Consider the following 72,089-nt stretch of genomic DNA (forward strand, 5'->3'; position numbering starts at 1 on the left):
ATTGTTTAATAATTATTATTTAATTATTCAATATTTATTAAATGATTTAATATCATTTAGAAATCATAAAACCTATTTTAAAATATTTCCTGAGTTTCAGAAAATTATACTAATACTTCAGATCGTCGAAGAATATTATCTCGACATACCTTATATATTTTGACTATAATTTCAAAAGAAAATCCCCCTTAATTATTTATCTGTTGACAACGGTCAACTCACATTACCTTAGTACTTCCTCCGAAAATTCTCGGAAGTACATATATATATATACATATAAGATGAGTTGTTTCTATCAACAAGCAAAACGCTTGGGGAACTTCGATGTGGTTCGAGTTCTTGAGATATGATAGAATTCTTCAAAGGACTTGAAGGGGTAGACTCTAGTACTGTTAGATATATTTGAGATGTCATGTCTAATCTGTTGTGTTTAATTTCATAACTTAATATTAGGACTTACTGGAAATCAGAACTTACTAAAGTCAGAACTTATAACAGAACTTAAGGCCACCAGGATTTATATCAGGACTTAAGTGCGGATACTTCAGATAAGGAAAACAGCTGATTAACAGGAAAGGATCATGACTAAAACAATAGAAGATATGCATGAAGAGTTAGAAGACTAGAAGACTTGTAGAAGATATCTGATTGATATATTTTAGGAGACAGAATTATATTCCATATTAATTAGAAGATATCTTGTAATGTGTACTATATAAACACAGCTTAGGGTTTACACTATATGTGTTATCATTATCGAGAACATTATACATTGTAACCTAGCAGCTCTTAGTGATATTGTTCATTACTGAGAGAGAACAATTGTTCTATTGTAACAGAGTTTATTATATTGAATATATTTGATTACTGTTACATACTTGTGTTGATAAATCGATTTGATTGTATAAACACTATATTCAACCCCCTTCTATAGTGTTGTGTGACCTAACAAGTGGTATCAGAGCCTTTTTGTTAACACACATACAGTGAGATCCAAACAAGCAATCATATCTGAAGAAACACAAACTCCAACTAAGCCCACTAAAACTCAAGATACTCAAAACACTCAAACCCATAGTCTATATGAGACTATTAGGGTTCCCATACTGAGACCATCTGAGTATCCCATATGGAAAGTGAAGATGGCTATGTTTCTGGAAGCTACAGATCTAGAATACCTTAATAGAATTAATGAAGGACCATATAAGCCTACCAAGCTCTCTGTTGCAGTTGCAAATCAACCAGCAAAGACCATACCAAAGGAAAAAGGTGAATACACACCTGAAGATATCTCATCTATTGCCAAGGATGCAAAGGTAAGGCATTTGCTGCATAGTGCAATTGATAATATCATGTCAAATATGGTAATTGGATGCAAAACTGCAAAGGAGATATAGGATGCTTTGGAAACAAGATGCCAGGGAACTGATGTAATCAAATAGAACAGGAAGACTATACTCACCCAAAAGTATGAGCACTTTGACTTAAAAGCCAATGAGTCATTAACAGATTTATATGACAGGTTTGCCAAACTCTTGAATGATCTATCACTGGTGGACAAGGAATATGATCTTGAAGATTCAAATCTAAAATTCCTTTTAGCTCTTCCTGAAAATTGGGATTTGAAGTCAACTACCATAAGAGACAACTATGACCTTATTGAAACTACTCTTGATGAAATTTATGATATGCTCAAGACTCATGAACTTGAGATGGATCAAAGGAACAAGAGGCATGGAAGAAAGTCAAGGACAGTTGCTCTTAAAGCTGAGGAGGAATCTCCTAAAGTGGTTGTCTCAAAGAGGGGCAAAGGAAAGGCTCTCATCATAAAGTCTGATTCAAAATCATCAGATTCTGATGATGATGATTCAGAAACAAAAAGTTTATCTGAAGTGGATGTTGATGCAGAGATGATGCAACTGTGTGCTCTTATGGTGAAGGGTATCACAAAGATAGCCTACAGGAAATTCAGAAAGGGCAAGAAGTTTTCCAGGAAAGGTGGAAGTTCTGAAAAGAAAGGATTCAGAAAGTCTGAAGGCAGAGGAGGAAAGTCTGACAGAGGAGACAACTCAAATGTCAAATGCTATAATTGTGGTGAAAGAGGCCACATATCTCCTGACTGCAAGAAAGGAAAAAATGATAAAGGCAAGGAACTTGTCACAAAGATGAAAAGCTGGACAGACAATTCAGATTCTGAAGATGAGGTGAACTATGCCTTGATGGAAAATGCTGATAGGAGTCCTGAAACTGCTGAATTGAAGGTACCTCAAACAACTTTTGCTTTTCATACTGATGATATTACTGAGTTGAGATTATATCTTAAAACCATATTCATTAGTTTTAGAGATCATACTTTAACAAATGAAAGATTAACATCTGAAAGTCTTGCTCTTAGAAACATAAATGACTATTTAAAAAAAGAGTTAGTTATATTCCATCAAACTCAGAAATAAAAAGATGATGCTTTGTATGTTAGAGATGTTGTGTATGTTAAGAATGAATTACTTAAACAGAATGATTATCTAAAAACTGAATTAGAAAAGGAAAGAGAAATCATCAAAACTTGGACTAACTCTGGCAGGACAACTCAGAATATACTAAGTAGTGGAAACTGGAAAGAGGGATTAGGTTATTAAGATGATAAAGTAGAAAAGGAAAATGTCTCATCTAAACCAAACTTTACCAAGAAAGCTGAAAAGCCTAAAGTTAATCATGTTAAGTTTGTTGCAAAAACTGTAATGTTTGATTCTGAAAAGATGAAAGATTCTAGAACAAAAGTCAAAGAAAAGTCAACTTCTGACAAATTAAAACAGGACAAACCTGCTTCAGTAAACATAGGTTTAATGACTAAGAAGCAGCTTAAGCATAAGCTGAAAGAGATTAGAAATGTGAACAAAGTAAAGGAAGCTAGGAAAAATAGGAATGGAAAGGAAGGTGTGAATAAAAGCAATAATTATATGCATGTTCCTAATGCTCCTAGAAAGAAATGTTATAACTGTGGAAACTCTAACCATCTTGCTTCTTTTTGCAGGAAAAATAAAGATATAAACTCTTTACCTCCTAGATCAGGAGTTAAGAGTCAGTCTGCTAAGTTTAAACCATAAAATCATTGTTTGCATTGTGGTAGTTTATGGCATTCCATTTATACTTGTAAGGAATATCATAGTTTGTACTATAATTATTATCAAATAAAACCTTCTTTAAAGAAAGTTATTGTAATTCCTTCTAGTGTAAAGTCTGACGCAAAGTCTGATATAAAATCTGATAAACAGCATATTAGCATAAACTCTGAAACTAAATCCACTGAAAATGCTAACAAACTTAAAAAGGCCAAAGGATCCAAGCAAGTGTGGGTCCTTAAAACTAACCAATAGTGGTCTTTGTGATTGCAGGGCAACAAGAAAAACATCTTAGTTCTGGACAGTGGATGTTCAGGACATATGACTGGAAATAAAGCCCTGCTATCAGACTTTGTGGAGAAAGCTGGCCCAGGAGTTTCTTATGGAGATGGCAATATGGGAAAGACTCTGGGATATGGCAATATCAATCTTGGGAATGTCATCATTGAAACAGTAGCTCTTGTCTCAGGACTTAAACACAATCTGCTAAGTGTGAGTCAAATCTGTGACAGAGGTTATGATGTGGATTTCTTTGCAGAACACTGTGAAGTTGTAAGTAATTCTACAGGCAAAGTGGTTCTAAAAGGTTACAGACATGGTAACATATATGAAGCCAGACTTTCAACAAACTTTGATGGTTCTGCAATCTGTCTGTTAAGTAGAGCATCAAGTGAAGAAAGCTGGAATTGGCACAAGAGACTCTCTCATTAAAATTTCAACAACATAAATGAGCTAGTAAAGAAAGATCTTGTGAGTGGATTGCCAAAATCAGTATTTTCTCCTGACGGTCCTGACGGTCTTTGTGATTCATGTCAAAAGGCAAAACAAAGAAAATCTTCATTCAAGAGCAAACCTGAATCCTCAATTCTTGAGCCTTATCACTTACTACATGTTGATCTATTTGGTCCAGTCAATGTCATGTCAATTGCAAAGAAGAAATATGATATGGTTATAATGGATGAGTTCACTACATTTGGGTGTATTTCTTGCACAAGAAGAATGAAATTGCATCTACTCTAACTGATCATGTCAGACAGCTGGATAAGATGGTTAAAGATTCTGTTAAAATCATAAGAAGTGATAATGGCACTGAGTTCAAGAATTCAATCATGGAAGAGTTCTGCAAAGAGCTTAGAATAAAGTAGAAATTTTCGCACCTGGAACTCCACAGAAAAATGGAGTTGTAGAAAGAAAGAACAGGACTCTCATTGAAGCTGCACGAACTATGCTTGATAAAGCAAAGCTGCCAACCTACTTTTGGGATGAAGTTGTGCAGACTGCTTGTTTTACACAGAATGCTACACTCATAAACAAGCATGGAAAAACACCATATGAGATGTGAAGAAAAAGAAGCCAAATCTGAAATACTTTCATGTATTTGGATGTAAATGTTTTGTTCTTAAGACTCATCCTGAACAGCTGTCAAAATTTGATCTAAAAACTGATGAAGGAATTTTTGTTGGATATCCACTTTCCACAAAAGCCTTCAGAGTCTACAATTTAAGAATAAGGGTTATCATGGAATCTATCAATGTATCTTTTAATGATAAGAAGATTACTGGACTTGAAGATTTCAATATTCATGATCAGCTGAGATTTGAAAATGAAGACTTAAATTCTGATTCTGTAAATTCTGATGACTTAAATCCTGATCCTGTAAGTTCTGACGGGTTAAATTATGATGTCATTAAAACTGTGGTAATTACTCCAAGGGAAAATGCACCTGTTCAGGGGGAGCAAGCTGATGAACATACCACATCTCAAGATTCTAAAGAAGCATCAGAACCTGTCACTGGCTCTTCAAGTTCTGATTCATCATGTTCTGATGAGCCAAATTCTGATAATTCTGGAAACTCTGATTCTTCAATTCCTGAAGGATCCAACTCAAATTCTGAAATTTCAGAGAGCATAACTTTAGGGGGAGCATCAGAAAATGCTGATGGAGACAACATGGATCATGGGGGATGATCTAGTTCTAGAGAACAACTTCCATCTGCAAGGAAGTGGACTAAAGCACATACACCCAACTTAATAATTAGAGATCCTGAAGCAGATTTCAGAACTAGAACAACAATATCAAATGAATGTCTCTATCATTCCTTTCTATCTCAGGCTGAACCAAAGAAAGTGGAAGAAGCTCTTCAAGATGCTGATTGGGTGCAAGCAATGCAGGAAGAGTTAAATGAATTTAAAAGAAATAAAGTTTGGACCCTAGTGCCAAGACCAAAGAACAGATCAATTGTTGGCACAAAATGGGTGTTCAAAAACAAAACTGACAGTGATGGCATAATTACAAGGAACAAAGCAAGGCTGGTTGCTAAAGGTTACTCTCAACATAAGGGTATTGACTATGATGAAACATTTGCTCCAGTTGCTAGATTGGAAGCTGTAAGAATCTTTTTGGCTTATGTTGATTACAAAAAGTTTAAAGTCTTTCAAATGGATGTGAAAAGTGCTTTTCTCAATAGAGAATTGGAAGAAAAGGTATATGTTGAACAACCTCCAGGATTTGTAGATCCAAAATTTCCTAATCATGTCTACAGACTTGACAAAGCACTTTATGGCCTTAAGCAAGCTCCAAGAGTATGGTATGTGACATTAGCTCAATTCCTTCTGGAAAGTGGATTTACCAGAGGCACAATTGATAAAACACTGTTCTACCTCAACCATGGAAAGGACTTACTTTTGGTACAGATATATGTTGATGATATCATCTTTGGTTCTATAAATACCAAACTCTGTGAAAGGTTTGCAAAGCTAATACAGTCAAGATATCAAATGAGTATGATGGGAGACCTTAGCTATTTTCTGGGACTTCAAGTCAAACAAAATGAAGAAGGTACTGTCATAAATCAATCCAAGTACACCAGAAATTTACTCAAGAAATTTGGAATGCAAGACAGTTCAACTGCATCCACTCACATGGCCACTACAACCAAGTTAGATAAAGATACTGGAGCATCAATAGATATTACTAACTACCGAGTTAAGATTGGCTCTTTACTCTATTTAACTGCAAGTAGACCTGATATCATGTATGCTACCTGTCTTTGTGCAAGATTTCAGGCTGATCCAAGAGAACCTCATCTAATAGCTCTGAAAAGAATTTTCAAGTACCTCAAGGGTACAGCTGATCTAAGATTGTGGTATCCTAGAGAATCAGATTTTAAGCTAATAGATTACTCAGATGCAGATTTTGCAGGATGCAAAATAGACAGGAAAAGCACTAGTGGAAGATGTCAATTTCTTGGAGGCAGATTGGTTTCTTGGTTTAGCAAGAAACAGAAATCAATTTCCACGTCAACTACAGAAGCAGAATATATTGATGCAGGAAGCTGTTGTGCACAGATTCTTTGGATAAAGAATCAGTTACTGGACTATGGGTTAGAATTTTCTAAAATACCTATTTACTGTGATAATCAAAGTGTTATTGCTATGATAGGTAATCCAGTTCAACACTCAATGACAAAGCACATCAGTATTAGGTACCATTTCATAAAGGAACATGTGATGGAAGGTACAGTGGAATTGCATTTTGTTCCAACCGATCAACAACTAGTAGATATCTTCATAAAACCACTATGTGAAACTACTTTTACAAGACTGGTAAATGAACTTGGAATGGTTTCAGGTTCTTTCTCAAAATCTGCTTAGTTTTTGTTCTCATGCATCATACTTTATGATCAGTGTATACAGATTGTCTTATCTCCATGTAATCTGTGCTTAAATTGTTATATATTAAATACTGATTGTTATCTGATGTGATTCAATGTACTCTAATAGTGTTTTGAATGTTCTGTGATTATTCATTCCGATGAGGATTACTGTGCTAGATGCTGACCTAGTAGTCTTTAACATACTAGAAATCCCATGTTTGAATTAGTTGTTTATGTGGAAATTCATTAACACAAGCAAATTCTGATTTTGAGTTGAGTCAAATTTACTTTGTGTATCTTATTACTAAGTCACAAACTAGATTCTTGCTTCTTATCTGTCAAATTCCGATGTCAGTAAATCTTAAGGATGGACTACATGCTGGATAAGCCTTACTTATCTGAAGAAAATAAAGAAAAGAAAATTGAAGTCAGGTACTCCTTTGAGATCTAGAGTAATATATGTGAAAGGGAAGACCCAAGTGCATTGCTGGTATTAAGTTATATGCATTAGAAAAGTAAATAAATTTTTCTTGGTGACTTTTCACATTCTCTGATTACTAGAGAAATACTCTGGTAGTAGCATAAATTCTGATAGCAGTTGTGACTCATTTACACTGATAAGCCACTATAAAAAGAATGTCAAAAGATGCATAAAATGAGCACAAACAGTTGAGGTGGACTCTTGCATAAATTTATTCTATAGTAGACTTCAAAATTAAAGACAGATTTTAAGTACTTTTCTTAATTATGCCTTATTTTTAAGATATACTGAAGTTTATCAGACTTTAATCTTCATCTGATCATTTGCAAATGCACACACTCTCACTCCATATGAATGATAAAAATTACTGTGGTGATAAAGTTGTTTCAGATAAATAGTTAAGTATTATTTGCATAAATTCTGAGGACAAGTTCTGATGAAAGTTCTGATGATTAAACTCTGAAGAAACCAATCAGTATTTGTATGAAGAATCACAGATACAGACATTCACTTTTTGAGTACAGAAGCTGTCACACCCCGAACTTAACCAGCAAAATTAAATATAACTATTACATTATTTAAAAATAAATAAACATAACCAAATCCAAGATCTTACAGTTTAGGGTTTGGAATAGCCCAAAACTACCATCTATTACAGCTGATTTTAAATATCGAGTCCTCGCACAAAACTACTATCTCTTATTCTACCTGAGCTCGAACATATGCATCAGCATCACAGGTCTTACGGGCGGTCTGCTTTATTCTAACCAAAGCTGCTAGCTGTAATATCAGGGTAAAGCAAGGAGTGAGTCAAATGCTCAACAAGTGCTAAACAGTACGATACAAAACATACATCGAGATATACATTAAAGAATGACAATGGAAAGACATAACCAATGATAACGAGAGATACAACTTTGGGTGATGGCATTATTTTGCTTGTATCAAAACAATTTCAAAACCATATCTTAATCAAAATCATTTTATGACGCTACGGATTACAGCCGGTGATCAGCCGCGGAGTAATCCCAAACCTCGCTGGGTTCTAAAACATTAATGGGAATCTCTAGGCAACTTTTAAGCCTAATATACGTGTGGAAAGGACTCACGACTCAGTCCAGATCCGTCTCAGTCCAGATCCACTACTCAAAGAAAACATGTATCCCTCTTTGAGACTGAAAACCACATTTTATTTATTTCAAAAACTTATGCCGAATTATAACAAAATCTCTTTTAACAGTAAACATTTTTATCAAGGGATTATAGATCAACTCGAAACACGGGAAATATGGTACTAAATCTCAACACCATGATTCACAAAACTTTACTCTATTAGGGTAACTAAAAGGTTTTCATATGTCAAAACTTGGACAAGGAAATTTAGTGAGGCTAATGGATAATATGTAGGGGTAATGCCAAACTGGGCTTAAAGCAATGGTTTCTCGTCAAGGTACATGTGTTGGATCATCAAGAAGATAAGCTTCATGAATACTAAGGGTGTTAAGGTATGACGAAATGATCTTTAGCTCAGGATATATCAGAATTGTCAATCTTTAGGATAAGAAAGAGGGGTATCAATCAATGAGGAATCACTTTGACAAATATCTGGCTTTCAGGATTCAAGGTAAGTTTCTATAGTGATTTAAGTATCAGGATGAGATATCAATACTTAGGAATCATCAACATGTTAATCAAGAGAATCAACCAAGAGTTATAACTACCCTTTCTTTTATCATGTCATTAAAATTACTTTAATATACTATCATGATATGACTTTTGAACTACTTGCAATACGTACTCGAGGGTTCATGGCATTTTTATATGATTCAAAGATAAACAAAAGATATGCTTGATTTAAATATATCAAAATGACTCAGGATAATTGCATCGATATATATGAACTATTTACAGTGAATACAAAAGACAGGTTGAATCACTTGCCTTGAGAAATGCTGGTCTGGTCTGACTGGTAGGAGCAACTGGAAGCTTCACTCGACCTTTATGGCAAGTTTTCCCTCGTCTCGATATCCTACATAAATAATAATAATAATCCTCATTATAATATATTCTCTCCAACTTAACCTATTTACAACCCGAATTTAAACACGGATGGCACTTAGGCCTATATGCACTTAATTTATATTCACCTTTAAATTATAATTGCACACACATAGCCACGTAATCACATATCATATATTAATACCAAATAACACCATATACACCATAATGCAACACTAGGCTTGGATGATCTCGACTCACAACTTAAGTCACTTGGTCGCTAAACTAGACAAAGTCTTCAAATTTTGGCTTCCTAACTCGATGTGCCTTTACTAAACTATACAAGACCTATTGACCCTCACTTGGGCCTTTTTCTCTACTGACCTTATATTATCTTACAACTATAGTGGTCAATCTAAATCTCACTCCTAAGTGTTCTAAAACTATGTGATAAGTGAAAGTGCTCACTGGTGCAAATTTCAGAATGACATCTATGGTTTCTTGAGTGCATTAGACACCCTTAAACTATAGATTTTCCTTCAAAACTTTTACACAAGACTCTCCTGACCTTAGGGCATCTTCCAAACTTGATGTGGCTCAAGGGCCTGGCTTGGGTCTTCTTGGGCCTAAGCTAAAAGTCCAAGGTTCCCCTGTTTTTCTGGGCAGAAAATGCCCTGACTAGAATTAACTTGTGACACATGGTTCTAACTCATATCCTATGAAATATGGTTGTAAAAACTTCTCTGACATTCCCTCTAACTAAGGCCCAACAGGGCCTAATGAGGGCCTACCATGACATGGTCAAATCTCCCTATTTATAAGTTGCAACAAAACTGTTCCCTGCTGGACAGATTTTGTTATTCTACTTGTGCACCTAACCAAACGACATGAAAACCTCCAACCAACACCTAAAACCTTTTATATACTCCCAATACTAACTTCTGGTGGCTTGGGCCTCAAAGTGCACAAAAATGACATGGTCAAAACTCACTCTAAACCTCAGTGTACTAAACTGATTTTCTGCAGAGACTATAACTCTCCTTTCTCCAAGGTTTTGACTTGACAAACTCAACCACCAACAACCCAATACCCAAACCAAGACTTAAACATGGTGATCTACTGAACTAACTCCCTTATACTCAAAATAATCTTGGTGGAGATCATCCTTACCTAAGGTGCAATCATGGCAAAACAAAAGAAACCATATTTCACAACTCACAAATCATCAAGTTTTTGAAAATAACAAGTTATGTTTTTTTTTTATAAAATATACCCGAATTATTACCATACATCAAGGAACACTAGTCAATATTAACACCTTATTCCTACTGAAATTAAAGCTTACTAACAAAATCTTTCCAAATGATCAAAATCTTATAACATTCTAAGAGAAATCCACATGCATGCACGTCTTCGAGTTTTACCAACCAAAGCAACATGTTTTCTAAATATATTTCACCATGAAATTGACATGCAAGCCTAGCATAAGCTATATCTAGATGATCGCTTAACATGCAAAGAGTTTCATCAAATTTTCACTACAAGATTCATGCCATTATCACATAAACATACAAAGATTGAACAAAGCAACAAGAATGATCTCAAGGACCATTCATTCGGCTCCCTTAAGGTCATGGCCGAATGAAATGGAAGGGAAATGGCCATTCAACATCAAGAGTTTCCTTCTCAAGACTTGGCACTTCACCATTCCTTATAGTCCTCTCAAAAAAACCTTAAATCCATAAGAATCAAGGTTGTACTTTGAGTTTCAACTAAAACCTTGACATGCAACCATAAAAACTTAAACTTTTTACTCAAAACTCCTTGAAATATATGTGATCATGATATGGGAAGTAGTATTTACTTGTATATAAGGTGGGAGCTTGGTTGAGGAATGAAGAAAATGGGGAGGGGGTTGGTCTCGGCTAAAACCCGAGAGTGAGGGGGAGGAGGGCCGAGAGTGAGAGAGGGAGGAGAGAGGGAGGAGAAAGTGTGGTGTGAGTGGAGTGAATGATCATGCCATTTGCTTGTTTTATAGTTTTTTATTTGACAAAATGTGAGTGGGAATGAGAATTGACAAGACTAACCTTCCAATTATACTTAAATCATTTTGCATGCAAGAGCAAAGAAGGAATTTGGCTAGTAAAATAAGAGTTAGTGGGGTTGGAATTGTCTCTTTAGCCCTTTAAATTGAATAGAAAAGGATTTGCATGCAAGGGAAACCATGTAATTTGCTAATTATGACAACTAAAATTTATAAAGATTTATTTTTATAAAATAAAATACAAGTTCAAAAATTATAAAATTTATACCATAAAATAACTTGGATTTTTAGAAATTTTATAAAACCACTTTTGAAATTTGTGAACAAAATAACTTTTAAAAAGAAATTTATTCAAGGTTTAAAATATTCCTTATAAATAAAAAATAAAAGAAATAAATAAACTTTTGCTTTGAAAAATCATATACCACATAACGCAAATTTAAGACGCAGAAATTCTCATTCACACAAGCATACAATAGTTGAATATATTGGCATTCGGTTTTAAAATTGCACCAAATTTACAAATAGTATTACACGAAAATGCCGGTTGTAACATCCTCTCCCCCTTAAGGGATTCTGTCCCCAGAATCTAAGAGAACAGATGAGAATACCGGGAACGCATATCAGACTCTAACTCCCAAGTTGATTCTTCGACCTTAGGGTTTCTCCAAAGTACTTTTACTAACTTTACTGTCTTATTCCTAAGACTCTTCTCTTGCCAGTCGAGTATTTTGACAGGTTGCTCCACACATGACAGGTCTGCCTGAATTTCTACAGGTTCATATTCTATCACATGGCTAGCGTCAGGATTATACTTCTTAAGCAACGACACATGGAACACATTATGCACATGCTGATACTGAGGTGGTAAGGCCAACTCGTAGGCCACCTTCCCCACTTGACTCAAAATTTCAAAAGGACCTATATATCTAGGTGCTAACTTCCCTTTCTTGCCAAATCTAGACAACCCTTTTCTAGGTGACACCTTCAACAAAACAGCTTCGCCAATTTGGAATCGAACATCCTTACGCGCTGGATCCGCATACTTCCTCTATCTATCTTGAGCAGCAAGCAACCTTTTCTGAATTAACTTGACTGTCATGCAACTGTTGTACCAATTCTGAGCCGAGAATCCTTCCTTCTCCTACTTCATCCCAACTTATTGGTGATCTACATTTTCGCCCGTACAAAGCTTCGTATGGTGGCATGCTAATACTGGAATGTTAGCTATTGTTGTAAGAGAATTCCATCAACGGCAAGTGGTCGTCCCAACTTCCTGCAAAATCGATTGCATAACTGCGCAACATGTCTTCGATTATTTGAATTATCCTTTCGCTCTGACCATCAGTCTGCGGGTGGTACGCCGTGCTCATATTCAACTTCGTGCCAAGACACTCTTGAAATTGCTTCCAAAATCTCGAGTTAAATCGGGGATCTCTGTCTGAAACTATTGATACGGGTACTTCATGCCTTAGTACGATTTCGCGCACATACAGATGAACCAATTTGTCCAGTGACGACTTCTCGTTAATTGGAAGGAAATGCATTGACTTTGTAAGACGATCAACTATAACCCATATAGCGTCATGCCCGGATTTCGTTCGTGGTAGTCCTACTATAAAGTCCATAGAAATATTTTCCCATTTCCATTCTGGAATCTTTAGGGGCTGAATTAATCCGCTTGGTCATTGATGTTCTGCCTTCACCTTCTGATAAGTATAACACTTCGCAACCCATTCTGCCATGTCTCACTTCATATTTGGCCACCAAAAGTTCTGCTTTAAGTCTCGATACATCTTGGTGCTTCCCGGGTGGATTGAAAATTTCAAATTATGGGCTTCGTGTAGGATCTCATTCTTTAATTCAGGTACATGAGGAATCCAAATTCTGGAAGAAAACCTTAGTATCCCTTGCTCATCCCTTTGAGTATTAATCTCCTCTCCAGTTAACTGATTCTCCTCTCTCTCTCTCTCCATTACTTCTTCCTGACATTTCTTTATCTTTTCCACTAGTGTTGGTTGAAAAGTCATTGCACGACAAACTTCTTCAACTTTTCAACAATCACAGAGTTCCAGTTCAAATCTCTTGATTTCTTCCGACAATTCCTTTGGTGTTGCCATCATATTCAATCTCCCCTTCCTGCTTAGAGCATCAGCCACAACATTCGCCTTTCCAGGATGGTAATTTATCGAGCAGTCGTAGTCCTTGATCAATTCCAGCAATCTCCTCTGCCTCGTATTGAACTCCTTCTGAGTGAAAATGTACTTTAAACTCTTGTGATCTGTGTAGATTTCACACTTTTCTCCGTAGAGGTAATGTCTCCAAATCTTAAGTACGAACACTATGGCGGCTAGTTCCAAGTCATGCGTTGGGTACTTCAACTCATGTGGTTTCAACTGTCTTGACGCATACGCAATCACCTTACTATGTTGCATTAACACACAGCCCAATCCCTTATGTGAAGCGTCGCTGAATATCACAAAGTTTCCTTGGTCATCAGGAAGCACTAATACCAGAGCTGTTACCAATCTTTGCTTCAACTTTTGAAAGATATCTTCATATTCTGCACTCCATTCAAACTTTTGATTCTTCCTGGTTAACTTGGTCAATGGCGTGGCGATTTTCGAAAAATCCTTGACAAACCTTCTATAGTATCCTGCCAATCCTAGAAAACTTCGCACTTCCGTAGGAGTCTTTGGCCTCTCCCAACTCATAACTGCCTCAATCTTTGCCGGATCCACTTTAACTCCTTCATTTCCAATGACATGCCCCAAAAATTGAACTTCCTTTAACCAAAACTCACATTTGGTAAACTTGGCATACAACTTCTCTTGACGAAGTATCTCTAATGCTATCCAGAGATGCTGCTTATGTTCTTCTTCCGACTTAGAATAAAGAAGGATGTCATCAATGAATACCACTACAAACTTGTCCAAATACTTCTTAAATACTCGATTCATCATATCCATAAATGCGGCCGGGGCGTTGGTCAACCCAAACAGCATTACTAGGAATTCATAATGCCCATAGCTGGTCCTAAATTCTGTCTTGGGAATATCTTCTTCTTTGATCTTTAATTGATGGTATCCCGATCTCAAGTCAATCTTTGAGAAGCATTTTGCTCCCTTCAGCTGGTCAAAAAGGTCATCTATTCTTGGTAACGGGTAGCGGTTCTTGATCGTTACCTTATTCAACTCCCGATAATCTATGCATAGTCGTATACTCCCATCTTTCTTCTTTACAAACAGAACAGGTGCTCCCTATGGCGACGTACTTGGCCATATCACTCCTTTATCCAACAATTCTTGTAACTGGCTTGCCAACTTTTTCATTTCTGCTGGTGCCATCCTATATGGGGCCTTTGAAACTGGTTCCGTGCCTGGAGCAAGGTTGATCTCGAACTCGATTTATCGATTTGGTGGTAAGCCTGTAGTTCGTCTGGAAACACATCGGGAAACTCGTTAACTACAGGTTTATCTTCTATGCTGGGACTATCTTTTTCTGAATCCACTACATAAGCTTGGAACGACTCACAACCTTTTCTAAGTAGTTTCTTAGCCTGAACGATTGTAAGAAATAGTTGTTCTTGCCTCTGCCCCTTAAATACTACCTTATCTCCACTCTTCGTCTTTAAATACACTTTCTTGGTCTTACAATTAATCTAAGCGTTATTCTCTCCTAACCAATCCATTCCTAAAATTATATCAAACTCCCCGAACTTGAAGAGTATCAAGTCGGCTGAAAACTTATATCCCGAAATATCAATCTCACACTTCGGATAGAATTGATTCACAGGAATCTTCTCTTGGTTCGCAATTACCACATTTACTACCTCGCTCATAATCATTTTATCAAATTGAAGCTTATCAACAAAAGTTTCTGATATGAAAGATCTTGTTGCTCCCGAATCAATCAATACTTTAGCTTTGACATTATTGAGTAAAAGTGTACCTGCTATCACCTCAGAATTCTGAATAGCATCCTTCATCTTTAGATCAAATATCCTTGCTGTTGCTTGCGGGGTTGATGTAGGTGGTGGAGGTAATGCCAATACCTCAGCTGGCACGCTCGCACTGGTACTTGCCACGTTCATTAAAACTTTGACTGGTCCGGTTGCCTTGCACTCCCTAGCTATGTGTCCAGTCTTCCCACACTTGTAACACGTAACTCCTGGCTTCGGCATCTTGCACTCATTCGCCAAATGTCCCTTCTGGTTACACCTATAGAAGGTCATGCTCAGTTTATTGCACACTCCAGGGTGCCTTCTTCCACAGTGCTTGCATTCGGGTCTCTGGAACCTGTTTTCTCCAACTTGGCCTTAGCTTGCCTGGTTGTTCCCCTTTGATTCTTGCCTTTTGCCCAAATTTCCCTTCTTTTGAAAATTTCCGCCCTTATGGAATCCGATCCTCTTTACATTCCGATCTTGTGAACTTCCGGCTTCAGACTTTTCTCCAGACTTTTCTCCATACAATGGAACCTTCCTCTTCCTGTTATCCCTTTCCTTCATTGACTGCATCCCATTATTCTCAATCAGAGCAGCTTTCTGTACTACCGCCGCATAAGTTTCAAGCTCAAACATAGCTACTCTATCTCTGATCCAAGGATCCAATCCTTGCTGAAACTTCTTCACTTTTTCCTCCTCGGTGCTGGTATACTTTGTCACAAACCTTGACAACTCAGTGAACTTCTTCTCATACTCCAGTACCGTCATGTTTCCTTGCTTCAACTCCAAAAATTTAAGCTCCATCTGATTATGCATGTACTTAGGGTAATACTTGTCCAAAAATAACTTCTTAAATCTCTCCCAAGAAACTTGCTGGGTTGCTTCCATAGCTTTTACTGATTCCCACCAATAGATGACTTCGCCCTTCAAGAAGTAAGTAGCATACGGCGTCTTCTGATCATCTCCTAACTGTACCAACTCAAAAGCCCTTTCCATTTCCTTAATCCATGTGTTAGCTATTACTGGATCAGTGGTATCATGGAATGCAGGTGGATTCATATTCTGAAAAGCCTTGAAAGTGACAACTTGTCTAGGTGGTACTGGTGGTTCAGGTGGCTGGTGTAGTTCATGGTTATCTTGGTTTTCAATTCGTTGTTGCAGAGTTAGTTGTTGTTGAGCTATAGCATTGGTTTGTTGTTACAAAGCTTCCAGTATTCGAAGAATATTTGGGTCTGTGGTAGATGTGGTTGTTGGGTTCTTCTTTTTGGGAGGCATGATCCTGAAATAAGAGTTATGTCAAAATAGATATGAATGATAAAATAATTTGAGGGTATCACATGGCATTCTTGTTTACTTATGAGGTCAAGTTTCAAGTTAAGCAGATATGGCGATGCATATAAAAATGTAAAATAACAGTTGAGAGCAAATGGAACAATAGAGCATGATTATTGAAATTTAAAGGTCATAATACATAGGCATAGGACAAAGTCTGATTCTAGGAACAACAGGCTTATTTAAAGGAAATAACGGAAATAACTGGGAATTCTACGGAGTCTGATAGTACAACAACATGAAAAGGTAAATGGAAAGAACTAAGGCTCCACTCCATCTGAATGGGGCTTGGTAGTCTTTTCCTCTCGAAGCGTCTTCACAATGCTCTGGAGCTCATCCGCCACCATCTGAATGATATACTCGGTGGTGCGGTCCCGGTGCGCTGGTATCTCCTCAAGCTTAGTGTTGACGTACTGAACCAAGGTCTCAAGTCTCGCAGTCATCTGTTCCTTGGGCTTTCCTTCGTAGTTTCGGCTGTCCGGGTACACGTTCTTCAGTCGGTCTATCAGTCGGTTGTACTTTCCCTGAAGCATGTCAAACTCGCGCCTCAACTCAGCATACACGGAGAAAGCAATAGTGTCGTCCGACCCAGAGGGTGTCGAGGAATGCGCCATTTGCTGACAAACCAATAAGAGGAGTATTAATAATAAACTTACTTAACCTACTCTCTCGCATATTATCTATAGCCTATACATATATCCTATAACCTATTTGGGCTGTCCAGGGACTCTAAACCGTAGCTCTGATACCAAAACCTGTCACACCCCCAACTTAACCAGCAAAATTAAATATAACTATTACATTATTTAAAAATAAATAAACATAACCAAATCCAAGATCTTACAGTTTAGGGTTTGGAACAGCCCAACACTACCATCTATTACAGCTGATTTTAAATATCGAGTCCTCACACAAAACTACTATCTCTTATTCTACCTGAGCTCGAACATATGCATCAGCATCACAGGTCTTATGGGCGGTCTGCTTGATTCTAACCAAAGCTTCTAGCTGTAATATCAGGGTAAAGCAAGGAGTGAGCCAAATGCTCAACAAGTGCTAAACAGTACGATACAAAACATACATCGAGATATACATTAAAGAATGACAATGGAAAGACATAACCAATGATAACGTGAGATAAAACTTTAGGTGATGGCATCATTTTGCTTGTATCAAAATAATTTCAAAACCATATCTTAATCAAAATCATTTTATGACGCTACGGATTACAGCCGGTGATCAGCCGCGAAGTAATCCCGAACCTCGTTGGGTTCTAAAACATTAATGGGAATCCCTAGGCAACTTTTAAGCCTAATATACGTGTGAAAAGGACACGCGTTTCAGTCCAGATCCACTACTCAAAGAAAACATTTATCCCCCTTTGGGACTGAAAACCCACATTTTATTTATTTCAAAAACTGATGCCGAATTATAACAAAATCTCTTTTAACAGTAAACATTTTTATCAAGGGATTATAGATCAACTAGAAATACAGGAAATATGGTACTAAATCTCAGGGCCATGATTCACAAAACTTTACTCTATTAGGGTAACTAAAAGGTTTTCATATGTCAAAACTTGGACAAGGAAATTTAGTGAGGCTAATGGATAATATGAAGGGGTAATGCCAAACTGGGTTTAAAGCAATGGTTTCTCGTCAAGGTACAGGTGTTGGATCATCAAGAAGATAAGCTTCATGAATAATAAGGGTGTTAAGGTATGAAGAAATGATCTTTAGCTCAAGATATATCAAAATTGTCAAGCTTTAGGATAAGAAAGAGGGGTATCAATCAATGAGGAATCACTTTGATGAATATCTGGCTTTCAGGATTCAAGGTAAATTTCTATAGGGATTCAAGTATCAGGATGAGATATCAATACTTAGGAATCATCAGCATGTTAATCAAGAGAATCAACCAAGAGTTATAACTACCCTTTCTTTTATCATGGCATTCAAATTACTTTAATATACTATCATGATATGACTTTTGAACTACTTGCAATACGTACTCGAGGGTTCATGGCATTTTTATATGATTCAAAGATAACAAAAGATACGCTTGATTTAAATATATCAAAATGACTCAGGATAATTGCATCGATATATATATGAACTATTTACAGTGAATACGAAAGACAGGTTGAATCACTTGCCTTGAGAAAGGCTGGTCTGGTCTGACTGGTAGGAGCAACTGGAAGCTTCACTCGACCTTTATGGCAAGTTTTCCCTCGTCTCGAGATCCTACATAAATAATAATAATAATCCTCATTATAATATATTCTCTCCAACTTAACCAATTTACAACCCGAATTTAAACACGAATGACACTTAAGCCTATATGCACTTAATTTATATTCACCTTTAAATTATAATTGCACACACATAGACATGTAATCACATATCATATATTAATACCAAATAACACCATACACACCATAATGCAACACTAGGCTTGGATGATCTCGACTCACAACTTAAGTCACTTGGTCGCTAAACTAGACAAAGTCTTCAAATTTTGGCTTCCTAACTCGATGTGCCTTTACTAAACTATCCAAGACCTATTGACCCTCACTTGGGCCTTTTACTCTACTGACCTTATACTATCTTACAACTATGGTGGTCAACCTAAATCTCACTCCTAAGTGTTCTAAAACTATGTGATAAGTGAAAGTGCTCACTGGTGCAAATATCAGAATGACATCTATGGTTTCTTGAGTGCATTAGACACCCTTAAACTATAGGTTTTCCTTCAAAACTTTTACACAAGACTCTCCTGACCTTAGGGCATCTCCCAAACTTGATTTGGCTCAAGGGCCTGCTTGGGTCTTCTTGGGCCTAAGCTAAAAGTCCAAGGTTCCCCTGTTTTTCTGGGCAGAAAACGCCCTGACTAGAATTAACTTGTGACACATGGTTCTAACTCATATCCTATGAAATATGGTTGGAAAAACTTCTCTGACACTCCCTCTAACTAAGTCCCAATAGGGCCTAATGAGGGCCTACCCATGACATGGTCAAATCTCCCTATTTCTAAGTTGCAACAAAACTGTCCCCTGCTGGACAGATTTTGTTATGCTACTTGTGCACCTAACCAAACGACATGCAAACCTCCAACCAACACCTAAAATCTTTTATATACTCCCAATACTAACTTCTGGTGGCTTGGGCCTCAAAGTGCACATCAATGACATGGTCAAAACTCACTCTAAACCTCAGGGTACTAAACTGATTTTCTGCAGAGACTATAACTCTCATTTCTCCAAGGTTTTGACTTGACAAACTCAACCACCAACAACCCAATACCCAAACCAAGACTTAAACATGGTGATCTACTGAACTAACTCCCTTATACTCAAAATAATCTTGGTGGAGATCATCCTTACCTAAGGTGCAATCATGGCAAAACAAAAGAAACCACATTTCATAACTCACAAATCATCAAGTTTTTGAAAATAATAAGTTATGTTTTTTTTAATAAAATATACCTGAATTATTACCATACATCAAGGAACACTAATCAATATTAACACCTTATTCCTACTGAAATTAAATCTTACTAACAAAATCTTTCCAAATGATCAAAATCTTATAACATTCTAAGAGAAATCCACATGCATGCACGTCTTCGAGTTTTACCAACCAAAGCAACATGTTTTCTAAATATATTTCACCATGAAATTGACATGCAAGCCTAGCATAAGCTATATCTAGATGATCGCTTAGCATGCAAAGAGTTTCATCAAATTTTCACTACAAGATTCATGCCATTGTCACATAAACATACAAAGATTGAACAAAGCAACAAGAATGATCTCAAGGACCATTCATTCGGCTCCCTTAAGGTCATGGCCGAATGAAATGGAAGGGAAATGGCCATTCAACATCAAGAGTTTCCTTCTCAAGACTTGTCACTTCACCATTCCTTGTAGTTCTCTCAAAAACAGCCTTAAATCCATAAGAATCAAGGTTGTACTTTGAGTTTCAACTAAAACCTTGACATGCAACCTTAAAACTTAAACTTTTTACTCATAACTCCTTGAAATATATGTGATCATGATATGGGAAGTAGTATTTACTTGTATAGAAGGTGGGAGCTTGGTTGAGGAATGAAGAAAATGGGGAGGGGGTTGGTCTCGGCTAAAACCCGAGAGTGAGGGGGAGGAGGGCCGAGAGTGAGAGAGGGAGGAGGGAGGAGGGAGGGAGGAGAAAGTGTGGTGTGAGTGGAGTGAATGATCATGCCATTTGCTTGTTTTATGGTTTTTGATTTGACAAAATGTGAGTGGGAATGAGAATTGACAAGACTAACCTTCCAATTATACTTGGATCATTTTACATGCAAGGGCAAAGAAGGAATTTGGCTAGTAAAATAAGAGTTAGTGGGGTTGGAATTGTCTCTTTGCCCTTTAAATTGAATAGAAAAGGATTTGCATGCAAGGGCAACCATGTAATTTGCTAATTATGACAACTAAAATTTATAAAGATTTATTTTTATAAAATAAAATACAAGTTCAAAAATTATAAAATTTATACCATAAAATAACTTGGATTTTTAGAAATTTTATAAAACCACTTTTGAAATTTGTGAACAAAATAACTTTTAAAAAAAAATTTATTCATGGTTTAAAATATTCCTTATAAATCAAAAATAAAAGAAATAAATAAACTTTTGCTTTGAAAAATCATATACCACATAACGCAAATTTAAGACGCAGAAATTCTCATTCACACAAGCATACAATAGTTGAATATATTGGCATTCGGTTTTAAAATTGCACCAAATTTACAAATAGTATTACACAAAAATGCCGGTTGTAACAGAAGCCATGTTCTGATGACCGTTAAATTCTGATAATAGTCAAGTTTTGATGCAAATCCTGATGGAAACTCTGATGCTTATGTGGCATTATTTATTTACTTGACTTATTTGTGGTATTTACAGTAATGGTCATATTTATCATAAAGTAATTAGGTGAGATAAAATAGTGATAATCATTTGGTTAGTGGGAAACGTGTTTGCCTTGAAAACTGCATGTGCACAATTATTACTGCTTATTTCTCGTGTCCACTAACTATTATTTTGACTATTTATTGCGTGACAGGTGTCTAATGTCGGTTCTGCTTCAATAATAACTGTTGTCAAATAGAAAGTATATATATGGGAGTTAAAAGATTTTACAATCTTTTAATTACTTTTCTAATTCTCTAATCTCTCTTATTTTCTCTCTCTCTCTCTCTAATATTCTCTGAAGCTATTTTCTAACAGGCATTTTATCAAACACCTTCTATACGCACATTTTCTCACTTAATTTTTCACAGAAATGGCACCAAAGGACATCATTTTTAATGGAGCCAAGTTCGTCCTCAACAACTATCTGACCATGCTTAGCAAGGACGAAGCTCCATCAGATCTTCACTTCATACAAGGAATTCTTTCTCAAAGTGAGATTGGGTATGTTTTGACCCAAGCAGAGGCACTCTCAGGAACTCAAGTAATGGAGTTTTGGAGGAGTGATGTTTACGATGATGGTGGAAACGATGGGTTCCCAATCATCATATTTACAACAGGGGAAGATGAACACTTGGTTACATTATCAACTGTTCGACAAGCTTTACATCTTCCAGAAAACTTTGTTTACAGTTCACAAGTTGGGGAACCAGCTCTTCAACAGATGATGGAAAAACTTGGTTATAAAAAATCTTTGTCCAAGCTGGGACAATTGAAGAGGCCCCACATCAGGAGGGAGTGGAGTTTCTTTTTCGACTGCATCACCAAGGCCTTTGCCAACAAGTGCTCCAACTTTGATGTTATACCAATCTTGAGTTAGCAAATTGGGTATGCTCTAATTCCTCAAACTCATTTTGATTTTTCCAGTGTTGTGCTAGGTTTCATAGGTGATAGGATGATAGAAGATAGAAACACAGTTTATTTTGCTAGATTCTGTCATCTTATATACAGTTTTTGTTGTTCTAATGCACCTCAGAATTTTAGTGAGACAATTGAACCATTTAAACTTTCCAAAAGGGTTTTCACTAACTTATTATCTACTGATAACAAGAAGACTGTACTAAGACCCCTCCAAATTCCTCAATCAGTCAAACAAGTCTTAGTAAACTCTGATCCAAACACTTATACTGTAATAACCCCAATTTTTGGAAATTTTTGAAACCCTTATGAATAGTGATTTTGCAGATTATGCTGAATAAGAAATCTTTTCATGCCACACTATGTAGGGGTTCTGTTATGGATATTCTGAGATTTTATTAGTACTCTATATGGTATATAAGTGTATGTAAAGATCGTCAGAATCTAATTCCGAATACTTTGATTTTTCCCGGAAATCCACTAGACACGGAAAGAATTGAGTATAAGGTAACATGATAAGAAGGATTTAAATTAAAGGATTATAAGAGAGGATCATAAGGAATATAATGTATTGGGAAAGGTTAAGGAAACCCAAGTAATAAGATCCCGGGTATGATCCCTCAAACGATAAACGAAAACGAAAGTTAAGCGAACCGTATAACAGATCAGCGGTCATTAGGCAAACAATTAGGAGTTAATCAAAGAGATTAGAGGGGATGATATCATCCGACCAATGGGAAGAGGACAAAGAGGGAAGGATGACACCACATGATGACATAAGCATGACATAGGGAGGAAGGAGATGTGGTTGGTTTATAACCACACAAAGACAAGGTTATTAAGGTAATTAACCAAAAACAAAACAAATCAATAATCAACCAACCAAGCCAAACATTACATTTTCACCAAACAAACACACAAAACCCTCCATTTCTTCATGAAGCTCTCGGCTTCTTTCTTAGCAAAATGAAGATCCAAGCTCCACCACTTACTATTTAGCAAGGTATTTATCTAAGCTTCCCCATGGATAGTTACATACTTCCTATAAGTTTAAGCTTCTAATTCCAAGCCAATCTTTTTCTATAAATCATGGAAAAAGATGGTGAATAGTACTTTCTTGAAATTAATTTTTGTGTTCTTGATTTCTTTGAAAGAACAAGCTTGTAGGAGGTTAGATTAAGGCTTCCATGGGCATTTCAAGGATCTTTCATGGATTAAAAGCTCCATGGAAGGTATAAACTCCAAACCCTAGCTTTGGTTTTGAGTAATTAGGAATGGATATGATTGATATAGTATATGTGAAGCATGAAGCTTGTTTGTTTAAAGTTTGGTTGAGTTTGTAGAGATTAGTTGGTTTTGTGGTGTTTTTGGAGTTGTAAATCTTGTTAATTAGTTAAAGAACTTAAGTAAAGTTTTTAGTTCATGTGGGGAATAAGTATAAATTGTTAATGTTGAGTTGTTGGGGCTGTTATGATGTAGTATGGATGGAGTTTTGATTTGGTTGTGATTGTGGATTGAATTGTGATGGTTTTGGAATGGTTTAAATTTGGGAAATCGCGTAAACATAGCTGTCGTAATGTCCGGTTTACTTTAGACTGCTTTTGTTCATAATATTAGGACCCGAGAACCCCCTGCTAGATGTTGACCATTTCCATGTTTAGATAGTTCATGTTACGAGCTTCGTTTTGATATGTGGTTCGTTTGATTCCGATGAACGGTTTAGGAGAAACGGCCGTTTTAAGTAACGACGTTTCGCGAACGAAACATTACCCCTCGCCTTACTTTGAAACATAGGTTAAAAACCTTAAAGGACTAATTGAAGTATGAAACATTTATGTAAGGTGTAATAGGCAGTTGGTTAGACACTTGCAAAAGAATCGCCTTAAAACTCGTAATGGTTAATTTATTAAAAATGGGGGAGCCGAGGGTACTCGAGCGACTTAAGTAAGTCGTTAAGCGCGAAAGCGAACGTTAGAATTCTAAATGGTTAAAGTCTAGTTTCTTAAGCGAACGGGGTCTAATTCTGACTTATGTTGTTGTTCATAGGTTATCGGACCCACTCTAAGCTTAAGTCTATCCGGGAGCACTCAGGCAAGTTTTCTACCCGTATAACTGTTGTTGTGATGTATATGTGTATATGCATGATCTTGCGATAAATGCATATTTGTTATTAGCAAATTCTTGCGATATATTGTAGCATGTGATATGGTATATATGCATGCCTGTTTCATATTCTTGGATTATATATCTGTTGGTTAAAATGCTTACAGTTGCATAATACCTATGCTAGAGATAAGCGGTATTGAGTTTACCCTTAGTTAGAGCTGGCCAAATGGGCGGGTTTGAACCGCTCATTCGGGACCGGTTCGTACCGAAACCGTAAAAAATTCGGACCGAACCGGGCCGGTTCAAACTCACACAGCTCGGTAATTTAGGTGAACCGAACACGAATACCAATTTTAGAACCCGGGACCGCACGAGCCCGCACGAGCGAAGCCCGCACGAGTCGCACGACAAGCCAGCCCGCACAGCCCGAGCCAGCCCGCACAGCACGCCCGCGGGTGGCACGCACGCGCCAACGTCTTCCTCTGCTCCCTGCTCTTCTTTCTGCCATGGCTGCACCTGCAACTTTACACTCTGATTCCCTGCAGGTTAACGTTACCTCCAAGGCTCCAACGGTCCTCTAATTTCCTTATAAATATATACATACAAACACAACTTTTATTCACAGTTCTTCGACTTCGACCTCTCTGTTTCTCTCAATCTCAATTCTCAATTTCTCCGACTTTTTTCTCCTTATAAATATATACATACAAAAACAACTTTCTCTGTTTCTCTCAATCTCAATTCTCAATTTCTCCGACTTTTATTCACAGTTCTTCGACCATTCGCAATTTTCAATTAACAACAAAAATTCAAATATTAAAAAAAGGTAACAGGTCGAGGCGAACAGGAAAATGGAATAGGGAAGAGGGAGCATTTCTTCTCAAGGTTCAACCCCATCGGCTTCGATGCTCCCGCCTCGACCCGGATCCACGTTTAATACCGAAGAAGGTATGTTATTTTATAGTTTTATTCGTGTATTATATATATAATATATTGTTTATTCGTTTTGTAAATTCATTTTTTTAATTCGTTTTGTTTATTCGTATATTATATATATTTTATAGTTTTATTCGTGTATTATATATATAATATATTGTTATTTTTATTCGTTTTTAATTTTATTCATTTTTTAATTTCTGTAGGTGCTACGAGTTCGAGACAATCGTCGCACGTGTGGACATATTTTTCGAAAGAAGCTATGCCGGATAATCCGAATAGATTTAAAGTACATTGTTTAATTTGTGTACAAAATGGTAGACCACAGCCACCATTTAGTTATGCTCAAGGGACCGGCACGGGAACACTAAGCCGACATTTGGAGAATATTCACTCTATTACGAAGGCGAGTCACGAAAGCGGAGAAGCACGAAGAGGTCCACAACAATCACAACTCGGTGGTTTTATGACATCAACGGGAGGTGGAGGTATGCCTTTTTCCTATAGTAGAGATAGAATGATAGAAAGTTTTGCTACTTATGTTACACTAGACGAGTTACCATTTTCTCACGGTGAGAGTGATAATTTAGAATATATGATGAAAACTACGATAAATCCGGCATTTAGAAAAATTCCTAGAAACACACTAAAACGGCACACAATAACACAATATCATTGCGCTAGAGCACAATTAATTGAATTTTTTCGAGAATTTGATGGTATGGTTTCGTTAACTAGTGATTGTTGGAGTTCGAGTCAAGGTGAGCCTTATATATGTGTTACCGTTCATTGGATTGGTGTTGATTACATGTTACAAAAACGAATTATTGCATTTGATGTTATGGACGAATCACACACCGGTTATAATATTATGTCTAGAATTTTAGATACAATTAAAGAATTTAATTTGTTTAACAAGGTATTCACAATTTCCTTAGATAATGCTGCTAATAACAACAAATGTATTAATTATATTAGGACCGAAATTCCTTTAGTTTTAGATGGAGTATTTTTACACATTAGATGTTGTGCTCACATAGTTAACTTAACGGCTCAAGTAGGAATTCAACAAATAACTAATTTATTAGAACCTATTAGGAAGGTAATTAAGTATCTACGTTTGGCGGGTAAATATAGGTCTAGGTACAAGAAATTGTGTAAAGAAAATGGACTAAGGCCGAAAAAATGGGGTATCGATTGTCCTACAAGATGGAGTTCGACATATAAATTACTTGTTGAAGCAATTAAATATAAACCCATTATTACCATCTTATATAACGACGATCCAATTCACCAATACGAAGGAGGAATTATTACCGAGGAAGATTGGGAATTAGCATCTACTGTACGTGACATACTTTATTGTTTTGCGCATGCTACTAAAGTTTTTTCTTATGTTTATGAACCAAATGTACACCATTGTATCATTGAATGTGTTAGTATTGTTACTACTTTAAAGGAATACGAAGAAAATGATAATTTTAGTGATATTATTAAGGATATGAAAATTAAATGGATCGAATACTTTACCGAATTTCCGTATATTTATGGTATTGCATGTCTTCTTGATCCCGGTGTTAGGAAGGAAGGTTTAGAAAATATGTTAGAACATTATTATGCTGTGTTAGGAGTTTCATATAATCATGTTTTATATGTAACTAATTGTTTAAATTTGTTGTTTCGTCTTATAGATATGTATGCTCCAAAAACTCAAAGTACTATACCACCAAAGAGTAGTAATACTTCTAGTAGGTTTAGTAGTACCATTTCATCTATACTAACCAAAAAACAAAAATGTAGAATTTCCCAGTCATCTACCGTACCTTCTTCTGCCACTAGTATGGTTCACGAATTTTTTTCATATAGTTATGAGTTAAATGATGATTTTGATATACTAACATGGTGGAAGAATCATGAGTTACAATTTCCGGTTTTAGCAAAAATTGCAAAGGATATTTTAGTTGTCCCAGCTTCTACAATTGCGTCTGAGTCCGCTTTTAGTGCAGGCAGAAGAGTGTTAGATGAGAAGAGATCCAGTCTTGCGCCAGACGTTGTAAAAATTTTAGTTTGCAAAAAAGATTGGGATCAAGCCGATAAAAGACAACAAGGAAGAAAAGAAGACTCCGACGATGACGACGAGCCATGGATGACAATGGATACTTCATCCGAATCGGGAACCTCAACTAGCGAACAACTTTAGAACAAAATATTTAATGTAATTTTTTTTTAAGTTTTAATATCATTTGATTTGTAATTTTTTAATGTTTGATACGGTTTGTTCCGTTTTTTAGAGAGAGAGGAGTCCTCTCACATCATTTGTAATAAAATATTTTTTTAAATTAATAAAATTTATAAGAGGTACCGTCCTCTTTTTAACCAAAAATTTAAAATAATAAAATTAATTGATTACAACTATAATATTTTGAATAAATTATGTGACATAATAGAAAATAATGTTACATTTTGTTATTTATTTTTTATTAATTGATTACTAATTTCGATTACGAATTCGTAATTCAACCCGCCCAGCCCAGCCCAGCCCAGCCCAGCCCAGTTCGTAATTCAACCCGTACAAGCCCGGTTCACACGGCTCGCCCACGGTCCGCACGGCCCGGTTCGTGATTCAACCCGCACGGCCCGGTTCACGAATTCGTTCGGTTCGGTTACGAGTCCTGTTATCACGGTTCAAACCCGGCCCGAGCCCGATTATTAATTCAGCGGTCCGGTTCAGTGTTCAATTACCGAGTGTTCAACCCGTGTGCGGCCCGGCCCGGCACGCACGGACCGCACACTTGGCCAGCACTACCCTTAGTATAGGGGATCAAAAGGTGAACATATTTCTAAACCGGGAGTCGATGTTCCCGAGTATAATATATATATATTTTTATATATATATGGTTATAGTTTTCAAAACTATTAATCGAATAAGGTTTATTCGATAACTTTAACTTTATTTTATTATTGAATATTATTTCGAATATTCATCCGAGGACTTATGACTCCTTTATTTTATTATTGAATATTATTTCGAATATTCATCCGAGGACTTATGACTCCTTTATTTTATTATTGAATATTATTTTGAATATTCATTCGAGGGCTTATGATTCAGTTATATTATTACTGATTATTGATTGAATATTCATTTGAGGATGTATGACTCCGTTATTTTATTTAATGAATATTATTTATAATATTCATTCGAGGTATTATGACTCCGCTTATTATTTAATAATATTCTTTATTTTATTAAAGAATAATGTTTCGAGAATCAAACTTATTTTCGATTATTCAAATAAAGATATTACTTTCGTATAAGTATATCTTTGGTTATTTAATACTCATTTCAAGTATAAGTCTTACAACTTCTACTTCAATTATTTGTATAAAGATTATTCTTTATGGGAATATTATTTAAATAATAATATTCAGACATTTTCTAAATATATTGGGACTGATTTACTTCATTAAATCAGCATTACTCCAAACACTCTTTAAAGTGTTTTCGAGTCTTCAAAATGATTTTTAAAAGTTAGAGCGGATCCCAAAACTCATTTTTATATTTAAGATCTTCCTTTTAAAAAAGGGGATTTAAATACTCGCTCAAAACCTGAGGGATCCGGCTCTATGGTGTATTTTATATTCGCAACAAGGTTGCAGTTTTGGTAAATGAATTGATTACTTACCCAACGTTCGGGAAGTAAGTCCATCTATCGAGTCGGCATAAGCAACATGGGCTCAGTGGGCGTCCATAATAGTGTAAGTGGCTCAGTGGGAGTCCATCAAATGCATAAGTGGCTGAGTGTCAGTCCAGCATAAGGTCCTATTGCGACCAGGGTGATGACCAGTGGGGAATTTGTCAATCTACTAGTAGAAAAGGTTACTTATTGGTATCTTTTCCTGATCAGCAAGATATTAGGTTTATGCCAAAATTCTTTTCTTTCCAAATTCATTGGATATTGCAACTCTGTTTATAATTTTCATAACAGAGGTTTTCAAGGAGTGTATGAAATATATATATATAGGTGTATATATATATCGGGACTTAATGAAGTATCTCGTAACTTCATTATTTATAATGATGTTCAAAGATTGAATCTATTCAAATCTTATCTTGTAGTCTCATCTATGTGATGAACTTTTCAAACTAATTATAACTTGAACGGTGGTAGTTCAAGTAGTACTTGGAAAAGATATAAGTATATTGGAGTATCTCGTAACTTCATCTTTTAAACTTATATCTAGAAAATGATTATCTTATGTATGTCAAAGATTTTCAGAAAAACATTGAGACAATGTTAGATATATGAGATCACCTTGCAACGATATTTTTTTATACAGTTATGAACTGGAACTCTGTGTATATTATACATGTCAGAGGATTTCAAAGATTGTGAAAAGTATATATGTATATATATTGAATATTTTGCGACTTCATCGCATTAAGATATCAAACTTGGTTCATTTCTTTTGACCAAGACTTTCATGAGTACTATGAGAAGGCTCATATATGGTTAATCATTATACATATTATTTTGGGGGGCTTGCTGCTCACCCTTGCTTTCTTCTTTCATCACACAACAACAGATAAAAAAGATGAACAGGACTAAGCTCCCGATTCGCAAGCGATTAGGAAACGTTCCACAGTTTCCTATAGGCGTTGATGTCGCTGTAGCTGAGGTAGGAACTACCAATGGGCTAGGCTTTCAACTTAAAATGTACCAGACTTATGTATAATTATGAATTTAATAATGGCAAAGAAATGTAAATTTATTCAGAAACCTTTTTAAGGTGTATTGACATATAATTGTGGAATAAAACGACTTGTGATTATTTTTGGATATTCATCTCTGAGACTATAACTTGTGGTGTGTGTGTTTATTGTGGGGTCACAGTACAGAGTAGTTGATTGTGTATTAAGATTGGATGTTATTAAGGGAAATGGAACTCGTGACAACCCGGATCCCCGACCCCGGATTTGGGGGTGTTACAGAAATGGTATCAGAGCTAAGCGTTATAAACCTCAGAGATGATGTGACGTTAAGATAATAACTAAGATAATAAGAACTCTTGCCAAGTTCATAGTCGGGCTACCTAACGTAGTACTGACAGTTAAAACCCTTATGGGAACCCTTATAAATATCGTGATAGAAGCGTACCTCGTTATCGTATATGGTAGCGGGACTCCGAACCCTGAGGATGAGGAGCAACAGCGTGATGATGTCTTATTACTAATTGGAGATTAGATTGTGGATCCGATAGAGCGTCCTAACGCAGGACCAGATGATGTTCATATTAAGGATGTAGCGGTTGAGGATGTTGTCCTAGAAGGGATTGTGGCTGAGGAGGATTCCGTGGAGGATCCTGACAAGAATGAATAAAGGACCACTGAGGAATTGATGACCTTGATTAGGGAAACTACCAGAGGTAGGATTAGCCGGTCACTACCGGAGGTTCGTTCAAGTTTGTAAAGATAGTAGCCCCTTTGACGCGGCTTACTCGTAAGACTAAGAAGTTTGAATGGACTGAGAAATACAAGAAAATCTTTTAACAACTAAAGAAAAGGTTGGTGGCGGCCCCTATGTTGGCGTTGCCGGATGAAAAAGGAGATTTTGTGAATTGTAGTGACGCTTCACATAAGGAATTAGGGTGCTTCTTATACAGCACAGCAAGGTAATAGTTTTTCCCTAAAGATTGGAGGCACTACTTGTATGGAGAGAAGTGCGAGATTTACATACGCCAGAGGAGGAGGTTAGAGCTAATCAAGAATTATGATTGGGAGATTCTTTATCATTCGGGGAAAGCCAATGTGGTGGATGATGCCCTTAGTAAAAAGGAGAAACTCAAGATGATAATGTCTTTGGGAGAGTTTATAAGAGATTTTGAGAAAATGGAAATAGAAGTGAAGGTAACCGGAGCCGGTACCGAAAAGCTGTTTGAGATTGCAATACAGACCGAATTTTTGGAAAAGAACATATTGTGCTAGAGAAAGTGATGAATGAAGGCAGAGAGCCAACAATTAGATAAAAGATTAATACCGAGAAAGATGATAAGGGAATAATGAGGTATTTCTACAGAATTTGGGTTCCAAATGTTCAAGAGCTTAAAGATGAGATCTTAGATGAAAGCTAGTCTGAGGAATAAGATTTAGAGCAAACCCTGAACATGATAGTCAGGGAGGTCGCCATCAAGATAAAAAGGAACCCATAACATAATGAAGTGGAAAATGAGGATTTAAAACATGTAGGATGACCCCAATTATGGGGAGGAGGAGGGAACGTCCAGACTAAGGAAACAGAAAGTCGAGTAAGGAAAGGAGACCCGAGACGGTACCCCTATACGGCAATTCATGGACCTGTCTAAACAGAACTTATACATTATTCCCAACCACCACCTTGAGGAGACAATGTGGTGTGAAATTCTTTCAGGACCTTTAAGTCTCTAAGCTCTCAGAGTTCCAAGGTACAGGTTGACCCAGTCGAGGCAAGAGCCTGGCTAAAGGAAATAGAGGAATCATTTGAGATTCTGAATGATTGACGAATCACAAAAGACTGTTTTTGTCACTTACCCTCCTAAGAGAGAGACCACCCGCTGGTGAAAGGCCAAGGAAGGCACGGAGCAAGAGATTGTAATAAACTGATTTAAGTTCAGTCAATTATTTTCAGGAAAGTACTTCCCAAGGTTATGGAGATAGTGTAAAAGCTTTAGAGTCAGAACAAAGGCAGACGAGTATGATAAATTATAAATCTAAGTTGTAAAAGTTATCAAGATTCGTTCTGAGGACACGAATCCAGAATGACATGATGTTTGGAATCAATACTTATGTTGTGTTAGTTCATGAAATAATGATAAGAGAAAGGAAAATAAAAAGAAACTGAAGTGGAAAGGAATATAAAGGCAATAGAGTTTGAGGAATGATAAGGGAGTTGGGTATGAGGAAACCCTAAAGACTCGTAGCAATAGAAATAGAAAAGTATGTAATCGTCAGGATGAGGGTGATTCACCATGAGTTAAAGTTGATGATTGAAGGAATAAGAGATACATATATTTCATCCCCTGTAAGTTGGGAGGATTCGAGGAAACCTTGAAATAGTTCGAAGGATAAATATTGAGACACGGATAGACTGAGGAGACAAGAAAGTAAGAAATTAGGAAAATTGGATGAAGGAAGTGACCCTCAAGAATGTGAAGTGTAAGACCGGTGGCTTGATACCCAGAAAGGGAGACGCCGGGTATGAAAGATATCCCAACATTGAGGTGACTGTTGAGATAAACAACAAAAGTAAATAAGGAATTATTATGAAGAGGTTCACGTTGAACACGACCAATATCTTCCAGAACATCCTTGTTATCGTTACCAAATTAGGCAAGACAAGCGGATAATCGTTGCTATCTTTTGGAGGCCATATTGATTGACCTCATTTTGAATACAAATGTTATTGTGAAATTAGACATATACTATCGAGGTGGGAATGATTGAATAAGACACCCTTATCAGGGATATATGACTTGATTTATCCATGGAAGGATGCAGGTACCTTTTAAAGGTGGAATTAAGGATAGAACATCGGTAACTTAAAATGAATCCTAGGGGAATGCATAAAGGTTGGCATTTCACCCTTAATAGGGATAGTATGAGTTTTGACAGTATGAATTGGAAAGGATTAAGGTAATAACAACCTTTAAGGATCAGTGGAGAAATTTTTCAGAAGTATATAGACAATGATTCTGGTATTAATAAATGGTATCTTGATATGCCCTGTGCCTAGGGTGTACCTGATGAAGGATTTAAGGATAACCTTAAGAGGTTTTACAAGGAGAAAGGAAATATTCAAAATTCTCAAGAATAAAAATGTTAATAAAGGAAATATGACGTAATTATAATGATGCCAAGTGGGGCACGTGTTAAACCACGAGAAAGTATGGATCGAACCAGTAAAGGTCGAAATTGTTCAGGGCAATTAGGACCTAAGACAAAAGATGATCTAAGTACGATCGAGAGTCAGTCGCGACAGTGATTAACCTCTAAAGACTGAGGTAATAACTTATGGAAAAATGGTGATATTTTTTTTTACTCATCAGATTTTAAGGAAAACATCTTCACATAAGCTGTGATTGAAATGAGGTAGAAAATTTATATGGAGGTGGTTAAAATGACATTGACTGTAAGGAAATTTTACTATCAGGAAAGGCCAAAGAGGTGGCCGACACTTTAAAGGTAAGAGGATAATTATAGGCCAAAGGAATACAGTGATGATGGTTAAAGCTGTGAAGGTTGTATTATGGTTTGGAAGATTGACATTCCTTCTGATGACTGTGCAATACCCAACCGTAATAGTAGTTTGGTAAAGGTTTAATTTGTGTAATCGCCATGAGCGGGCTATCTATCTTAGAAGGTACTATCTTGAGAATAAGCCAGGACCATATTCCAAAAAGAACCAAACAAACCTTTGAGTTAAGTCTTCTATTGAAGGCATATGATTAAGAATGGTATTAACCTGCTATCGTTGCTTTGAGCGAAACTCTTCTGTAATTTTATCTGCTTCATGTCATGTATGTATGTCAGAATCAGGAGTGTTCTTCATGAATCATGAATGGTGATTATGTTACCTCCTTAGAAGGATTTGATACGACATGTATGGACTCCGTATGGTTAGATATTAAGATTTCATGGAACGTAAATGACGACAGTAGGTCAGTAGTGGACCATAGTAATGCAGCAATGATTCTGCGAGTAATGAGCTGATTACAACCGTGAGAGTTGTATTGGAGTGGATGTTGAGATTGAGTACCACTAATCGGGTCGTGGTAGTGTATAAGTTATCATTGATAGACTAATTAAGTAGAGTATCTACCTATTGAATATTTATTCCCTCTTATGAATAGAGAGTCGTATTACTATACGAGGAAGGTTGCGGTGCAAGCATAGAATTCTAGTAACGATGATGTCTAGAATGAGATCCCAGCTTCGATTTTCAATATCGAGGGAGTTTCAAAGGTGATTGTGTATAAGCTCGAGGAAGATCATGGGTCCATAGAATGATGGACTGTTAGGTCCCAATGTGTTTGTAGAAGGGGGGTTGAATACAAACAGTACCGAATAATTGACTTAAATGCGGAATAAAAAATGTGAAACAAAATTCAAGTTAAATAAAAATATTATTAAACTTGAAAGGTGTTACAACAACTGTATCGATTACAAGGAATTAATCTAAAATTAATTATCACAAATCTAGAATAAATTCGACATGAACTTTTTCTATTTTTGTAATAAAAAGATTCAAATGCTAAACGCAATTTGAGATTAAGTTCTAGGGATTTTGATCTGCTAGATTGTTACACAAGAACAAGATAAAGATTTCTAGTTGATTGGATTTAACTTTACAATCTAGAAATTGATCTTGAAGTTGCAGATGAGATGAAATATTTGTGTCTGCTTCTTTTTCTTTGTTCTTGAGTTCTGTGTTCTTGATTGGATGATTATTTTTCTTTTTGCTGCTTCTGTGTCTTTTTAACTCATTCAACAGAATTGAATTAAACTGGAATGACAATCCTATAGCTGGCAAGACTTTCGATAGGACAATGGATTGAACTAGCAAGACAATCTGATTGAACTACAATGACTTTCGGTATGACAATCAGTTGAACTAGCAAGACTATCTCCTTCCCAGTAGAACTTTCGGTAGGACAATTGAAATGACTTGGCATGACAATCGGTATGACAATCCTGATTATCATGCTAGTTCATTTTCAATTGTCTTGCTGATTTAAGACTGTTTTTAATCCAATTTAAATTCTGAAAATCCTTAATATTAATTCTGAATTAATTAATCAATTAATTTAATTAATCAAATAAATTAATATTTGCAGATATAATTTATTTTCTTAATTAAATTATATGACTTAATTAATTAATAGAGAATTAATACTAACCCCGAGCAGCAACCAATCTTCTAAATATCTTCTGAAAATCACTGAGAATTATGAATCAATTCCACCACTTCAACGTTGACACTCGATGTACTGTCCGGTTCATGAGTGACTAACTTCCGTGACGTTTCTTCATGTCTTGACTTTGATATTTTGATTTTCTTCAGATTAAATCCTTGTAATTAATGATACTCTGACGAGATCTCTGTCACTTGATTAAATCCACACTCTTGATTTATATCACCGAGGCATGATCAATTTCTTGAACTTCTTCCAGTGAATTAATTCCTCAAGTCTGTAGATGAACCTTGTTTCTGAATCCTTTGACAGATATTACTCTGTGAGATCTCTTTTGACGGTAGATCCACTATTTACTTATTACATTCTTATTTGAGTTGAGTTGAATCCTTGAATATACAAATAGGCTATGACATATGACTTACAATCTCCCCCTATTTGTTTGTTAGACAATAACACACAAATACCTAGAGGATAACTCAACTAACAAATAAGAAAAAGATATAAAAAGAAATGCAAAGTAAATAGTAGAAAAGTTCTGGACTAGACTTAACATTTTCCAGATTCCAAGTAGATGTTCCTCTAGACTGAACATATCTTCAAGTAGTTCCATCTTCATTTGTACAACCACATTTCCTGTTGAGAGGCCCATATCTCTCTTGCTTCTCCCCCTATGAGAATCAACTGATTAAAGAAGATCACCTTCGTTTACCACCTCTCCCGTACAATAGTGTAACACCCCCAGATCCGGGGTCGGGGATCCGGGTCGTCACGGTCTTTCTTTCCACAATATCACTTCACTTAATTAATAAAATAACCTTATGCTGTGACCCCACACTAACACACACCACAACCCGTTATAGTCTCAGAGATGAAATTGAAATAAGTACAAGTCTTTGAATCCACAATTTAAAAGTTATTACAACCCAAAATGATTACTTGATAAATTTACAGTTAATTGCCATTATCTGCCACAAGTTATAATTATACATAATTGATTCTCAAAAGTAGAGGGTCTGATCTACAATAGATCTACCTCTGCAACTATAGCAGCTACAACATCATCGGGAAGACGCGGGACGCTTCCCACGCGCTTGCGCTGGGTCTGCTGGAGTCTGGCCATCTTTCCTAACTGTTGTTGTGTGATGAAGAAATAAAGCAAGAGTGAGTCTTACAGCTCGCAAGATAATATATAGTGATAACAATAATATAAGTATCTAAATGGATACTTACTAGAATCTTTTATCATGTGTAAGATAATTACTTACTAGATATAAGTAAAAACAAGGGATGAAGTTACCAAATACTTCACTACACTTATATCATTTATAAAGCTACTTGAACTACCACTGTTCAAAGTATAATGAGCTTTTACCAGTTCATCACATAGATGAGACTACAAGACAAGATTTGAATAGATTAAATCTTTGAAATATTATTAAAGGAAATGAAGTTATGATATACTTCATTAAGTTCTGATATGTATATATATATCCACATATACATCTTCTTTATACATTTCCTGAAAACCTCTGTCATGTAAAGTATGAACAGAGTTTGAAACATCCAATAAATTTTGGGAAAGGAAAAGAATTTTGGCATAAACCAGGTATCTTGCTGATCAGGCAAGGATACCAATAAGTAACCTTTTCTACTAGTAGATGGACGAATTCCCCACTGGTCATCACCCTGGTCTCAATAGGACCTTATGCTGGACTGCCACTCAGCCACTTATGCATTTGATGGACTCCCACTGAGCCACTTATACTACCATGGATGCCCACTGAGCCCATGTTGCTTATGCCGACTCAATAGATGGACTTACTTCCCGAACGTTGGGTAAGTAATCAATTCATTTACCAAAACTGAAACCTTGTTGCGAATATAAAATACACCACAGAGCCGGATCCCTCAGGTTTTGAGCGAGTATTTAAATTCCCTTAAAAAGGAAGATCTTAAATATAAAAATGAGTTTTGGGATCCGCTCTAACTTTTAAAAATCATTTTGAAGACTCGAAAACACTTTAAAGAGTGTTTGGAGTAAAGCTGATTTAATGAAGTAAATCAGTCCCCAGTATATTTAGAAAATGTCTGAATATTATTATTTAAATAATATTCCCATAAAGAATAATCTTTATAAAAATAATTGAAGTAGAAGTATTAAAACTTATACTTGAAATGAGTATTAAATAACCAAAGATATACTTATACGAAAGTACTATCTTTATTTGAATAATCGAAAATAAGTTTGATTATTGACACCTTATTCTTTAATAAAAGAAAGAATATATTGCAGTAATAAGCGGAGTCATAATACCTCGAATGAATATTATAATTAATATTCATAAAATAAAGGAGTCATAAGCCCTCGAATAATATTCGAAATAATATTCAATAAATAATATAAAGAGGTCATAAGCCCTCGAATGAATATTCATAATAATATTCATTAAATAAAATAAAGTTATCGAATAAACCTTATTCAATTAATGGTTTTGAAAAATATAACCATATATATATATAAATATATATGTATATATATACATATATACCAAAATCTACTCGGGATCCTCGACTCCCGGTTTTAGAAAATGTTTTCACCTTTTGGGTCCCTATACTAAGGGTATATGCAAGTTACCGCTATCCTCTAGCATAGGTATTATCAACTGAACCAATCAGATATATATGGCAAGAATACGAAACAGGCATGCATATGTACCATATAACATGCTACAATATATCGCAAGAATTTGCTATAACAAATATGCATTTAACGCAAGATCATGCATATACACAAATACATCACAACAACAGTTATAACGGGTAGAAAACTTGCCTGAGCGACTTGGGGTGATAAAAGGCTCGGGACGAGTTTGGTAACCTATAAACAACAAGTAAGTTGGAATTAAACCAAAGTCACTTGTAAATCTATACTTTAACTAACTTAGACTCTAACGCTTGTTTTGCGCTTATTGATTCTCTTAAGTCACTCGAGTACCCTCGGCTCCACCATTTTTAATAATTTAACCTTTATGAGTTTTAAGGCGATTCCTTCTCGAGTGTCTTACCAACTGCCTAAAACACTTACCATAAATGTTTCATACATTAATTAACCCTTTTTGGTCCTTAACCTATGTTTCAAAGTAAGGCGAGGGGAAAAGTTTCGTTCGCGAAACGCCGTTACTTGAAACGGTCATTTCTCCTAAACCGTGCATCGGAATCGAACGAACTACATATCAAAACGAAGCTCGTAACATGAGCTATCTAAACATGGCAATGGTCATAATCTAGCAGGGGGTTCTCGGGTCCTAATGTTATGCACAAAAACAGTCTAAAGAAAATCGGACGTTACGACGGCTATGTTTACGCGATTTCCCAATTTAAAACCATTCAAAACCAACCCAATTCAACCTCAAATCCAACATACAACCAACATCCATCCTTATCACATCATAACAACCCCAACCAATTCAATTTTAACATTCATACTTATGCCTAAGCTTGAATTTAACTATACTACAATCTTTTAATCAAAATAACAACATTTACCAATCCGATTCAATACCATTTCAATCCCAAACTCTAAATCACAAACATCAAGCTACAATATCACCCTACTAATCAAAATCATATTATAATACATAGGAATCTAGGGTTTGGAGATGATATACCTTCCTTGAAGTGGTGGGAGTAGCGAGGAAGCCTTAAGAAGCTTTGAGAAGTCTTAGGAATGCTTCGATCTTCAAGGAAATCAAGAAAAATTTCAAGTTAAAAACTTGAAAACACTATTCATTGTCTTCTTCTTTGATTAAATGAAGAAGATTGAGAAGGAATTGATGGCTTAAACTCATGATATAGACCTAACTAAGCATAAAGATGATTAGGGAATTATCTTACCAATTTAGGAGGCTTGGATCTTGAGTTTTGAATTCTTGCCCATTTGTAATAGTAAAAAGCCGAGAGCATGAAGAACAATGCCTTGGTTTCTTTTTGATTTTGATGAAGAATGAATTTGCTTGGCTTGGTTGATTTGTTTTTGTGTTTGATTTAGTTAATTACGTAGTTGCCCTTGATTTTGTGTGGTTAAAAAGCCACCACATCTCCTTCCTTCCCATGTCATGCCCATGTCATGTGGTGATGTCATCTTTCCCTCCTTGTCCTCTTCTCATTGGTTGGGTGACATCACTCTCTCTAATCCCTTTGATTAACTTCCTAATTGTTTGCCTAATGACCGCTGATCTGTTATATGGTTCGCTTAACTTTCGTTTTCGTTTATCATTTGAAGGATCATACCCGGGATCTTATTACTTAGGTTCCCTTAACCATTCTCAATACATTATATTCCTTTTTATGATCCTCTATTATAATCCTTTAATTGAAATCCTTTTATCCTATCACCTTATACTCAATTCTTTCCGCATCTAGGGTATTTCCGGGAAAAACCAAAGTGTTCGGAATTGGATTCTGACGATCTTTACATACACTCATATACCGTATAGAGTACTAATAAAATCTCAGAATATCCATAACAGAACCCCTACATAGTGTGGCATGAAAAGTTTTCTCATTCAGCTAAAACACTATTCACAAGGGTTACAAAAAGTTGAAAATTTTGGGGGTTATTACAAATAGGATCTGCAGATAAAAGCCAATGGTACTTCCCCTTTGAAAACAGCTTCTTCCCTTACTTAGAAAATCACCTTGTGTTTACCACCTCTCCCGTATAATAGGATCCGTAGTTACAAACAACAATGGTGTGGTGTAGTGTACATGTAGGATCTTTTTCTTACTCCCTGCTATTTCTCCCCCTTAGTTGAGGAATCCTACAAACTATTACTTAAGCTTTTATCTCCCCCTTAGTGAAGGAATGTATGCCGTCGTCTGAAGGAGTTCTCATATTTCACTTGGTTGGGAAAGAAATAACAAGAAGTTTCTCTTTCTTCCTCACTGTGAGTGTGTGATTCTGTTTAGTGTACCTCACATGTGTTTCACTCTTCTCTCCACTCGTGTTTACACTCATTCTCACAAGTGTATCACTCTTCTCTCATAGCTCCATAATCCAGTTGTACCTGCAAGGAAAATCACCTGAGCCATCCTTAAGGAGGTCACAGGTTGTGCAATGGGAGTTCGCAAATCCCCATCCTTGTTAAACTCGTCAGATGAATCTGAGTCATAATCTACAAGTTGCTAGTTTCCCTTTTAGGGTTCCCGATTTGAATTCTGGGAAGGTAAACAATGATCCAAAGAATTTAGCATAAAGATCAAAGTTCCCTTCTAATGCCTGTGAAGACATTTCCTTGTGACTCATCAGGTAATATCTGAATCATTGTCAACAATTTGCCGATCTGCACCTATGGCAGATCCACTATCCGCAGATGCATCCAGGGGATTTAAGCCTGGGGAGGTAGACACTGACCACTGACATATGGCTTTTGGATCAGTATCCTCTCCTAACACCTGTAAAGGCAATTGGTCCATTAACGAACCTTGAACAATCGAATCTGACCTTAAAATGGTCGAAACTCTTGTTTCCGTCAACTCATCCTTTGTGTGTGTAACCTTTCCTTGTGCATTAAGAATTGTTTATATTTGAGTTGGTGACACTACATAGGATACCTTGGCCGACAGGCAAATTTCAATAGACGCACCCTGTTGAGAGAATGAATCTAGTAACTGTTTTTGTTCCTTTTCAACCATTACATCTTTTTGAGAAGATGTATGGGGGTTAGCAGTTGTCTCGGTTTAAATACTACTCATCTTTGTAGGAGACAGAGCTACTGGGTTGACTATAGAACCTTCCTTATGTGGTGCACTAAGGCACTATCTCCCTTACGTTCATTCATACTACATTTAGTGGTAAGAGAGTGTTGGTTGGTTCTGTTTCTGTGTTTGTCTTTACAGTCTGGGATAGACGTTGTGGGTTTTCAACCTCATGACTGTCAATGAAAGAAAGCCATTTGAGACTGAACCTGTATCACAGAACATAGGGCAATATAGAGAGATAAAATGTACTTAAGATCTATAATGAATGAAAATTATACATTTAATCTTTTGAGAGAGATGATGTACAATAGTGATTTCAAAGGATTTTACATGAAATAAGAAATCACTAATGTAGAAAGAAGTTTGATTTACTCCTAAAACTCACTGCACATATTAAACAATATGATTGTGCCTAGTGATTAGAGAGTTATAAATATGACGATTGCTTGAGCAGTACACTAGTTCATACCAACCTGAAGTGAGATTATGAAGAAGAGATTGCATAGTCCAATAGATCTGTAGCTGCAAAGTCCATGAACTGTGGTGCACTGACTTCCTCTTTTGACTCACCAACCAGGAGTACACTTGTACACATCTTACTAGAGTCCAATTCCAAGTGTAATGTGCAGCAGGTGCCTGATATGTCGTAATATTCTTAAGTCTCGTCACTGGTGCTATATGTTAGATACTGCTTCCTGATAATAACCTAGCACAATATACAAATTTTCAATGATAACTTGCAAACAGCCATATCCCTCAGATAAACCTTTGCTGTTATCTCTAAAGGTAACCAGGGGGCAGCTTTCTCAATCCACATTTGATAGCAGGGCTCTATCTCCGGTCATATGTCTTGACGATCCATTGTCAAGAATCCACACTACCGGTTCCACCTGTTTAATGCCCTGCACTACAAATGGATTAGACCTTCTTCGGAACCCAAACTTGGTTGGGCCCGGCATACTTGTAGAACTGTCCTTTGTCAGGCAAAACAACATTTTTAATTTCAATTATCTCAACTTTCTCAATGACTGAACATTTGACCTTGTAAACAGCCTTAACAAATTTATGTTTAAGCTTAGGCACAAATGTCTCCTTTCTAGCCTTAGAAGGACTGACAGTCTTAGACCTATCATGCTTCTTGTTATTCACATGCTGACGAGGAGTAGTCTTATCATTAGAAACATGCTTACCATTAAAATAAGCATACATCATATTAAAAGCACAAGACATACAATTAGAAACACCACATGATTTATGAGAGTGATTAACAGCAGGCAATTTATGCATGGTAGACATGGCATTTTTGTTATCCAACTCATGTGTGTCTGAGTTAGTCTCAGTTGCTTTCACAACTTTGACTGGAACTTTCGACACACTTGACTTGGAAACAACCTTCTCATTAGCAAGATCTTCAGCACGTATTTCTTCTTGAATAACAGAAGAGGTCGCATCAAATGGTTCAGCAATTGATGGTTTATAGAGGGGTTCATCAACACCCTTAAGCACATGTGGTACTTCCCTCCCTTTAGCACAGACACGAGGAGGGGAGTTTATGCCTAATTCTCTAATAGCAAATTTGTAATCATAACCTATTCCAGATGTTTGATTAACAGATTGCTTACTGTAGAACTCTTTAGCCTTCGAACAAGAATTGAAGTAGGCTCTAACCTTAGTCTCAAGACCGGTGATCTTGTCTTTGAGAATAGTTTCGAGTTTTCTATAACAGTCAACTCTATTCTCTAGAAAAGATACTTGTTCTTTTAATTTGTCTTGATTAATGCGCACAAGTCTTAATTCATTGACCTATTTCTCAAGGTCTGTGATCTGTAAACTTAACAGTTCATTATCACAACGTGCACAATCTAAGTTACCTATTAGATGATAAACCATTTCAGCATCAGAAAGTTTTACCTCTATTCTTGACGATGAAGCTTTTCCATCAATAGCCATAAGAGCAAGATTTCCTTCATCTTCATCTTCACTGTCAGTATCATCCCAGCTTCTTCCCTTTGCCAGATAAGCCCTTTCAGAGTTCTTTCTTACTTGCTTTGGCTTCCTACATTCTGTGGCAAAGTGTCCCAACTCGTTGCAGTTATAGCATCTAATGGTGCTCTGATCAACCATCCCTATTTTGTATCCACCACTGCTGGTGTTAGAGGATGAAGATCCACCTTTCTGGAATTTGTTGTAGTTGGACTTGTACTTAAGCTTGGGATTCCTCTTGAATCTGACATGGGAGAATCTCTTGACAATTTGGGCCATTGACTCGTCTTCCAATTGCTCCAGCTCTTCCAAGGAATAAAAATCATCACTTGATTGATTTGTAGTAGGAGGATCATATTCTGCTACTAACATATTTTCCTCAGCCTTGGAACACTGTACCATTCTCTCCAATTGTTGAGATTGCTGTTGTTGTTGACCTTCAGCTACAAGTGCAGTAGATGTGCTGACCATTCTATCCTTCCCGTAGACTTCCTTCTTGTGGCGCCTTCCAAACCCGGGTCAGAAGTTTGGGGTCCACAACACATACACAATATATAAACCTGTATAACAAATATTATTTGCAATGACCCTGCTTCACATAACCACGGATCGCGACAGGTTAAAGTATGAAAACAAGCCACAACCTTAATTTATTACATCGTATCAAACCCCGACTGACTTAATTTATAATTGATAATAAAGTTTTTCTTACATTCATACTATCTCTCCACTGCATGAAGCTCCTGCTAGCTCGATCCAACTCAAGCTGGAACCTTAGCCCGCACTTTGGACTGAGGAACTTCTCTATCAACCATATCTTTTGTTTAATTGTAAAATATATAAAAAGTTTCGCAAGAGTGAGCTAACTAGCTCAGCAAGTCACAATAACGATAACTGAGGTGAAACAATAATAAAATGAGATGATTCCGAGGAATCAAGTTTCTTTTTCACTAGTCATTAGAATTGGATATTCATTTTAAGTTTAAAAAAAACCAAGATTAGGCTGTTGATCAGTCACGCACTAACCCCGAGCAAGCACACAGCACTGCTCTAATTACTGGATCCAAGGCACACATTGGCCTAACTTGACCATTGGTATGGTCTGACCACGAATCTGGTCCACATATATATAAACTATCCAATCCTAAAGCAGTTCAATATGATAACAATATGATTCAATAACACAATATCATAATCAATAATAGTTAAACATTTGCATAAAAACGTAAGGAAACTCATGGATTCACAAGGGTATATCAGGTTATATATAAGAAACGGTTTTCCGGTTTGTAAAATGATCAGGTATTTGATCAGTAATGATTTTTCAGGATATGGTTCTTTGATTTTATAAAGAATGAATGGAGTATAAAAGTTTTTGTATTTTCAAACCATTTTCTTCCAGTGTCTGGTGTTTGGTAGTTAAACATTTGGGGAGTAATATCAAATCTATGTGATTTGGTATCTGAGGATCAACAAAGGATGGTTTATAAAGAATAAGGCTTATGGCTCAATATCAAGAAAAATCAGGGTTCAAGGTTAAATAATTTAAAGCACATGTAATATAAAACAAGAGTTATTTTGAATACTAACGACATGTTATGAAACAGTTCGAAAATATTTGCGATGTATTTTGGAGAAAAGTTCAGAAATACTTGCCTTACAAGGCTTTACAACTATTACTGATCAATTCTGGGCCAACTCTGCCGCTTAGGCTTTTACATCCAACTACTATATCACTATGGATTCGACCTTAACACTTAGGTCCTTTGATTGGGACCTTACTGAGCTTTTCGACTCACCACCAACTATCCTTCTTCCAATTTCAATTCTTGGGCATTCCGACTAGAACCTACAAGGTCGAAACATCCTAACTTAGACATTCGATTATGCTTGACATATCCTCGCTAACAATCTACCCGAACGTTAACAAAATCTAACTCGTAACATACTTCATATAATAATACACATATCACTTAGGGTTCACATTCTCGAAAATCGGTTCAGTGTTCATTTTCGAAAAATACATATACTATTTATTTTACGAAATTAGGGTTATTGAGTTTTAACAAAATATTTTATCATATCGTACAATCAAGTTTCGTATAAAACACCCACATATATATATAGTCTCTCAACGTCCCGATATTCATCGGATACGTTTCCGTATTTGCGTAATTCAGTTTTCTAAAAATTGGAGAGTGTTTCCTTTGTTTATCGGACTACCCGTCGAAACAATTCGACGTCACTTCACCACAATAATTCACAACAACCAATATTCACAATTCCCCAAACGTCAATTCAATATTATTATTATTTGCATTTTACATTTATTTGTTAAATTAGGACTCAGAATATAATCATCACAGTCCACCGACGGCTCGCCGAGGCTCATCGCCGATGGCGGTAAAATTCGCGGGTACCCGAATAAATTTCGGGTTTCCAACGCTACTTCTACCAATTAAATAAATTTCCTGGTACGGAATATTTATTTGTTTTTTTTATATCATGAAAATTATTCAAACAATATCCTGCAAAATAAAAATTAAATTTCAGAATGAGCAGAATCGCAGCAGATAGCAAATAACACAATACATCCCTGCACAAATATAACACCACACGCGCGTGTATGCCACGCAACCCACTTCACAGGCCACCTCACCGGAAAACCGGCGGCAGCCCGGTAGAAACAAAAGTTCAGGCACCGGAAACAATAGTCGGGCGGCAACAGATCACCGCCAACACACAAAACACACACTTACACAATTGCTACACATATAAACACATGTATACATATGTTATACATATACACAAGAAGCCAGTCGTGGGTAACAACCAGGAACATACCGGAAATTAAAGAACCGAGGCGGCGATTCTCTTCTTACCGGAATAACCAGAAAACAGGTGAAACGGGGTGAGTAAACAAAGGACAAACGGGAGAAGCAAGGAACGAGAAAAGAAAATAACAGGGGAGATTGTGAGAGATTAAGAGTGTAAAGAGGGCAAGAGAGATTAATTGGGGGAGGGGATGAACACATGCTCAATTGGGTCTGTGTTTATCTCGTTTTATTATTATAAATTTTCTGTAGTTACCCTCCAACTGAACTACACGTGTACTATCTTTCATATAATTTAAACACGTAGCCAAAAAAAAAAATAAAGCAGCCCGATTTAACACAAAATTCGCAAGTAACGAATCATGTCGCGTTTTAAACAATTTTAGAAAATTACCAAATTAATTTTAAAATATCATACATATCCTGAAATTAATAAAATCATAAATTTCATAGTTTTAAAAATATTTCCTGAATTGCAATTTATACCCGCTTTTAAGGAATAAACGAAACAACGCGCAGGTGAGATTAATCTCAAAAATTCCCAAAATAATTTAAAAATTCTCGGAATATTCCAGACTTAAATAAATACGAGTTTCATAATTTTTGAAGAATTCTGGAATTAGATACAGATTTTACAAATAAATGAAATCATAAAATCATTCAGGGTTAAATAATTGATATAATATTAATTTCTAAATTTTATAAAATCCCCAAAAATAATTATTGGAAATTATAAAGTCATAAAACTAATTTTAGAGACAATCCAAATATTTACGGATTTAAAACTGTAATAAAATCACCTTTAAAAGTAAAACAGAACAATATAACTCAATCTTTATCTACACATTTGAATCTTTTACACCCATAAATCACAGACAAATAGTATATACCAACATACTGCTGCCAAAACCAAGACACATATTTTATTTAATTAATATTCCAAAATTACATATTTAAATAATTTGAAAATACACGAGTCGTTATATCCTTCCCCCCTTAAAAAGATTCTGTCCTCAGAATCTGGTTTAACTAAATAAGTGAGGATATTTGTCAAGCATATCTGACTCTAATTCCCAAGCAGACCCTTCTACTGAGGGTTCAAACGTACTCATAATAGGTATGCACTCATTTTCAAGGACTTGCCTTTAACGATCAAGAATTTGGATTGATCACTATATGCAGAACAACTTGGACAAGAGCCCCATTGGCTCCTGATCAATCACTTAATTCAAACCCAATACTTATAACTTTAATATTGACAAGTAAAATACATTAAGTGTACACACGGGTGTGACGGTCATATCATTTATGAACAACTTTATCTATATTTATCAATGCCACGAATGGTTTACTAATTTTAGGACTTAGCTTGTCCCTTCTACTCAAACTTATCCAATCTCTTTCAAGACGACACTTTTACTAGCACTACTGGTCCTATTTCTATACTCATACTTTCTCTCAATACAATTTCGTCTTCTTTCTTTGTCTATTCCGAGCTGCTTCAACTAATAGTACTACGCTCTTGGTGTGTTGAATTAATTTAGAATTTAACAACTTCCTTTCTCTCACTTTATCTCAATAAAAATGGGGACCTACACTCGCGTTCACATGAAGCTTGGTAAAGTAGAATTCCAAAGCTGGCATCGATAATAATTAATCATTCCAATGTTTTCTTAAAAACTTAATCTCTCAATATATCTTACAGTTCATGAATCACTTTCGTACTTTGACTTTCCATTTAAGGATGATAGGCGGTGCTCATTTTCAACTTGATTTCTAAACATTTAAACATCTCTTACTCTTTTCCATCAGTTAAGGCTGAAAAGTAGTCTCGTATATCCACATATTATCACCTTTACGTATTTAAACTTCGGATACCACTCTTTCCTATTCGTCTATTAACTCCTCGGTGTTCTTAATTACATCCAATCTTCTCTGTCGGCATAATGCATATGTTACCCTACAGCTTTGCTTAGGTAGTTGTTTGTGGATCAATTCAGAATCTTTTGTTAATCTTATTCAAAATTTCATTCTTGAAGACTCAACGTATAGTTTCCTGAACAGCTGAAGATGTTATCAATAAATATAATTTACTTATCTGAGTATTCCTTATACAACATGTTCCTTAATTCCTTATTAGACAACTGATACACTTGTTATTTCACATAATATCACCAGAGCTTGCAATGCTCTGAACTTACTTTAATTGTAATCTCTGATATTTTCTCAGGTCGGATCTTAAGTTAATTCTCAATACATAACACACTTCTTGAATTAGGTCTCATAAGTAATCAATTCTTTATAGAGTCTCAATTCTTCTTATTCATTATTTTGTTATATTCCCGATAATCAGTACATAATCTCATAATTTCATTCCTTTTCTCCATAACATCACTATTAACCTTCACGATTCACTTCTTGTAAAACCACTCCCTGGGTCTGCCTTATCTACTAGGCCTCCAATACTTCGCCTTAATTCTTTGACATATCAAACACTTCCTAATCCATCTCGAAATTTCCTTCTTATACCTGGTTATCACTATTTTTCTTTAAATTTCCGTACATCTTGGCATCTCTTCAATAGATTAAATACTTTATATTATAAATCCCCTGTGGGATCTCATTTCTTAATTCTTTTACTTATAGCATTCAAGTGCTGGAAGAAAACCTGGGGATATCGTGCTCGTTCCCTGGGCGCATAAATTTCCTTTTACTAACTGCTAACATCGTGATCCATTATCTTCTTTTGACATCTCCTTATCTTTCTCTTAACAACTTCGACTGGAAAGGTCATACTATCCATCCTTGCTCCTGTTTGGATTATAAACTCTGACTCCCCATTCTAGCTTCTAAAATTCCATAGAAAATTCTTCCGGTATAGTTTCTATGTTCGTTATTGCTTTCCTCTATCTTTGATTTTCCTCATGAATACATACTTCAAACTCTTATGGCCCGTATAGATCTTACACCTTTTTCCATACATATTATGTTTCCCAAATCTTTCAAAACGAATATTATTACTGTTAATCCCAAATTATGGGTAGGATACTTCTGTTCATAAGGTTTCGGTTGTCTGGATGCATATACAATAACTTTATTGTGCTGCATCAACACACATCCTATTCCCTAATGAGAAGCATCACTATAAACTACCAAATCTCCTTAGTACCTTCAAAGTGATAAAATAGGTGACATAACCATTCTTTCATTTAACTCCACAAAACTTTCTTCACTCTTTCGCCACTTCATCTAAACTTCTTGCTTTTCCTGGTTAACTTCGTCAAAGGTATTGTGACTTTCAAGAAATCTTGTACAAATTTTCAATAATAATCGGTCCAGGGTAAAACTTCATACTTTTGTTGGTGCTTTTGGCCTTTCTTTATTTATAGTAACTTTAGTTTCTACTGGATCTCCATTGGTCTCCTCCTTACTGATTACTTATGCTTTCTACCTTCAAAACTTTTACCTTGTTAATTTTACATACAACTTCTTTCTTCTCTGATTCCCCAGTTGTCATCAAATGCTTCACATGGTCCCTCGTTGACTTTAAGTAACGCAAATACAACTCATCCAGATATTCTTTAAAGATTTTGTCCATCCAGTTTAAATATTACAGGTATGTTGGTTAATCCAAATGTCAATACTTAGAATTTTATAATCATAGTTCTTAGTTCTGAAAATTATCTTGATATGTCCATAGGTTAAATTTTCCATCGATAAAACCCAAATTTTAAATCAATCTTAGAAAATACTCTACTTCTTTCATCTGATCAAACAAATTATTAGTTCGAGGTAACGAATACTTACTTTTGATAGTAAACTTTTTGAGTTTTCTCTAGTCGACGCATAATCTCATACTTTCATTTTCTTATTAACCATTAGTACTGGTGCACCTTATGGGACATATTGGGTCTAATCGCTTCTTCTTCTAGCATCTCTTGCATCTGCTTTGCTAACTTCCTTATTTTAACTGGTACCATTTTGTGTAAGGCCGTAGTCACTGGCTTCGTCTCAGGTGCTAAGTCAATCACGAACTTCATTTCTCTATCTGGAGGAATATCGATAACTCATCTGGAAACATATCTTGAAACTCCTTATTTGCTATAAAATCTTCAAGTTCGGTTTGCTCCTGACTCTTATTTATAATCGCCATAGCACTTATATTTTGGTCACTGTAATCTTAAATCATTCTTAATAAGTTCTTTATTTTCCTTTGTCCTTTAAACTTCTTCATGTTCTCACTTGGCGTCTTCAGAACTATCTTCCATCACGACGGTCTACCTGGGCATCACACTTGAATAATTAATCCACTCCCTAGAATAATGTCAAATCCTCTTATTTCAAATGATATCAATTCTTCACAACTTATTGCCAGAAATATCGATTTCGCCATTGGTACTTACTTATTCAATAATTGCACGTTCATAACTTGCTAGTCCTTTAGTCATCCACTTATTGATTCGACAACATAATTCATCTGATTAATAAAACCTTGAGAGACATACGATCAAGTTGCTCCCACATCTTTCAATACTTTAATGCATAAGGTATCCGTAATAATCTTCCTCGTCATCACATCCATATTCTAAATAACATATCGCAAATTCTCGTTCTCAGAGACGTATTCCTTATTGGAGTAGATTCCCTTGATTCTTAGTGGATTCTTCACTGGGACTAGTGATTTGCAATCCTCGCCAGCTGCCCTTATTTCCTTCCCATATATAAGATGTAGATGAAACTTCATCCACTTGATTCAGGATACGTTGATTTCTATTTGAAAACTTCTTGCAAAGAACGACAATACAACAAAATGACTAGAAGGATTCAAAATTTAACAAAAAAAAAATAAAGTTGAAAAGAAAGAAGAAGTAAGGATTTGAATATGAATGAGACAACCACATTAGAACTTAAGATGGCCAGTCTTTCATACCATATGGCATACAGCACATGATTAGGTGGCGTCTCACCCGACTCTTCGTCATTCTGACAAACTGTCTCACCATAACACTGTTTGTCCCAACCAGAAAACAAAACTTGAGGGAAACAATTAAATTTGAAAGGAATGGAATATCCTCCTTTTTGATATCATCATAAAGAATTAAGAAAAGAAGTTCATACATTTTTAGGAATTAAAAAGGAATATACACGGTAATATTGAAGACAAAAACGATACCACTGGTTACCATCCATATTTCATTTGTATTCACCCTTCGAGCTTGTTAGATCATATCCCAATTGCGTCATATAACAACTTTAGAAAGTCCGATGAAATGTCTTCGCAACCAAGCATTATAATGAATTCTTACTTGCTAAGTTTTGCGTCTTTAACATCGCACTTACACGTATAATACCTTAACAATTTGATCATAATGGCGTTCCTATCTGGTAACTTCGAGATTCCTCTATTAATTTAGAATAACCACGTACCATTCGACATAACGATCCTTTTGTTAATAATATTCTGCTTTTTAGAGAGGTCTGGAAATTTTTCCAATCTTCTTCGATCACGCTCCGGCTTCTGTTAAATCAATGAATTCTTCGAACTCTAATAGTCCTAGTAATTGAAGGTATAGTTACTCCGTACGCTGATTATGTTGTAAGTTTTATCAAACAATACTTGTATTTTACTGTTAGGAGTAATCAACTTCTTCATAATCATAGGTTACTTCGTTCTTGGAATTAGCAATACTAAGTCTGAAACAGCATCCTTCTAGGTAATCTGGGCTTTTTAACAAACAAGAAACTCAAGTAGTAACTTGACAACCAATGTTTAAAAATCATTTTATTCAAAGAGGCTTTTAGAAGTTTTGTAAGGGAAAAATCTTTTTCGAAAACTTGTTAAAAATTTTGAAAATCATAAATCTGGTTGTCCTTACTATATGAGTTGGTTGTTATCCTTCCGACCCATAACAAGGTACCAAATTAAAAAAAACATCCACATAAAGGTCCGTTCACTTTGATCTACCTTTTCCCCTTTATCGAGTCCATGTGCCTTCGTTAATCGATAAAACTTCAATTGTCGTTGCATATTATCTTATTCGTAGCTTTACATCAAGGCTCCCATACTAATAATACTCCATCCTTAACTTTGCAATCGTTAAGTGGAACAGACTATCCAATAGTCAACAAGTCTATTTCATAGAACCAAATTTTGCTCATATCTCATCACATCACTACTTTACATATCACATTTATCATAGCACCATCATTTAATTCTATAAATATTCCAGATTTATACTTTTCTCTCTAACTTTTTTTTTTCATAATTTATCTAATCCATCCCACAATTAATCACGGGTGGCCTAATCACTAATAGCTTCTTTTAATCCGATAACAGCTATCCTCTGAAACACTTAAATCTTCTCTCTAAACTTCTTCTCACCTTTATTTATATCTCAAGCGCTCACCATTTACTGTAGCTCTCGAATCCATCCTCGTAGGTACAATCGCTTCATAGGACAAGTCTAAACTGGGGTATAGAATAGGATATAAGGTAAACTAAAGAGATACGCTCACAGCCGAATGTCCAGTGGAAGAAGAATAATCAGATGGAGGATCTTGAATAGGTAATCTCATATCAAAAGATGGAAAAGTAGCGTAGAATAGCTTGAAGAAGTGCAACCGTTATAACAGAATGTAGTGCCATTAATACTGGTGGAGGAACAAGGTGCAATTCCAATCTGAGAGAAGATGACGATCCTCGAACGGAAAGCTCCAAATGATCAAATAACACCGGGAAGTCCAAAATATGCCATTGCCGTTGTCTGGAATTCACATTGCAAGCTGAGAATCCCGAATCGCAACATAAACCGTGCCGAAGACTTACTATATAGTCGCACTCATCCTCACAATGTCTTATCTTTCTGTTTCCTATTCCTAATCCTAACCCTCTACCCAATCCCGACAATCTAGGCTTGTTTAAGTGACTTATAACCTGTAGCTCTGATACCAACATGTGGCGCCTTCCAAACTCGGGTCAGAAGTTTGGGGTCCACAACACATACACAATATATAAACCTGTATAAGAAATATTATTTGCAATGACCCTGCTTCACATAACCACGGATCGCGACAGGTTAAAGTATGAAAACAAGCCACAACCTTAATTTATTACATCGTATCAAACCCCGACTGACTTAATTTATAATTGATAATAAAGTTTTTCTTACATTCGTACTATCTCTCCACTGCATGAAGCTCCTGCTAGCTCGATCCAACTCAAGCTGGAACCTTAGCCCGCACTTTGGACTGAGGAACTTCTCTATCAACCATATCTTTTGTTTAACTGTAAAATATATAAAAAGTTTCGCAAGAGTGAGCTAACTAGCTCAGCAAGTCACAATAACGATAACTGAGGTGAAACAATAATCAAATGAGATGATTCCGAGGAATCAAGTTTCTTTTTCACTAGTCATTAGAATTGGATATTTATTTTAAGTTTTAAAAAAACCAAGATTAGGCTGCTGATCAGTCACGCACTAACCCCGAGCAAGCACACAGCACTGCTCTAATTACTGGATCCAAGGCACACATTGGCCTAACTTGACCATTGGTATGGTCTGACCACGAATCTGGTCCACATATATATAAACTATCCAATCCTAAAGCAGTTCAATATGATAACAATATGATTCAATAACACAATATCATAATCAATAATAGTTAAACATTTGCATAAAAACGTAAGGAAACTCATGGATTCACAAGGGTATATCAGGTTATGTATAAGAAACGGTTTTCCGGTTTGTAAAATGATCAGGTATTTGATCAGTAATGATTTTTCAGGATATGGTTCTTTGATTTTATAAAGAATGATTGGAGTATAAAAGTTTTTGTATTTTCAAACCATTTTCTTCCAGTGTCTGGTGTTCGGTAGTTAAACATTTGGGGAGTAATATCAAATCTATGTGATTTGGTATCTGAGGATCAACAAAGGATGGTTTATAAAGAATAAGGCTTATGGCTCAATATCAAGAAAAATCAGGGTTCAAGGTTAAATAATTTAAAGCACATGTAATATAAAACAAGAGTTATTTTGAATACTAACGACATGTTATGAAACAGTTCGAAAATATTTTCGATGTATTTTGGAGAAAAGTTCAGAAATACTTGCCTTACAAGGCTTTACAACTATTACTGATCAATTCTGGGCCAACTCTGCCGCTTAGGCTTTTACAACCAACTACTATATCACTCTGGATTCGACCTTAACACTTAGGTCCTCTGATTGGGACCTTATTGAGCTTTTCGACTCACCACCAACTATCCTTCGTCCAATTTCAATTCTTGGGCATTCCGACTAGAACCTACAAGGTCGAAATATCCTAACTTAGACATTCGATTATGCTTGACATATCCTCGCTAACAATCTACCCGAACGTTAACAAAATCTAACTCGTAATATACTTCATATAATAATACATATATCACTTAGGGTTCACGTTCTCGAAAATCGGTTCAGTGTTCATTTTCGAAAAATACATATACTATTTATTTTACGAAATTAGGGTTATTGAGTTTTAACAAAATATTTTATCATATCGTACAATCAAGTTTCGTATAAAACACCCACATATATATATAGTCTCTCAACGTCCCGATATTCATCGGATACGTTTCCGTATTTGCGTAATTCAGTTTTCCAAAAACTGGAGAGTGTTTCCTTTGTTTATCGGACTACCCGTCGAAACAATTCGACGTCACTTCACCACAATAATTCACAACAACCAATATTCACAATTCCCCAAACGTCAATTCAATATTATTATTATTTGCATTTTACATTTATTTGTTAAATTAGGACTCAGAATATAATCATCACAGTCCACCGTCGGCTCGCCGAGGCTCATCGCCGATGGCGGTAAAATTTGCGGGTACCCGAATAAATTTCGGGTTTCCAACGCAACTTCTACCAATTAAATAAATTTCCTGGTACGGAATATTTATTTGTTTTTTTTATATCATGAAAATTATTCAAACAATATCCTGCAAAATAAAAATTAAATTTCAGAATGAGCAGAATCACAGCAGATAGCAAATAGCACAATACATCCCTGCACAAATATAACACCACACGCGCGTGTATGCCACGCAACCCACTTTACAGGCCACCTCACCGGAAAACCGGCGGCAGCCCGGTAGAAACAAAAGTTCAGGCACCGGAAACAATAGTCGGGCGGCAACAGATCACCGCCAACACACAAAACACACACTTACACAATTGCTACACATAGAAACACATGTATACATACGGTATACATATACATACGGGAAGAAAAAGACAACAAGAAGCCAGTCGTGGGTAACAACCAGGAACAGACCGGAAATTAAAGAACCGAGGCGGCGATTCTCTTCTTACCGGAATAACCAGAAAACAGGTGAAACGGGGTGAGTAAACAAAGGACAAACAGGAGAAGCAAGGAACGAGAAAAGAAAATAACAGGGGAGATTGTGAGAGATTAAGAGTGTAAAGAGGGCAAGAGAGATTAATTGGGGGAGGGGATGAACACAGGCTCAATTGGGTCCGTGTTTATCTCGTTTTATTATTATAAATTTTCTGTAGTTACCCTCCAATTGAACTACACGTGTACTATCATTCATATAATTTAAACACGTAGCCAAAAAAAATAAAGCAGCCCGATTTAACACAAAATTCGCAAGTAACGAATCATGTCGCGTTTTAAACAATTTTAGAAAATTACCAAATTAATTTTAAAATATCATACATATCCTGAAATTAATAAAATCATAAATTTCATAGTTTTAAAAATATTTCCTGAATTGCAATTTATACCCGCTTTTAAGGAATAAACGAAACAACGCGCAGGTGAGATTAATCTCAAAAATTCCCAAAATAATTTTAAAATTCTCGGAATATTCCAGACTTAAATAAATACGAGTTTCATAATTTTTGAAGAATTCTGGAATTAGATACAGATTTTGCAAATAAATGTAATCATAAAATCATTCAGGGTTAAATAATTGATATAATATTGATTTCTAAATTTTTTAAAATCCCCAAAATAATTATTGGAAATTATAAAGTCATAAAACTAATTTTAGAGACAATCCAAATATTTACGGATTTAAAACTGTAATAAAATCACCTTTAAAAGTAAAACAGAACAATATAACTCAATCTTTATCTACACATTTGAATCCTTTACACCCATAAATCACAGACAAATAGTATATACCAACATACTGCTGCCAAAACCAAGACACATATTTTATTTAATTAATATTTCACAATTACATATTTAAATAATTCGAAAATACACGAGTCGTTATACTTCTGTTGAATCTGCTCCAACTCATAGGTTTTTAACACTCCATAGAGCCTGTCCAAAGAAATCTCACTCAGATCTCTAGCTTCTCTAATGACAGTGATTCTATGTTCAAGATGAGTTGGCAGTGTTAAAAGGAACTTTTTGTTGACCTCCCTGATTGAATAATATTTCCCATTTATGTTCAGGTTGTTGATCAACGCATTGTACCTCTCAAACACTTCAGTAATTCCTTCTCCTGGATTTGATTTAAAATATTCATACTCAGAGGTTAGGATCTCCAACTTGTTCTCCCTAACTTCCTCTGTGCCTGCATTGATCACCTCAATAGTTTCCCACATATGTTTGGAATTTTTACAGTTTATCACATGTCTGTTCATCAAGGGATCAAGGGAATCAATTAAAATTAACTGAAGGCTGGCATCCAAGGAGGCTTCATCTTTTTCAGCAGGAGAAAAATCCTCAGGATCTTTAGGATAGGTTCTGGCTTTGGTGATCACAACATCATCTACTATCACTTCCGGTTCAATAACCATCGGAGTTCTTATCCCCTTCTTTAACAAGTTTGAATATTTGGGATTTGCCACTTGTAAAAATAAGAGCATCTTCTTCTTCCACATAATATAATTCTCTTTATCAAATTGTGGAATTTTAACGGTTCCAACTTTTTGTGAAGTCATTATGAATTTTTGAATGAATAAAAATTCAAGGAGTTGAAAAATCACAAAAGTCTAGGATCTTGATTTGTTCGTTAATCAGAAGGCTCTGATACCAATTGTTAGGTCCCAATGTGTTTGTAGAAGGGGGGTTGAATACAAACAGTACCGAATAATTGACTTAAATGCGGAATAAAAAATGTGAAACAAAATTCAAGTTAAATAAAAATATTATTAAACTTGAAAGGTGTTACAACAACTGTATCGATTACAAGGAATTAATCTCAAATTAATTATCACAAATCTAGAATAAATTCGACATGAACTTTTTCTATTTTTGTAATAAAAAGATTCAAATGCTAAACGCAATTTGAGATTAAGTTCTAGGGATTTTGATCCGCTAGATTGTTACACAAGAACAAGATAAAGATTTCTAGTTGATTGGATTTAACTTTACAATCTAGAAATTGATCTTGAAGTTGCAGATGAGATGAAATATTTGTGTCTGCTTCTTTTTCTTTTTTCTTGAGTTCTGTGTTCTTGATTGGATGATTATTTTTCTTTTTGCTGCTTCTGTGTCTTTTTAATTCATTCAACAAAATTGAATTGAACTGAAATGACAATCCTATAGCTGGCAAGACTTTCGGTAGGACAATGGATTGAACTAGCAAGACAATCTGATTGAACTACAATGACTTTCGGTATGACAATCAGTTGAACTAGCAAGACTATCTCCTTCCCAGTAGAACTTTCGGTAGGAAAATTGAAATGACTTGGCATGACAATCGGTATGACAATCCTGATTGTCATGCTAGTTCATTTTCAATTGTCTTGCTGATTTAAGACTGTTTTTAATCCAATTTAAATTCTGAAAATCCTTAATATTAATTCTGAATTAATTAATCAATTAATTTAATTAATCAAATAAATTAATCTTTGCAGATATAATTTATTTTCTTAATTAAATTATATGACTTAATTAATTAATAGAGAATTAATACTAACCCTGAGCAGCAACCAATCTTCTGAATATCTTCTGAAAATCACTGAGAAATATGAATCAATTCCACCACTTCAACGTTGACACTCGATGTACTATCTGGTTCATGAGTGACTAACTTCTGTGACGTTTCTTCATGTCTTGACTTTGATACTTTGATTTTCTTCAGATTAAATCCTTGTAATTAATGATACTCTGACGAGATCTCTGTCACTTGATTAAATCCACACTCTTGATTTATATCACTGAGGCATGATCAATTTCTTGAACTTCTTCCAGTGAATTAATTCCTCAAGTCTGTAGATGTACCTTGTTTCTGAATCCTTTGACAGATATTACTCTGTGAGATCTCTTTTGACGATAGATCCACTATTTACTTATTACATTCTTATTTGAGTTGAGTTGAATCCTCGAATATACAAATAGGCTATGACATATGACTTACATGGACGGAATAGCAAAAATATTTAGGCATGTGAAATACGATGCTATAATACTTGATGTTGATATAAATACATATATGTTTTGTTCTCCTATGACAAACCTCTATAGTTCAGAGGTAGGTTCCAAGCCAGATATTTTGTGGCAGTATATTTTTTTTTATATTTACAATTCTCTTCAATTCGTTCTTTTCTCTTCTTTTCATTTCATATAAACTGAGAAGAACAACCCTTCCAGAAGGGGAGGTATTGCCGAATGACTATCTATCTGTGTGATAGAAGCCGAGTAGGATACCAGCTATTGTTTAATTGCTTGTCAAATACTAAAGGCTGGCCACCTTCTGTACTAACTATGCAATGTAATAAGTGTTCATGATCATAGTGATCTCTCAATGAATTCTTTTACTTCTATATGATGGATCAAGCTTTTAAAAATAGAAACAGCTGAAAAAGGAGTAGTAAAGTTATGGTAGTATTCGGAATGGAAACACATTCGTGATACTAAGGTTGACGTGGTTATTAAAAGGTTATAGAACGCTAACGAGCAAAAGTATAACCAATATAATATTAGGAACGGAAGGTAGTAGCGATAACGAACTGGAAAAGAATGGGTATTGAGAAGCAAAAGCTCTAATGCTAAAAGCTATAATGAGAGTCTGTGCAATAGACTTGAAAGAAATTAGAATGATCACTTAACACGGATTGAGTTTTCTTACGACAATAGATCATATGTCATTATCAAGATGTCGCCTTATGTGATCCTTGAGGGAAGACAATGTCGATCTCCCTTATGTTAGGATGAAGTTGTAGAGCGCAAGATGCTCGGACCCGCAGTAGTCCAAAGGACCAAGGATATAATAGATCTAATCAGAGGACGGATGGTAGTAGCCCAAGATGGACATAAGAAGTATGTTGATTTGACACGAAAGGACAAAGAATAGGAAGTAGGGGACCTAGTGTTTTTAAAGGTATTCCCTTGGAAACCCTTGAAAGGATTGAGGAGATTCGGAAAGAAAGGAAAGCTAAGTCCACAATTTGTCGGACCCTTGGATATACTAAAACATATTGGGAAGTTAGCATACGAGCTAGCCCTACCCTCGAACCTGTAGCAAGTTCATAACGTGTTCCACGTATCAATGTTAAGGAAGAGTAATTCGGATGCCAGATAAATAGGGGCATATGAGCGCATAGACATGCAACCCGACGTAACCTATATGGAGCAACCAGGAAGGGTTATAGAGTGAAAAGGAACAAGTGCTTAGGAGAAGGGTTATCAAACTAGGCAGAGTTTGGTGGTAGGACCACAATGTGGGAAAATTTACTCGAGAGCTAGAAAGTGCAATGCTAAGAGAGTATCCCTATTCATTTTCTATCTGATTCCGGGACGGAATCCTTTTAAGGAGGGGAGACTGTAATAACCTCAATTTTTGGAAATTTTTGAAACCCTTATGAATAGTGATTTTGCAGATTATGCTGAATAAGAAATCTTTTCATGCCACACTATGTAGGGGTTCTGTTATGGATATTCTGAGATTTTATTAGTACTCTATATGGTATATAAGTGTATGTAAAGATCGTCAGAATCCAATTCCGAATACTTTGATTTTTCCCGGAAATCCACTAGATACGGAAATAATTGAGTATAAGGTAACAGGATAAGAAGGATTTAAATTAAAGGATTATAAGAGAGGAACATAAAAAGGAATATAATGTATTGGGAAAGGTTAAGGAAACCCAAGTAATAAGATCCCGGGTATGATCCCTCAAACGATAAACGAAAACGAAAGTTAAGCGAACCGTATAACAGATCATCGGTCATTAGGCAAACAATTAGGAGTTAATCAAAGAGATTAGAGGGGATGATGTCATCCGACCAATGGGAAGAGGACAAAGAGGGAAGGATGACACCACATGATGACATAAGCATGACATAGGGAGGAAGGAGATGTGGTTGGTTTATAACCACACAAAGACAAGGTTATTAAGGTAATTAACCAAAAACAAAACAAATCAATAATCAACCAACCAAGCCAAACATTACATTTTAACCAAACAAAACACAAAACCCTCCATTTCTTCATGAAGCTCTCGGCTTCTTTCTTAGCAAAATGAAGATCCAAGCTCCACCACTTACTATTTAGCAAGGTATTTATCTAAGCTTCCCCATGGATAATTACATACTTCCTATAAGTTTAAGCTTCTAATTCCAAGCCAATCTTTTTCTATAAATCATGGAAGAAGATGGTGAATAGTACTTTCTTGAAATTAATTTTTGTGTTCTTGATTTCTTTGAAAGAACAAGCTTGTAGGAGGTTAGATTAAGGCTTCCATGGGCATTTCAAGGATCTTTCATGGATTAAAAGCTCCAAGGAAGGTATAAACTCCAAACCCTAGCTTTGGTTTTGAGTAATTAGGAATGAATATGATTGATATAGTATATGTGAAGCATGAGGCTTGTTTGTTTAAAGTTTGGTTGAGTTTGTAGAGATTAGTTGGTTTTGTGGTGTTTTTGGAGTTGTAAATCTTGTTAATTAGTTAAAGAACTTAAGTAAAGCTTTTAGTTCATGTGGGGAATAAGTATAAATTGTTAATGTTGAGTTGTTGGGGCTGTTATGATGTAGTATGGATGGAGTTTTGATTTGGTTGTGATTGTGGATTGAATTGTGATTGTTTTGGAATTGTTTAAATTTGGGAAATCGCGTAAACATAGCCGTCGTAATGTCCGATTTACTTTAGACTGCTTTTGTTCATAATATTAGGACCCGAGAACCCCCTGATAGATGTTGACCATTGCCATGTTTAGATAGTTCATGTTACGAGCTTCGTTTTGATATGTGGTTCATTTGATTCCGATGAACGGTTTAGGAGAAACGGCCGTTTTAACTAACGACATTTCGCGAACGAAACATTACCCCTCGCCTTACTTTGAAACATAGGTTAAAGACCTTAAAGGACTAATTGAAGTATGAAACATTTATGTAAGTTGTAATAGGCAGTTGGTAAGACACTTGCAAAAGAATCGCCTTAAAACTCGTAATGGTTAATTTATTAAAAATGGGGGAGCCGAGGGTACTCGAGCGACTTAATTAAGTCGTTAAGCGCGAAAGCGAACGTTAGGACTCTAAATGGTTAAAGTCTAGTTTCTTAAGCGACCGGGGTCTAATTTCGACTTATGTTGTTGTTCATAGGTTATCGGACCCACTCTAAGCTTAAGTCTATCCGGGAGCACTCGGGCAAGTTTTCTACCCGTATAACTGTTGTTGTGATGTATATGTGTATATGCATGATCTTACGATAAATGCATATTTGTTATTAGCAAATTCTTGCGATATATTGTAGCATGTGATATGGTATATATGCATGCCTATTTCATATTCTTGGATTATATATCTGTTGGTTAAAATGCTTACAGTTGCATAATACCTATGCTAGAGATAAGCGGTATTGAGTTTACCCTTAGTATAGGGGATCAAAAGGTGAACATATTTCTAAACCGGAAGTCGATGTTCCCGAGTATAATATATATATTTTTATATATATATGGTTATAGTTTTCAAAACTATTAATCGAATAAGGTTTATTCGATAACTTTAACTTTATTTTATTATTGAATATTATTTCGAATATTCATCCGAGGACTTATGACTCCTTTATTTTATTATTGAATATTATTTTGAATATTCATCCGAGGACTTATGACTCCTTTATTTTATTATTGAATATTATTTCGAATATTCATTCGAGGGCTTATGTCTCAGTTATATTATTAATGATTATTGATTGAATATTCATTTGAGGATGTATGACTCCGTTATTTTATTTAATGAATATTATTTATAATATTCATTCGAGGTATTATGACTCCGCTTATTATTTAATAATATTCTTTATTTTATTAAAGAATAATGTTTCGATAATCAAACTTATTTTCGATTATTCAAATAAAGATAGTACTTTCGTATAAGTATATCTTTGGTTATTTAATACTCATTTCAAGTATAAGTCTTACAACTTCTACTTCAATTATTTGTATAAAGATTATTCTTTATGGGAATATTATTTAAATAATAATATTCCGACATTTTCTAAATATATTGGGACTGATTTACTTCATTAAATCAGTATTACTCCAAATACTCTTTAAAGTGTTTTCGAGTCTTCAAAATGATTTTTAAAAGTTAGAGCGGATCCCAAAACTCATTTTTATATTTAAGATCTTCCTTTTAAAAAAGGGGATTTAAATACTCGCTCAAAACCTGAGGGATCCGGCTCTATGGTGTATTTTATATTCGCAACAAGGTTGCAGTTTTGGTAAATGAATTGATTACTTACCCAACGTTCGGGAAGTAAGTCCATCTATCGAGTCGGCATAAGCAACATGGGCTCAGTGGGCGTCCATGATAGTGTAAGTGTCTCAGTGGGAGTCCATCAAATGCATAAGTGGCTGAGTGGCAGTCCAGCATAAGGTCCTATTGCGACCAGGGTGATGACCAGTGGGGAATTCGTCCATCTACTAGTAGAAAAGGTTACTTATTAGTATCTTTGCCTGATCAGCAAGATATCAGGTTTATGCCAAAATTCTTTTCTTTCAGAATTCATTGGATATTGCAACTCTGTTTATAATTTTCATAACAGAGGTTTTCAAGGAGTGTATGAAATATATATATAGGTGTATATATATATCGGGACTTAATGAAGTATCTCGTAACTTCATTATTTATAATGATGTTCAAAGATTGAATCTATTCAAATCTTGTCTTGTAGTCTCATCTATGTGATGAACTTTTGAAACTAATTATAACTTGAACGGTGGTAGTTCAAGTAGTATTTGGAAAAGATATAAGTATATTGGAGTATCTCGTAACTTCATCTTTTAAACTTATATCTAGTAAATGATTATCTTATGTATGTCAAAGATTTTCAGAAAAACGTTGAGACAAGGTTAGATATATGAGATCACCTTGCAACGATATTTTTTTATACAGTTATGAACTGGAACTCTGTGTATATTATACATGTCAGAGGATTTCAAAGATTGTGAAAAGTATATATGTATATATACTGAATATTTTGCGACTTCATCGCATTAAGATATCAAACTTGGTTCATTTCTTTTGACCAAGACTTTCATGAGTACTATGAGAAGGCTCATATATGGTTAATCATTATACATATTATTTTGGGGGGCTTGCTGCTCACCCTTGCTTTCTTCTTTCATCACACAACAATAGATAGAAAAGATGAACATGACCAAGCTCCCGATTCGCAAGCGATTAGGAAACGTTCCGCAGTTTCCTATAGGCGTTGATGTCGCTGTAGCTGAGGTAGGAACTACCAATGGGCTAGGCTTTCAACTTATGATGTACCAGACTTATGTATAATTATGAATTGTAATAATGGAAAAGAAATGTAAATTTATTCAGAAACCTTTTTAAGGTGTATTGACATATAATTGTGGAATAAAACGACTTGTGATTATTTTTGGATATTCATCTCTGAGACTATAACTTGTGGTGTGTGTGTTTATTGTGGGGTCACAGTATAGAGTAGTTGATTGTGTATTAAGATTGGGTGTTATTAAGGGAAATGGAACTCGCGACAACCCGGATCCCCGACCCCGGATTTGGGGGTGTTACAGAAATGGTATCAGAGCTAAGCGTTATAAACCTCAGAGATGATGTGACGTTAAGATAATAACTAAGATAATAAGAACTCTTGCCAAGTTCATAGTCGGGCTACCTAACATAGTACTGACAGTTAAAACCCTTATGGGAACCCTTATAAATATCGTGATAGAAGCGTAGCTCGTTATCGTATATGGTAGCGGGACTCCGAACCCTGAGGATGAGGAGCAACAGCGTGATGATGTTTTATTACTAATTGGAGATCAGATTGTGGATCCGATAGAGCGTCCTAACGCAGGACCAGATGATGTTCATATTAAGGATGTAGCGGTTGAGGATGTTGTCCTAGAAGGGATTGTGGCTGAGGAGGATTCCGTGGAGGATCCTGACAAGAATAAATAAAGGACCACTGAGGAATTGATGACCATGATTAGGGAAACTACCAGAGGTAGGATTAGCCGGCCACTACCGGAGGTTCGTTCAAGTTTGTAAAGATAGTAGCCCCTTTGACGCGGCTTGCTCGTAAGACTAAGAAGTTTGAATGGACTGAGAAATACGAGAAAAGCTTTTAATAATTAAGAAAAGGTTGGTGGCGGCCCCTATGTTGGTGTTGCCGGATGAAAAAAGAGATTTTGTGAATTGTAGTGACGCTTCGCATAAGGAATTAGGGTGCTTCTTATACAGCACAGCAAGGTAATCGCGTACGCGTCAAGACAATTAAGGGAATATAAAATTCGATATCCCCACCAATGAGCTTGGGCTCGTGGCAATAGTTTTTCCCTAAAGATTGGAGGCACTACTTGTATGGAGAGAAGTGCGAGATTTACCTAAGCCATAAGTGCTCTAGTACATTTTCCCGTAGAAAGAGCTCAACATATGCCAGAGGAGGCGGTTAGAGCTAATCAAGAATTATGATTGGGAGATTCTTTATCATTCGGGGAAAGCCAATGTGGTGGCTGATGCCCTTAGTAAAAAGGAGAAACTCAAGATGATAATGTCTTTGGGAGAGTTTATAAGAGATTTTGAGAAAATGGAAATAGAAGTGAAGGTAACCGAAGCCGGTACCGAAAAGCTGTTTGAGATTACAATACAGACCGAATTTTTGGAAAAGAACATATTGTGCTAGAATAAGTGATGAATGAAGGCAGAGAGCCAACAATTAGATAAAAGATTAATACCGAGAAAGATGATAAGGGAATAATGAGGTATTTCTATAGGCGTTGATATCGCTGTAGCTGAGGTAGGAACTACCAATGGGCTAGGCTTTCAACTTATGATGTACCAGACTTATGTATAATTATGAATTGTAATAATGGTAAAGAAATGTAAATTTATTCAGAAACCTTTTTAAGGTGTATTGACATATAATTGTGGAATAAAACGACTTGTGATTATTTTTGGATATTCATCTCTGAGACTATAACTTGTGGTGTATGTGTTTATTGTGGGGTCACAGTACAGAGTAGTTGATTGTGTATTAAGATTGGGTGTTATTAAGGGAAATGGAACTCGTGACAACCCGGATCCCCGACCCCGAATTTGGGGGTGTTACATATACTGCCATATATCCTGATGTACAACCATCCCAACCTCCATCAGCACCTAAACAACCTACCAATTTTCAACCTCAACCACAGCCTACCATCAGAACATATTTCCAACCAGCATAATCCTCACAACCACAACCATCAGCACCTACAATCAGAACCTCATCTTCTAGGCCTAAAAGGACTATTTATGTGCCTAAATCTCCACCAAGGAGAAGGAGGAGGATCATTCTAAGGGATGAATCTGATGAAGATGAACAGGTACAGCTTCCCACATCAGAACCTGTAGGGATAAAAGCTGTAAATGTGATTTTTCAGAAGGAAATAGAAGCTAAAGGGTCTGAAATTCAAAAGATCTGCAAACTCTAATGCATATCATGTTTCTCCACCATCCAGGAGATCAAAGAAACAGAGAGGAGAAAGGCATTTGGCATAACCTCACTCTGAGGATTCTCAAAAAGCTGAGGAAGGGGATCAGGAATCTCTGATCTCATCTGAACCAATTATCATTGAAGCCTTTCCTCAAGCTAAAGGCACTGTTCTAGACACAGTGATCACACCTCATGTCTCTCTTATTAATGAAACAACAGTTGAAGATTCAGGATTAAGTCCTGAAATTGACATCCACGGGCTGAACATTCCAACTGTGCTCTATCTGGAAGCTCCAACTGCAGCTCAGCCATCTACTGTTACTTCTCCAATCTTACAGGTTGAGTTACCATCTAAACCAATTCTGGATCTGGAACCTGAAGATCAGAATTTAGATGAAGCTTCTACAAAATCTCCTTCAGTTACACAAACTCTGGTGTTATCAGAAGATGAGGAGATTCTAGCAAGTTCTGAAGATAGTGCTCCAGTTAATGCTCCCATTCTTGGAAATGAGGAACTGCTCACAAAGTTTGTTGAACAAGAAGCTCCTATTCCTTGGGAAGAAACTCACAGAGGAGTTGAGTGGACCAAGAAGTCGAATGAATCTGATTTCATTCCAATCTCTAAAGTTCTAACAGAGCATATTGGAAAAGCTGATGAGTTGTTGACAAACTCTGATTTCAAGCACCAACTCAAAGTCACAGCTCTAAGTACTAAAAACCTTCAAGGTAAACACTCCATTACTCATGAAAAAGTTGACAAACTTCTAGAAAGAGCTGATAAGCTGGATATGGAGATCAAGCTAGACAAAAAGAGGTTTATCAGACCTATTCATAAGAAAGTTAAAGCTATTGAGAAGGTTCAAGAAAAGCAACAGACCCAACTTACTAAGGTCCTGCAGAATCAAGCATCTCAACAAGATCAACTAAATGAAATTCAATCTTTAATAGAACTTCTTCTCTCTCTCCTACTACCAGATGACGCCAAAAAGGGGGAGAAGGTAGTTAAGTCCAAATGCTCAACTAGTCAAATACTGAAGAAGAAGGATGATAAAGGTGATGACCAGGGAAACTCTGATAAGAGTAGAGGTCATAGTCAAGGTCAAGGAAAATCTTCACATAAAGTAATTTCTGATGTTAGCAAATCTTCTACATAGAAGAAGTCAAGTTCCGATGTTGTGCATGCTAAAAGTCTGATGTCAAGTTCTGATATCCTGATTCAGTCAGGATCTAAAGACTTTCAGAAGTTTTTACAAACTCTGAAGCTAAAGGGAAAGCAGACTACTGTCTACTATAAAGATCCTAAAATTCATACACTTGATGAAGAAATTGCTAGAAAACTATTTCTCAAGCATAGTCCTGGAATGGATTTAAAGAATCTCAAGGAGGAAGAAGCTAGATTTGTAGCTAAGAAGACAAATCTTAATTCTAAAGCTTCTGATGTAAAGAAACCTCTGAGGCCTAAGGAAAAAGGCATTGTGATCAAGGAAAAGTCAAATTCCGAGGCTTCAAAGCCCATGACAAGATCACAAGTTAAAACTGATCCCAAGGATAAAGGGAAACGAAAGATTGATGAACCAACAAAGCCACGAGAGATGAAGATTCCTCAAATCCTGATGAAACCTATATGCAAACTGGTTCAAGTATTTGATGATGCTGCTGCAGTCGATGAAACTATTCAAACTCTGAAAAAAAGGAATATAACTGAAGAATCTAAGACAACCTCTGACACAACTCAAGTTGTTCAGAATGAAGAACAGCAAGCTACAGAAGAAATATCAAATTCTAATCAAGTCATCAAGACATCAACCTCTGACAGTGCTCAAGTTGATTTAAACAAATTGACAGTTACTGATAAGAGAAAACTTCTATGGAAGAATGTTAATCCATCAGATCCTAAGAAAAGTTAATTGTTATCTGATTTTATGACTATTGGATTGAAAGCCAGAGAAATAAGAGACAGAGCTGGATTAGGTTCTGAAGAAGCCAAAATCAAGACTAGAGTTGAAGTACTTACAAGAAATCCATTTTTATTGATTGACAAACCTCTTGAAGAAGTTACACAGAAACACCTTGATAAGGTTATATATGTTCAAGTGGTACTGGATGCTCATGATAAGCATAATGTCAAAGAAAATATGTTTCTATTTCTTGAAGATGGAAGAACATATCAAATGTCAGAATCAGATGTGCTGAACAAATCTCTGAAAGAACTTCAATTTTTTCATTATCTTTTGGAGATAAAGTCTGAGATTACCAAGAGATGGTCAAATTTCATCATAAAGACCATAAGAGATAAAGCAAGAATTTATGGATCAAGGGTTACAGAATTTGTTCCAAATATAGTTGAAGATGATGGAAGTAAAATTCCAATGAAAACAAATTCTGCTAAACTTGAAGTAATTCTGAAAGAGAAATGTTTGTGCTATAATGAAGACTCTTCTCATCCAAGGGTGATCAGACTTGGTGATGGTTTAGAAAGAAATCATATCTCAGCACTAAGGACTGCAATCTACCAGATTGGAAGTCAGGGTGAAGAATTGAAGCAAGTCAAAGCTACACTAGCTCAAGTCTTGAGGAATGCAGAAGAGAAGCTGATATCAAACTTTGTCAAGAATCACTTTAGATTCAGATTGACTCAGTAAAATTGGTAAAAGATACAAGGACTGTAAGTTATAGTTAGTTGTCTATTTAAACTCTCATTGCATTTGTACTTAAATGTTTTTGACATCATCAAATCTATTAACTTGTATATTTTTCATAATTTATAAGTTGGGGGAGATTGTTAGATATATTTGAGATGTCATGTCTAATCTGTTGTGTTTAGTTTCAGAACTTAATATCAGGACTTACTGGAAATCAGAACTTACTGAAGTCAGAACTTATATCAGAACTTAAGGTCGTCAGGATTTATATCAGGACTTAAGTGCGGATACTTCAGATAAGGAAAGTAGCTGATTAACAGGAAAGGATCATGACTAAAATAATAAAAGATATGCATGAAGAGTTAGAAGACTAGAAGACTTGTAGAAGATATCTGATTGATATATTTTAGGAGACAGAATTATATTCCATATCAATTAGAAGATATCTTATAACTGTGGACTATATAAACACAACTTAGGGTTTACACTATATGTGTTATCATTATCGAGAACATTAATATTGTAACCTAGCAGCTCTTAGTGATATTGTTCATTACTGAGAGAGAACAACTGTTCTATTATAATAGAGTTTATTATACTGAATATATTTGATTACTGTTACATACTTGTGTTGATAAATCGATTTGATTGTATAAACACTATATTCAACCCCCTTCTATAGTGTTATGTGACCTAACAAGTATGAAGAGTATGAGGGAGACTACCAAAGGTACCGTAGGCGAAGGTACTCTGTGTACTCATGAACTTGTGAAGTATGTATATACCCGAAATGGGACACGTATCCCGAATGCGCAGGGGTGATAACTGGGATACGAAGGTGTCGTCCTTCTACCAGTAGAAAAGGTTACTAATTTTCGTCGTACGACTAATCATCGTAAGCAGTGGATCTAGTGAATGTCCTATTCTTCCAATTGGAATTGAGATATAATACTGTAACCCAAGCCCAGGTGCTGGGTTTACCATTAAGGTATTTGCAGACTAATAAGTTAATCAAAAAAAAAGTTTTGAAAAGAGGTGTGTATCACCAAGAAAGCTACTTTGAATAAATATATATCCTTATACGGATTAATATAATTTCTTTAACAGTCTTTTCATACTGTTGATTATTATGACTGAGCATTATTGCTCACTCTTGCTTTCTTTTAAATGTCATAACATAACAGATTACCAGTATACCGGAGTGGGGCTTAGTCACTTGAAATCATGGGGAGAATCCCTTATAGCTTTGTCTCAGGTCAGGTGGACCAGAGTATTCAGATAGGTATAAGATGTTAGTTGTAATTATTATAACTTCAGTTTAAGATCATGTAAAATAAATTCGAGTTGTAATAAAGGAAGATTAAATTGTGTACTCATTTCTAAAGCTATAACTTTTATGTGTGTGCGCGTGAGATTGGGGTCTATTGGACTATTAAATCAATACAGGTTATACATGATTGAAGGATGGCATGACGACCCAGATTCCTGACCCCGGATTTGGGGGCGTTACAGAAAGGTTCTTCCTCTAAACCGAAAGGTAAGAAGAAGAAAAAGGATCAGACACAGAAAGCTGCGAATGCAATGGGAGTTCAAGGTGGTGTGAGAAAACCTAAGGGAAAGTGCTTCAGGTGCAAGCAGTTAGGTCACTGGAAACAGGATTGTCCTCTTCCTAAGAAGATAAACAATACTAGTATGTCTCTTTCTCTAGTTACAAAAACATATATAGAGGCTATATCTACGAGCACTTGGTGTGTAGATACAGGAGCCACTGATCATGTTTGTAATTCTATGCAGGGATTTCAACTATCCAGAATGCTTAGAGATGGTGAGATATACGTGTTCATGGGAGATGCTACGAAAGTAGCAGTAGTTGCAGTAGGAGTTATTCATTTATCTTTTGGTTCTGATAGGATTTTGATTTTGAACAATTGTCTTTATGTACCTTCATTTAGAAGAAATCTAATTTCGATTTCTAAGCTTGCTATGGATGGTTATAATGTTTATTTGGTTCGTAATGTTTCTATTATGATGAATAAACGAATTATATATTCTGGTACATTACAAGACAATTTGTATATAATTAATCCTAGTCAACCTGTACTGTAACTATAATATATGGAATTGAACAACACGCCTTTTACATCTATTAAAAGAAAGCAACCTTCTAGTTTGAACCAAACATATCTTTGGCACTTGAGATTAGGTCATATTAACTTGAGAAGGATTCAAAGACTGGTAGTAGACGGGCCTTTAAGCTCATTGGCAGTGGAGCCATTTCCAGTTTGTGAATCTTGCTTGGAAGGTAAAATGACTAATAGGCATTTTAAGGCAAAGGGGAATAGAGCCAAAGAAGTGTTAGAATTGGTTCACACTGATTTATGTGGACCCATGAATGTCCAAGCAAGAGGTGGTTATGAGTATCTCGTCATATTCATTGACGATTATTCAAGATATGGGTACGTTTATTTGTTGCACCGTAAGTCTAAGTGCTTTGAGAAGTTCAAAGAGTACAAAGCTAAAACGGAGAAGCGACTTGGTAAACGTATTAAGTCACTATGATCAGATCGTGGTGGAAAATACGTGCTCGGAGAATTTAGGGAATATTTATCAGATAAATGGATAGAATCCCAGTTGACTACACTAGGCTCATCCCAACAGCATGGTGTAGCAGATAGAAGGAACTAGACTCTTTTATAGAGTGTTAGATCGATGATGAGTTATTCAGATTTTTTCAAGTCATTTTGGGGACATGTCTTAGAAATAACAGCTTATCTTCTGAACCTAGTACCTTCTAAATCGGTTCCTAACACCCCCTTAGAATTATGGACTGGGGACAAACCGACTCTAAGACATATTCGGATGTAAGTGGATCTACAAGAAAAAGAGGGGATCAGATAAAAAGATGAAAGCGTGGAAAACAAGACATGTTATAAAAGGGTATACTCAGAAATAAGGTATCGATTATGAGGAAACCTTCTCGCTAGTGGTCATTCTTAAGTCAATCCATATTCTTTTATCTATAACAGCTCATCTCGATTATGAAATTTGGCAAATGGATATTAAGACAGCTTTTCTTAATGGAAGTTTTGAAGAAACCATTAATATGCAGCAACCAGAGGGATTCATTAAGGAATGCCAAGAACATCTTGTAAGTAAGCTTAAGAAGTCTATTTATGGACTTAAACAAGCTTCTTGGTATTGGAACATTCATTTTGACCAGGCAGCCCAGTCGTATGGGTTTGATCAAAGTTTAAGCGAAGCATGCGTGTGTAAGAGATGTGAGGGAAATGTAGTGGTTTTTCTAGTGCTATATGTTGATAACATTTTGCTCATTAGAAACAATGTAAAGATGTTGTCTTCAATAAAGGCATGGTTGTTCAAATAATTCGAAATGAAGGACTTAGGTTAAGTGGCATACATTCTTGGGATCAAAGTAATAAGGGATCGCAAGAAAAGGATGTTGTCTTTAACTCAGGAGCCCTACATAGATGACGTATTAGCTCATTTCAACATGCAAG

Source organism: Apium graveolens, chromosome 1, assembly GCF_009905375.1.
Source record: "Apium graveolens cultivar Ventura chromosome 1, ASM990537v1, whole genome shotgun sequence".
In the NCBI taxonomy this organism is placed as follows: Eukaryota; Viridiplantae; Streptophyta; class Magnoliopsida; order Apiales; family Apiaceae; genus Apium; species Apium graveolens.